We start from the raw sequence: 72,089 nt of genomic DNA, 5'->3' as shown, positions 1-72,089 counted from the left end.
ATCCAGTTATTTTTACCCCATTAGTACCCTTCCTCTGTCCTAAACTGTTTTTAAGCCAGCTCTTGATAGCAAGAGTTTTTTGATTCTTCAACGAGTCAAAAGTGAGATCGGCAGTATTTCTGTTTTCTGTCTGATCAGCATACATGGAAAGAGCTGCTCTGTGTCTTTTGCCTTTCCTTTCCTCCAGGAGCAGGGGGACAGTCTGTGCCTGCTGACACTGACTTTCAAAGATAATCTTTACTGCAGTACCCAGGACAATGCACAAAATCACAGAATCACCACAGAATGGTTTGGGTTGAAAAGGACCTTAAAAATCAGCCTAGTTCCAACCCCCCAGCCTGCAATTTCTCCTCCCTGGGAGAGGATTCAGTGAGAAAGGAAATGCTTGAGAGGCAGAGCTCTGTGCACCTGGCTGGCTGAGGGGTTTTAGCTGGAGCTGTGTTACTGCTGTCACACATCCACCTTTCCTTGGATCTTGGTGGGCATCATGGAAAACTGCTGAGAGGACGGAGAGCCTGAGGGGAACAGAGAACATGGCAGCTTTCACAGTAACCTCATAGCTTGCCCTGTGAGGAGACAGGGATGAGCAATGGCATTCCTAGGGGATGGATGGGAGCCTTGGATTTGGCTACTGCAACGTGCAAAGCGGAGCTCAAGGGCTCAGTGCAGACATGACGTGAGGAGGCAGGGAAAGCTTTCCCAAAGCACTGGTTGGAGTTGGAGGAGAGCTCCAGATTAAACCTTTGCCAAAGCAGCAATTAACACACCGCCGTTAATTTTCCCCTGAGCTTGGCAGTGTCGCTGGTGGAGGTGTTTGTGTTTCACTGGCCCCGGCCTGCACTTACCTGTGTCTGGAGCAAAGTGGTGCCCCACAGATGTGAAGTGAAACATTGGTGACACCACCAGAGAGTGCCTGTGAGACTGCACAGGCACCCTGACCTCCCAGGGATGGTGCAAATCCCCTGCCATTCGCCATGCCAGCTGCTCCATCTGACAAAAAATGTGGGTAAAACCTTGGACCTCTTCCTCAGGCACATTTCAATCCACTGACAAGAAGTTATCTGTAAGTCCTATGCACTGTTATTTTTTAATTGCTCTCAGGATAACCTGGGGCCCTGCCTCCTTTCTGACTTTTTTTAATGATTCCCCTTTCCTTGAAGTTTGTAACCTTCCAGCTCCCTTAAATGTTTTGGCTTATTTCTATTCCTTTCTGAATCTGCCATAAAACCCAGCACAGCTCCAAGGCACTCAGGTAGACCCAGCTAGATCTATGAGGCAGCTGCCAAGTGGTATATCCTAAAAATTAACATAAATAAAATCCCCTGACACAACAAAACAAAAAACCCACTTTAGACTTTCTTTAGAAATGTGGTTGAACCTTGAAAAATGGGTTCAGTATCTTGTCTGATTTTCTGCTTCAGGCAAAAAAAAAAAACTGCAGGACCTTCTGCGATGATCAGGGTTACTGCTGGAGTAAAACTGATTTTCATATGACAAATTGTGGTTGATTTCTGCTCTGTATGTGCATGTGGGAGGTTATTTACAATTCTCAAGGCACACTGTTGGCTGCATTATATTTTGAGATTGCTTAGCCCAGACACCCTTACTGCTGTTACCCCTGTCCTCTATAAGTTCTGATAAAAGCAAAGACAATGTAAATTCACACGTGCTCGGTGATTAAATTGTCTGCTTAGGTTTTTCAGTGTGCATTTTTGTCCTTTAATGCAAAAAGAATATGCTGAGGTTTCCAAACCCAGTTTTTTTAATGATACTTGTTATCAGATAAAAACATTTAATGTGAGCCCATATCCTTTCATAAATAAGAGAGTTTCTCACTTTCTAAAGTTTCTCACCTTGTGGCCTCAGAAAACACTTCAGTTTCTCTGACAGGAACTCTAAGTCATAACAGCATATTTCCACAGCACAACACAGCTCTTACTACTGAACTCTCTCAATATTTCCTGGCCAGGAGGGATTAAGAAGCAGTGAAACAAAACTATTTTTACAGGTTTGGTTGTCTGGCACACTCACTATTTGCTTAAGCTGGCAATTTATGAGAAAGCAGTCTCCCTCTCTCTCTATCTCTCTTGCACCACCTCAAACAGTGTTACTCCCACCATCCCACACTATGAAAAATATGTGCATTTTTAGGGCAAGAGAACTGCACCCATTGAAACCCTAAACATGAGTTGATATGGACAACATAATGCAACTACATTAAAACAAAGCCCTTTTTCCTGAGGCACCCCCTTTGAGCCCCTCAGGCTGTTGGAAACTCGTCAATGATCATGAAGAATAATGTCACTCTTCCCAAGTTTTCACACCCTGGAGAGTCCAGAAACCTTGCTCTACATCAGGAAGACATCACCACTTGAAGAACCAAGTGCTAACCTCTTGTGAGCTCTTACCACAGCAGAGCTATGGGTGAGAAGCATGGATGGAGACGGATGAAAGCTCTCAAAGACCTTCCATCCCACTGAGAGCTCTGAAGGGGCTGGTTGGTTTTATATTTGTTATGTTTCTGCAGGAACAGGCTGCAAATATCCACGGAGACAACATCAGGATGCCAGGAAACCCTAACAAAGATGACCGTTGTGTCTTGCTCTGAAAAAACCAGATGTTTGTTAAAATGTCAGCCAAGTGACTTATGTGTCACTGACTCTGAGGGCAGCACAGCAGTCCTGCAATGCTGAAAAAGCAATAATAGTGAAAAATGGTCACTTGTCACTATTGAATGATATCTGGCATCCTTTCCAAAATGGTCATTCCTGCTGCAGTCCAAGCAGTGTGGAGGTGGTTGGCATCTCTGTGGCGCAAGACTCCTATTTATTTCCAGTATTTAGATCCATAGGTCAAACCAGTTATTTGGAAATTGATACAGCCTACTTTATAGTTCTGACATTTCTATTTCCCCAATGGATTGCATTAAAGGTTATTGACCTCTCTAGGGCTGAGTAAGCCCATAGAGAATGTGCTCTGGGAGACTTCAGCATTAAAAGCTGTAACATTTCTTCACTTTAATAACACGTACCAGATAATTCCAATTACTGGTTGCTTTTGGAGCTCCATACAGAGGGACAAGGGGATTTACATTTACAGCTCAATTCCCAGCATGCTTTACAATATAGGCAATGTCTATTATTTATTAGGTGCCCTTCCTTCTCTCCCTGCACTCTGATAGATGGATGCTATTTGATCAATCACAGATCTGCAGCCTGACACCATAAATTTCAAGCACTCTGGCTTTGTCCAAATGTCACAGGAGGGCTGGGAGTGCTCTCTGGCCCGTGAAGAATCAATTTTCAGGCCATAGCCGTGTGATGATGTGTTTAGAAAACAAGACTAAATAAGAATACACCAGACAACTCAGTCCCCCAACTCCAAGAGCTGCAAGCACTCTGCTTCATGTGTAATTTCTTGTGGGTGAAATGCATGTATATGGTCTGGCGGACAGATGGGGAGAGCATGTACAGAAGTAGCTTTCTCTGTGGAAATAGGAGAGGAGAAGCAGCAGGTAGGAAGCCCTTCTGCCACAACATCCTGTGTGAGGAGTGTGTGCCCTCATGAGAGAGGTTATATCAGTTACAAAAGGCTTTAAACTTCCCAGATTTGAGCTGAAGTGGCTGGATTCCCAACAGTGTATTGGCTGTTAATTCTAGACAACTTCTCTGAATGGTTCTCATGTTTCATTATAAATGTGTTCATAATGATGGAAGTTCCACCTGTAAATTATCTGGAAATCAATACTCATATTGAGAAAGCTAACACTCCTATTTTTAACTGAAACAAAGGGAAAACAATTTCAAAGTGGTTTTGAGAGGCTCCTAAGAACTGTTCCATTAATCGTGCCCTGGACACAGAAATTGGGAAGATCAGTGAATTAAGTGTGGCTTTTTACAGGCCACATTATACTTGAGTACTTTACTCCCATGACTCAGTGATGTGCATTTGGTAAGGAACCTCAATAAACACTAGTGCAACAAATATTGTTTTATACTTGAGAGGAGCAGATCAGTGGTTACTGAAAGATAAATACATCCAGATGTGTTTATCAGTTGTTCACTCGAGTATTCAAGCATAAATAACTAACTTGCTTTAAGTTACAGTTCTGATTTGTGCCAGGAATCCCCCTGGCAAACAAAGGAACTTTAACAATTTTGGAATGGTCATGGGAGATTGCATCTGCTCATGATGAATGTCCAAATGGATACACAAAACTGTTTTAATTTTGCTTTCCTATTCTCATCAGTCAGCATTTAAACCCAAGGGAAAATGCTGCTGAACAGGGTTCATTCCTCCCTCCTGGAATATTGGAGGGGATGCTGAAATAGGCCATCGCAGTGATTAACTGCAGAGAAGGATTCACAGCTGTCATCTCATTTCAGGGTAAAATGCATCTCTTTAGTCTGGAATGAGGCTTCCAAGTGTCTCTGAAAGATGGACTGCAAGCAAAAAACTCTCATCTTGGCCTTTCCTGCTCAGTCTTCTCTCCATTTCGTTCTCGGATAGCTCACTCTTCCCATGTGTGGTTGGCCACATGTGGGGACTTACCTGCTCCAGGAGTCAGGAGTTCTACATGTTGCTGCCACAGGATCTATTGCACCCCTGAGCCTGACTTATAGACCATGTGAATTTAAAAGCTTCTTTTTTTGTGTGAGTTGAACCCTCCCCTATGTCCAAGTTTCTTGGTAAAAGCATTGTGTGAATCTGGCCCTGCAGTGTGGCTTCTGTGTTTTGTTTAAGTCACTGAGCTCCTGATACCCTTCATGGCTGTCCAGGCACTATTCCTGTAGCATGTGTTGTTTTCTTTTGGAAAAAACTCAGCACGATATCCCTCAGAAATCAATAGAAACTTTTTGAGTACGATAGACGACACCTACTCAGGTAATCTCGATTTAATCTCTGCTCAGGGGACAGAACTGCTGCTCCTCTTTGTCTCTGTTTTCCCTGAATTAAACACGACTGATTCACTCCTAAGCTCCTTCATCAGCTTTATATTATAGATGAGTAAGACCAAACCATACATTTTTTTAAGCCCCATTTTAGATTCACATAAATAAGCAAAAGCTTAACCATAGGGAATCATGTTGTGAAAAAAGTGTATTTCAATCTCCTCATTATTTTATGTGATTTAAAGTCTAAGAACAACATGCTCCAAAAATTTCTTACGAAAGAAGAACACTTATTTATTTAAGTATTCAGATATATCCCATACCTAAAATGAAATTGCATTAATCTGAATAGAGAATTACACCTACAGAAACTACATTTAAAAGAGAATTTATGGTGTTTAGATTATAATTTGCTTTAAGGCTCAGTGGCAGTGATTTTGTTCCCAGACGTAAAAGGAACCCTAATCCAAACTAAAGTAAATTTATTTAATTTCTAAAAGCTGTGATTTGGAAAGGAGGTGCACGATCATGTCATTGGAGGAGGGAAATGAAGTTGCCTGAGTTCAGCAACTGCTCACTTCAGTGGTATGTTTTGATTACTTTTGAATTTGTCCTTGATAACAAATATTCAAGATCTGCAAATATTTCTTTTGGGGGTGGGGAGGAACTACAGTCTGATATTTATATAAATATTCAACTTAAGAATACTTTTTAAAATAAAATATTCCCTTATAAGTAAAAGTTTCAAATTAGGGAAAACTTCAAACCCATAGACACACACTTTCCATTTGAGCAACTTGATCTGTGCATTTCAGTTCAATTTGGAACAGCTTTCTGATCCCCTAAATAATGCAAACTTGATTTTCAGACAGTTCCCTGGCCTTTAAGTTTGCTAAATGTTGCACTGTGCTCTCTTAACTGCTCTGTGCAACACGATGCCAGCAAAAACAATAGCTGTATTTATGAAATACATTATTGTAGCTTCCAGCCCACAATTCAGAGACTTCATGGCTGGAATCTAAATTATGTGCCAGCATGCACTCAGTTGTTATTAATCCACAGTTGGAAACATGAGCCAGCCCTTAATATGAAATATTCTTCTCTGTGAAGTGGTGAACTACTTGTGTAGATAGAAATTACCCCAATGATTTAGCAATTCACCAATTTCCTTCAGCAAATGAACACTGATGAATTGTTTAGTCTTAGAGCTTATCAAGGTTACTTTAGGTGCGTGTACATTGGCCTCCCAATTTCCTTTTTTTTTTTTTTTTTTTTTTTTTTTCCTCTGTGTAATAATCAATCTCTCAGTGTTGTGTTGTCTTTGAAAACCTTCCTCTTGACACTAGAAAAGGATTCTCAGCCTGTCTTGCAGGTGACAACGTTTCATTCACTCATGTGTGGGTCGCACTGGTTTTCTTTCTTCGAAGATGATGACTACAAAAGCCCATCCTGTTAAGAAAGCCATGGTTCCTCCAGGGAATGACAGCTTTCTGGCACAAGACAGCACCATTCAGAAAGCGATACTTGCTCACTTAGAGTGGTGCTGAATTAACTCCATTCGGCAAAAAGACCTTGTGGGAATGAGAGGATAATTATGAAGACCAAACAGTCGTCCACCATTATCTGCAAGCAATCCTTAACTCAAGATCTTACAGAAACACCATAGAAAAATTTAGGGTGGAAGGGACCTTGTGAGTGAATTTGGTTAACCCTCCCTCTCTCCTCTCCATGTAAACACTAAATCTAAGCCCTTGGAAGGCTTCTGAGCTGCTCCAGGACCCCACACCCTTCCTGTTTGGGAGCCATCAAAATCAAGAAATCCCTCCCAGCCCCGTAATCTTACCCAGCCTAGTGAACTGCTAGGATGGTGATTGCTCAAGTCTGCAAACCCATTTCAGTAGCAGCACCAGCACACTTTGATGCCACTAGAAGACCATCATTATCCTCTGCACCACCAGGAGAACTGTCTAAGAAAAAGCCGCTAAGTCCTGCCGCCTCCCAGATCTACCACCGCTGCGGCTCACATCAAGAAAACCAAATTCCCTCAGCGTTGCTAATGACTGCTTTCTTTTTCCGTCTCCTTATCATTATGGTGGAAATCTCCATAAGAAAGCCTCAAGCTTGGTGAATGGCAAAGTTAATTGGACGTGCCTGGCTCAATATTTCTATTTTTGATAGCCTAATTAGAGTGGGCAAAAGACAAACCACTTTTATATTCAGATGGCTTTGCAGACTGCAGTGTTTTTCTTTTATTTATCAAAATCATATGTGTCTATTTTAAGCGCTTCATCCTAAAATATTATGTCCTGGAATCTGACAGAAGGTTCCTGAAGAAAATACAAAAATGGTAATTCGAGAATTTAGGTAATTTATAATCAATGATTCAAAGCAAGAAGCTGGAGACAGCTGAAACAATAGGAAAAGTACTGAGGAGAAGGGCAGGAAATAGTATTCCTGCTCAGATTTCAATGGAGCCACACAATGATACTTCTAGATGTGTGTCCATGAAGAAGATTTTGTCCAGGAAATTTAGCACCTCCATCTCCCTAAACCATCACATACGTGCAATATCCTCTTCTGCCAGTTAATAAGAATTGTTTCTGGCTAATCTGTGCATAAAGACAGCAACAGATAGTTCTTGCTCCTCCCTTCCCTGATCTGGGGTAGAAAGGTGCCACTTCAATATGTTAATGAAATCTTCATCCTATTATGTGAAAACCAACTGCAGACCACAAGCAGATTCTGTCTTGCAATTTCCTGAGGGTTTTTTTTCAGCTTATTGTAATTAGAGAATTTACTATGCTGCCTAGTCTTTAGTTTGTGGATATTTGCCTTTTTTTTTGGCCAGGCAGGACAAAAATGCACAGGGAATGTATTTTTGCCCATTTCTCTCAACTGGGCCATTTAAAAGTGTGGGGGGATATTAAGGAAAAAATGGAATTTGACCCTGAAATTAATTAGCTTTGGGATGCCATGTGTAATTTTAAAATGGCTCATCCCAAAAAGAGAGAAAGTAAAGAGCCTACATGTGGGTTTCTTTAAGGAGCCATATCTTCTACAGATCAGCAGAAAGCTGATAGGCTGTGAGGTTTCTTTTCCTTACATTCGATAATTACATTTAAAACAAAAACATTGGCAGAAAGAACTGCAGCTTCAACTCTTTTACAAAAAAACATCTGAGATCATTTGTTGCTCAGACCAAACCACTGCAGGCTCTTATCAGGGCAACACCAACAATGGCACTGGGGACTGGCAGGGAGGGAAGGAGGGCACACAGCCAGCCCTGGCATCCCCTGCCCAGGAACTACTTTCCCCAGGCTGGCAGCAGGCAAGCCCCAAGTGCCTTGCATGTTTGTCACCCCTGGAAGGAACAGGGACAGGGGCACAGAGAAGCTTTGGAGGCACCTTCAGAGGATGAATTGCAGCTGCCTCTGTGGAGAGTGGTGCCAAAGGGGCAGCAGGGCAGAACTTTTCAGCCCTAAAGGCCAATCCGACCTGCATTTCCCCTGCAAAGTACAGTGATGTCTCAAACACCTGCAGCAAAGGCTGGAGGTTTCCTTTTTATCTCATGGACATGTGGTACCTCCAGCTGCTGCCTGAGGAACAAAGGATGAGGGAGGGTGAGAGATCTGGGGCTATGCTTTTGCCTTCCTCTGTTAAATTAATTCATATTTAGATACAACTGACACCTCTTCAGATCTGATTTTAAGTTATTTGCTTATGGAGCGAGCTAATTTAATAGATAATTAATGTGAGAGAACATGGATTCATTTATTTTTCATTTTGTGAAGTCCTTGGTCTCTGATAAGCATTTTTGTATTCAAGCGATGATCTTGTGAAAATAAAAATAAGAAGATTGGTCATATTTAATGAGCCCAAAATTATTTTACACTGGCAAAAGCATAAATTTGAGACAGTGGTAATAAAAACCACTATACACGCCTGCTTTTTAATGCTTAGTTTGCCTTTAAAATATTTTGGGTGAAATTCTGTATCATCACACCCAGAGTGAGCCTGGACAAAGATCAGGAATTTTTAAATGGCTGTAATAAAATGTGATAGTATTCTTGGATGGGAAATATTAGACAGAGGGAAGAAATCCTACTAATGCCCAACAATGCATCAAGCAATGTAATTACATGCTGTAGCCAGGATCCAGTTACTAATGCTTTGCAAGGCACAAAGGTATATGGAATCAACTATTTTTACAGCTGTCATAAAACTCCATTCCTGCGAATATTCGTCTACCTCTCCTATGTGTATTGCCATGAGCAAAAAATCTGGAGGCTAGCAGAGAAAAAGCAGGAATTACAGCAGGACAAAATCTGTTTTAAACCCACAGCAGAACAGATAGCATTGTGCCAGCATGGGATGTTATTTACAGAAATCCCATGATCTAACCCAGTAAACTCTGTTTACCAATATAGAAACAAGTCCTCTCTAGTTTAGGGTTAATACAAGCCCATCTTAAAAGCTATGGGCAGGTTTATTCCTAGTAAATCAGCATAATGCCAGCAGAAACCTCACAGTTGTCACCATAAACACGTCAAACAATGCTGCCAGGCTGCTGCATCCCTGAGCTTGGAGGAAACGCTGAGTTCTCAAATTCTCTCCCAGTTTCTTTTCTTACTGTGTACCACATAGACCTGACCCATAGATAGATGCATGTATCTCTGTAAATCTCCATATCTGTGCTCTTTGAGTAGAAATAATTGGCATTTTCCACAGAGGCTGTCCAGTGCCAAGGGTTGTACTCCACTGGGCCAGGGATGGAGCCTGCAGTTGGCCACAGGGGTCCTGCTGAGACATGGCAAGCCCCAAACCATTCAGAGAGACAGCGTTTGTCAGGAATAATACTCGATGCACACAGCCAGGAAAATTGGAACCAGATTCAAGGCTCGTGTGCTGGAAAAAATAACTGTGATTGTGGAAAAACTACTCTTGCAGGCTCCATGGCTGACTCCAGATTACAGATATGGATTTGCTGTGCACAAACCCCCAGTGCTGGGATTGCTCATTTATGGAAATGAAGTGTGGAGCTGGCATTTTAACTAGTTGTACCTCCATAAGTGAATGAGAGCTCACTACAGCTGCAACTGTTTAGCAAAGTGCATGTAATTACAATTGCTCAAGTTTTTTCATCTTTTTATCTTATCACATACATATATAAATGACTTATAAAGAATATTTTCTCCTGCAGTTCTCTTTAACTTACAATTTAATTTCATTAATTGACTTAAGAAAAGATCTGCTTCAGATATGGGGAAGCCAGGGAAGAGATTAGAAGCTAGAGGCTCTGCAGTCTTCACTGCACATGGTAGCATTATTTTCTGGAAGATTTCACATTCTTAATTTAATAGTTTTTCCATTAAGTTCAATCTTGCTACAGTTAGGTTATAAATTGATACTTGCCAGAGTCACAGTTACTGCATATCTGAGGTATATAATGATTCATTGATTTAACAAATCATCAAATACCATATGTATTATTAGCTTTTAATAATCATTGCAGCCTTCCCATAATGCTCTCATTATTCCATTCAAAGGGATATAAACAACACTGTCTAATGACTCTTGTTAAAGAGGACATGGAACTTGTTCAGGTAGTTTTTCTTGGCCATGTTAAAGAAAAGCTCAGGTTCAGAGGTGAACAAGAGTCATTCCTACCTTTATTATTTAAAATGGATTCTCATTGGCATTGTCTGCCAGCTTATTTACGCAACAGTTTTTCCTGATTCATGTTTTTGCTTCCCTGGATTGCTGGAGCCCTTGCTTTGAGCAGCTTAGAAGATACAATGGGTGTGATTGTCTTAGATGCTGAGATATTGAGAGGAAATATCCAAGTCCTTCAGGTTCCTCCTTGCACTGTTGAGCTCCAGCAATACTTTGCTTAATCATTTTCTAATTGAATCCATGCAATATTTGTTCCCTTTCAAAAGGAGGGAGGATGTCAGCTTCATGCCAGGATGGGAACGATTAGGCAATTATATATCTCCAATAGCAAAATCTTCTAGAGGAGCTATTTCTTGTGGGGGGACTTTATCTGTTTTCCCTTTCTTTTCAGAGGTTTTGCTCAGCAGAAATATATCCCTGCGCTTTTCTTTACCAGGATATTGCCACTGGAAAGTTGTATTCTACAGATATCAAGGAGAAATTAAATACAAACAGAAACACTAGGAAAGTATTACAGCAGGAGATCACATATGATGATAAAGCAGTAGCACTTTTGCATATATAGTACAAAGCACACCCTACCCTACTGCAAACACCAAGCACAGCAATTTCCATTATCCTTCAGGCATATTCATCACAGATTTTTTTTTCTTTTTTTGGCCCTAGAATTAGCTTGAAGAGTAACAAAAATCAGAGGTTTTAAGTTGATTTCATTTGCTGAGATTAAAGCAGAAAGATTAAATGAACAGCAAACAGTGCCAAAATTGAATTTTGGATACCAACATTGTCATTCTTGCAAACTTTTCCAGAGTTATAAATCTTCCACATTTTGCTCAAGGATTTTTTTTTTTTTTTTTTTTTTTTTTTTTTTTACAGTGACTTGATGAAAGGTAGCAGCACTTTATGGATATTATAAGTGGTGCAAAATGATTGGTAGCCTTGGGAATTCTCCCTGCTTGGAACGACATTTAAAATCTATGAAATTTAATTAAACATACATATATCATAATTGCTGTGCCTAGTTCTCTTCATCTCTCTGCTATCCCATCTAAACCATCCCATTTTCCATTTTTCCTGCACAATGGCTCTGAGCTGGCTGCCATGAACTGCTGTGACTCTACCAAAAGTAGCAGGTGCAATGTCAGAGCTTTTTTTCCTCTGTAAACCCAGGCATGAGCAATTTAGCACCACACATGGGGGAGTTCATAATCCCTGACACAGAACACTAAAACCATTAAGCCACTGAGCAGAAGTCCCATCAGTGATGCTCCACTTGCATAATCTTGAGGATAACTGAAGCTTTAAGGCTTTAAACCAGTTTCCTAGCAGGCCAGAAAGCCCTCTTGAAGCATATTCATAAATGTTTTATTTTTTCATCTGGTACTTATGCAGCTCACGTTCTCTGCCCAGGGCGGGGAGGGGGTGTGGAACTGAATGATATTTAAGGTCCCTTCCAACTCAAAACTTTCCATGGTTCTGTTTTAGAACCATACAAATACAAATATTTTCAGAAAAAAGTGTGTGGTTTTCCACAAGTCTGTATCTCTGTGATAAGGATGAGCTTGTTTTGGAGAAAGCAGGTGATATTATCCCTTCTTTTTCCATCCAAGGAATACTGTTTGCACAGGAGAGAGTGAAATCTTGATCAGCATTGATAAAACAAAGCTGAAAACTTTGCCTTGATTTTGGTTTCTACACCATAAATATTACATCTCCCCTTGTTCTCCCAGAAACCATCCTAGCAACAACAAATGCAATCCCTTTTGTTTGATTGCTGTGAAATCTGCCCTTGTCAGAATCACTGATAATCCTCATGGATGGAACAAGCCCATGTTTTCAAAAGAAATGGAAATATCACTTTGAAATCCTCTTTTTCACACTGACTAGGTGAGAACTTGGCCATTCCTTGGCATCTGGCTGGGATGCCCTCTGCAGTACCTCCTCCTCCACTCTTTAACTTTCCTCTCTGTAAAACAAGAGCCACAATTACTGCCCTCCTCTGTGGTTTGTGTGGAAATCCATTGATTCAGTTACTGCCACTCTCAGAACCTCTTTTAAGCTGAAAGTTCGTTCTAATTTAGCTCAATTTAAAAAGAATTTTTTTAATAAGAGAATGTTTGCTTTTTGTTTCTAAGCAGCTCTTTCAAATTCATATTTTATGCGTTCTTTTGGCTCAAATTGGCAGAGCTATTGTCTCTCTTAGCAAGTCTTGAAGTAGTAAAATATTAGTTAAGTCTTACAAAGTAAGTAATTAGGCCTTCAATTATCATTAATTTTTTTAACAGCTATCTGCCGATACAAAAACCTTTTGATCCTATAATAGGGCTTGAAGTATCACAGTGCTCAAAACAAAGATTAGGTTACTCTTACATTAAATGTCTCTATTTATATAGAAACTTTTTCTGTCTAAACATTACCAAGGAGATTGTGTTATCACAAGCAATTATTTCAGAAATAATTAAAAGGCTCTTTCTCCTTCAAAATGAAATTTGAGCCCAGCTACAATCAAAGCACTTCCCAGTTTTGCTTTTGTTACACCAGCAAAACCTTAAGAAGTCACCTTTAAGAAGACAATCTATAGAATACTTTGATATATTTAATGTATTTAAAAAGAAGGTTATTTTCTCAAGGAAAAAAATTCTAGGAAACATCCTCTCTAAAGAACTTAACAAGGAGGAGATCTCCTGGTCTTTAAAAAGATTCTGCTGACAGTTGATTGCCTTTTTTAAATAAAAAAAAACAACAACCCCAACACCCAACTGGCTCCTTTAATTACAGTCTGCAGCAGCATCTCCTCAAATTAGAAGTTATTGTCAAACACTCTCTGCAAGACAATGCTAAACCAAACGGAAAGATATAAAACTACATTGCAGGGTTTATGCAGCAGAGAGCTGGAGGCAACAGGCCTTGTTTTATGGTGAATTAAAAAAAAAAAAAAAGACATCGTTCTCATTAACACTCATTGTGTCTGAATGGAGCCAGCAATTGCTCCAGGGTCTGTATAATTAGATTTAGCACTTGCTTTAATAAAAGAAGGATACGGGAGGACTTGAACTATCATTTTCTGCAGGTCTTAAGTACTTAAGTACTCTGCTAGGTTCCTTCTGCTAGGAAGAAAGACACTTTTGTGCCCCTAACTAAAATAATAATAATAATAATAATAATAATAATAATAATAATAATAGTAGTAGTAATTATAATAATAATAGTAATAGTAATAATAATATCATTAGCAACTAGCTTTGGTTTAGCAGTGACATTTGTGTATGTCTGTCAAAAAGCTGGTGGTGAGGAATGTAGAAGCACCAGCAAGGAGGTAGAGAGGCACCTTATCAGTTCTGGGGAGGCAGCACAATAAAGCCCTGCCCCCCAAGATGAGGTTACAGAGCATCTCAGGAGAAAGTTTTCATTCACAAAGCATGGGGAGAACAGGAAAACAAAAGCAAAAAGGGATTAAAGAGACAGAAAAGAGAAGGAGCATTTCTTGCACCCTTCTTCCTTCATACTGCAGTCATCCAATGTGCAAAAATATCTTTTAATCCATCTCGATAGACCCCCAAGAAGCAGCACAAGCATCCAGCTGAGACTCAGATGCCTTTGCCTGCAGCACTAGATGTATTTTTAAGGGCTCCCATCACGCACAGATCTGGTGTGACTCTGCTTAACTTGTGAAATCTGATCACAGCAGTAGGTGATATGACTTTAGGCAGAGTTGCGACTCTAAGGAAAAGAGAAATTAAGGAAGTGCAGTAAATAACAGCACCAGAAGCTCTGTAGAACATGACTTTGAGTCTGATTAAAGCTGTCTTAGATGCCAAATTTGTATGATCTTCTACCAGGCTCGTTAACTGTTCAGAAGCTGGTATTGATGGAGGATTTAATACAAAAGAATGTAACTCCTGAACCATGGAGAGTGAGATCACACAGCAGCTACTTCATCTCCTCTAGTCAGCTCCAAACAGTTTGCTGTGGTTAAAATAAACATAATTATTCATTCTTATAAAGGAACAAAGCCATTATTTCTGTCCTTATAAATCAAGTCAGCACAATTCACCATAACATTTTCCTACAAATAGAGATTACCTTTCTTTCCTCACCGCTGATGGCTCCATCTGCACCAATGTAAAATTAACTTCAATGAAACTACTCTAGGTGTAAAGGAAATCTGGTTATACTTGAGGATTATAAGCCTGATGGGTTTTCTGGGCAATCTGAGATGAAAAAAAATCACAGCATGGTGTGGGTTGGAAAGGACCAACCCCCTGCAATGAGTGGGAATATCCTCGATTAGGTCAGGGCTCCATCTAACCAGACCTTGAATATTTCCAGGGATGAGGCCTCCAACACCTCTCTGGGCAACCTGTTTCACCATCCTCATCCCCAAAAACTCTCCCTTGCATAATTATATATATATATATATATATATATATATATATATATAAATATAAATATAAATATTATTATATAATAATTATATATATGACCTCCCCTTGCAGCTTTGGTCCTGGACAAGGCATCAGGCTCTATAATTGGACACACTAGGTTCCAGGCTTACGTGTTCTTATGACCATAAACCCAATTCCCCTCAGTGTGACCAAAAATGCTCAATTTTGGGGAGGGGAAATGATCCCTTAAGCTTTAGCTTTCATGTTTTTCAGATTCTGTTCTGCCTAGGGGTGCAGTTCTGAGCCTCATATTAAGTGTTAGTAAGCTCTCTTCACAGAGTAGGTAGACAAAGCAAATCCTTTTCCAAATGCAGACCAAGGACAAGGGTTACAAGTTTTCAGGCCCAAAAGCACAAACAAGAATGGACTGAAGAGAGAAAATAAGAAGGATGGGACCTCAGAGCCCAAAGCTATAATTGGACAATTAAACCCCAATATGCAAATGGACTAAAACTTATAAAAGTGTGAGACCTCATGACCTGTTGTCCATTTTGTGGCTATTTTGGGTCCACCTTGGGTGTAGCCCTGGCCAGGCTCTTGTCCTGCCCAAGGTGTATTCTTTAAGGCCTTTTAATAAATACCTACTTTATCCTCTAGCTCTATCCAGTCTCTGTTCCATGTCAACCTTCCCAAGGCATCAGAAGTACAAACTAATATAGTCTCTGAAAGCACATACATCCCTGGTTTTGTTTATTCTGAGCAGAAGCTCTGAAATGTTACACCTCAGCAGATAAAACACCCGTGCTCGAGTTTTAGATCCACAGGGCGCTTGCCATGATTAAATCAAGGGAAAAAACATGCCAGAGGAGGAAATGAGTTTCCTCCCCCGTGCTCTCTGGTGCCTCTCACCTGCTTTTAAGCCTCACCAGTGCTCCCCATAAAGCCAAGTGGTGTCTGTGCCTCTTCCCATGCCCCTGATGGATGGCAGCCAGAGGAAAGCCAGGAAGCAGAGCAATGAGAGACTGGAATACGCTTGCTCATACTTCCGAGTGATTTAAACAAGCTAAAAATAATAAACCAAGCTAAAAGCAGGCAAAAATACTTTGGAAAACCTGGAGTATGGTAGATTTTTAAGCTCATACGGTGAAAAGACTGGAGATTAAAGCCAGATTAAACTTTTTGAGTTTAAAGACTTCAGGCTCAAAAGCTACCCTGTCCCAGAGATCTAAAAGGGAGGAAACTGCATCGAATCAGATAAAAAATGCTACCTGCTCATCTCAAGCCTCCCATTTTAATACCTGCGTTTTGCTTCTGTAAGTTTTACTTTAAAAAAATTGAAGTAACGAAATCACAAAAGGAAACGCTCCAGTGATTTCAAACTTTGCAGAAAATTAAAATTGGAGCCAACTATGAGTCTTCTTGCCACAAGAGTTTCAATTTAGATGAATTGCTGCTATGGTCATATATCTAGAGCAATGTATAATAAAAATATGTATATATTATGTATATAATTATATATGTAATTGCTATAAAAGACAGCAGTACCCTCGTCTTTGCTGGTCCCAAATACCTCCTCAGAGCAGTTAAAAAAGAAGCATTTTCTAGCTTGGAGGTACAGATAGAGGGAAGGAAGCCACGCAGAGCTTTGCACACTGCATTTTCCAGGCAATGATGCAGAAGGGAGGGTGGATGAGTACTGTGAAGAGTGCCAGTGACTGCACTGGCTGCTCACAGAGCTAATGGGGAACATGTTCAGAAACCAGCTTGCACCATGTCCTGGGTTGCAGTGTAGGATGTACACAAAGTATTTATTCTAGCACCACCTTCATGAACTGTTGAAACCAAGTGGGCCAGTGCTCTAGTGTTGGGCTGTCTTCTGCCAATGGCCAATCAACGCCTTGCCCATGACTCACAGGTAACTCCCTCCAGGAATTATCTCTGTTTAATGGGCCATCAAGGACCCACTTCACAACTCCTCATCCCATTGTGAGATGCTCTGCCCAGGGGGAGGAGCCAAGCATTCTCACCTGGATATAATCTGGGATTTGGGACAGTACAAGCAGCCCTTACCTACTGGATTCCCAGAGGACCAGAGCTACCAGAGCTTTCTACAGGATCACTGCTTCAGGAAGAGCACCTCACCTGGACTGTTTCCACCATCCTGCTCAGGTTGTATTCTGACTCTGTCAGTGGTCCTTTGTGTTATTGCATTTATTTTATTTTTACCATTTTACCTTTCTTCTTATTATTAAATTGTATTTCTGACTTGGAGCCTCTCACTCGTTTCGCTTCCAATCCACAACACACCACAACAAAGAAATCAATCACAATTTGTTGGCACGAACCTGAAAACATTTGCTCTGGGTCTGCAATGATTGCAGCTGTATTGGGCTCCAAGTCTCAACAGCATTAACAGTTATCAAAATCCTGTACTATAAACATCATTTTGCAGGGCCAAAATTCCATTGGATGTAAGGTCCTTGAAAAGAGAGTGTATATATAGATATGTTTTAAATCTAGATTGCCAGCACAGTCTCCAATGTCTTGAGGTTATGAAAGTCTGCAAAGCCAGTGGAGGAAAAACAGGATAAAAATGGAATGGGGCAAATACTCAAGGTTTTTCCCTGTCACCATGCCTCAGGATTGGGATACAGAACAAGTTTAGCACAGTGTCACAGCTGGGACTAACTCATGGCTACAGCCAAAGCATATTTAACCTCTTAGACATAAACATCTTTTTTTTTCCTTAAACCCAGCTTGAGCACAGGACTAGTCCAAGAGAAAAAAAAAAAAAAAAAAACGGATAGTGGCAAGAAAGCCTGCAATCAGTTTTTCATCTGTCCCCTAGGATGAAAGAGGAATATGTGAGTAATTTTCTTTTACAGTGGAGAAGCCTGAGTCCCTCTGCATCTGGTTAATGCCAAGGACTGGCCAAACTGTATTCCACTGTGATTTGTCACAGATTAAATGCAATCATAAATGTTTCTGGAAGTACTTTTTTCATGGGTTTTGAACTTGGAGTAAAACACTTCTTTCAGTGGAATGAATTTCAGCTACAGAACTCCTATACTAATGCCTAGTAATAAAGTGATCAATAAATGATAAAATGTCTGACATTCTGGTGCTACACATTGAAAAATGGAATGCTGAAGGACAGTGACAGTTGTTCCTGTGGGATTTACTTTATTGTTTTCTGTGTCTTTTCAGACCTGATCTTTGAGTCTTTCTACACTAGTGTTTCATAAGCTGCTATTGAAGCAATAAAAACAGAGATAGGGAAAACATTTGGGAGTTATGCCTGCATCTTCACACATGATATTGCATTGTTCTTTCTGAGACACTCCAGTCTGCTGGGAGGAAATGGACTCAGGGTTGCTTTCTTTCATTTAATTTAACTAATTTTTAAAAGCCATATGGAAATTCTTGCTGTGTGAAGAAGCTTTCCTTTTTTAGTCAGCTGTTCCTAAAGATCCTTCACCCACTGCCAGATGAAATAGTAACAGATAGTGAGGCAGTATTTATTCCATCATGCTCCATTTGGATTACCTTAAACTAAACCCATCCTCACTATACACTAAACTTCAGTCTGAACGGGTATTTAGAGATTAAAGTGGTTATGGAAAATGAGCAGAGATGTTCTGAGCATGGTGCTGGAGGGGAAATCCTGCCAAGAAGGTGGACTGTCCTGGCTTGTAGTGTAGGATGTACACAAAGTATTTATTCTATCACCACCTTCATGAACTGTTAAACCAAGTGGGGCAATGTTTTCCCAGGCCCCCTTCCTTTGGGCTGTCTACTGCTAATGGCCCATCAACGCCTTGCCCATGACTCACAGGTAACTCCCTCCAGGAGTTATCTCTGTTTAATGGCCCATCAAGAACCCACTTCACAACTCCTCATCCCATTGTGAGATGCTCTGCCCAGGGGGAGGAGCCAAGCATTCTCACCTGGATATCATCTGGGATTTGGGACAGTACAAGCAGCCCTTACCTACTGGATTCCCAGAGGACCAGAGCTACCAGAGCTTTCTACAGGATCACTGCTTCAGGAAGAGCACCTCACCTGGACTGTTTCCACCATCCTGCTCAGGTTGTATTCTGACTCTGTCAGTGGTCCTTTGTGTTATTGCATTTATTTTATTTTTACCATTTTACCTTTCTTCTTATTATTAAATTGTATTTTTGACTTGGAGCCTCTCACTCATTTACTTTCAAACCACGACATGGACCCACCTCCCAGGGTCAGAAAGTGGAGATGGGCACTGCGCTGATCGCAGCCCTGGGGTTTGTCCTTTCTCCAAGGATGCTGTTCTGGCTTTCACCACCTCCTCCTGCCTGCTCAGTGCCTGCATGAACGCGCCCTGTAGGACCCAGCACAGGTCAGGGAAAGGCAGTGCTGCCTTGGGGCCGATAAACCTGCTGGGCTCTGTGTGGATGTGTGGGCACGGCATTCCCACGCACATCCCGCAGTGCTGATGTTCGAGGGAGTGTACCTGGAGACTCTGTGATTAATCTCAGCTAACAGAGGGTGAACTGTGTCAAACTGGCTGCATTTCATGTTTAGAGAGAGATCCAAGCTCTTTGAATAGCCGTCAGCTTGTTCCCAGGGCAGCCAAGCCTGCCAGGGTGGGGGCTGCGAGTTATCCCCAGGAAAACTGCTGTGCTCCAGCTCTGGATGCAGCGACCACACTGCAGCCCCAGCAGTGCCGCCTGCAACCAGCTAGTGCTGGTCTTAATTGCACAACAGACTTGGGCACACATCCCCAAAATGGAAGAAACACACTTAAACAGCCTTATGTAATTTCAAACTGATACATGCATGGATTAAAGTCCTCCTCCTTAGGGAGAGGTCATGCTGTGCTAACCTGCTTTCTATCCTAAGGCTACGGCAGCGCCCTGATAGCCAAAGTCCTCCCACCTGCTGTTCCCAAGCAGGGGACAGCCCAGATTACATTAGGAGGTGGTTAAAAACATTCTGTCACTTGGTCTTCAGATCACACCTAACTTTTCAGGTCCTCTTCTGTCAATCTCAGCATCTTTTTGGGCAGATGAGCAATGCTCTTTTCTCCCATAGCTCACATCCTGTGCTATACCCACCCCAAGGAGAACCTTTCTAGTATGGCTCTTGCCATGCCACCGTGCTCTGCACTGACAGCCCCTCCTCTGATGTATCAGAAATGAGCCCCTGGTGTGTTTTTGAAGGCTTAGATTCCCAGTCTCACCTCTCATTTGTTTACCGAAGGGCAGCTCTCTGGTTAGCCCGTGCTGCCCACCGTGGAGCTGGGTGTTCAAACAAGGTATTCCATGCTTCCCCCTGGGATACAACCAACACACAGACCAAGCCTCTGTTCCACATTTGTCCTCTGTCTGTCCATCTCCATGCTCAGCACCACCCCACCCCCTAATAATTAGGATGCCTAAATGAGAGCAGATTTAATTGAGACTGGTTTTTTCCATGTGAGGCACAGTGCCCACAACCTAGCGGTCCTGCCAGAGTGGGAAGACTGGAGGAGCCAAGGAATACTTTGACCATGGTGTTACCTAAGTTGTGGAAACCTCTTTTGTTTCTGAAGGAGTAGATTAGGAGTGTGGGGAATATCAAGTTTAAAGCAGCTGACGCCACTTGGCAACTTCTAGTCACTGTCCATGCGATGTGTGAAAATCTCAGAGTCAAATGAAAACAGATTGAAAAGGCAAACAGCATCATTATTTCTGCAGGGAAAGTGCTTTATTCTGGGGATATGGCTTGGCAAACTGGGAGCTTAGGAAATACAGGAGGGAGTACATCTGCTAGAGTAATTTTCCTTTTCACCTGGTTCCTGCTGTGCTGCACGGCAGCACTGCCGAGCAGCGCCATGGAAATATGCTCCTGCACCTGTGCTCCCCTTTGTGCCCACTAATCTGGAAAACACTAGTTTTTGAGAGTGTGCATTCCCTATTACCAGCATCTGATGGCTTTGGGTAAGAGGGAAGAGGTGGTGAATCAATATTCAAGTTTGTGCGTGTTGTTAATAAGGGAAGAATAACTCTGACGTTCCTGGGATTGTCTTGTCTCTATGCAAAATGATCAACCAACCTCCCTACATGGATCAAGGGCACAGAAATGTTCCTTCTAGTTTGTTGCAAAACAGGTTTTCAGCAGATGCAAGGAAATCCTTATGCTTCAAATATTATCTTTACTTTTTGCATTGTATAGTGCTCATATGAACTGCTTCTCATTTATTCCAGATCAAATTCTTTTGGGCATACAGACACCTGATATAAATCTACCCATAGCTTAAAACTTGGGTTCAGTAGCTGACTGTCCGCTGGTCTTAGCCTTAAAGAACAAATACTATTTATAAATTACAGTGCACATTTTCAATCTTGCCACTTGTTCCTGGCTTAGTTAACACTGATTGACACAGAAAATATTAATGATAAAGATATTGTCTCTGGGTTTGGAAATCCCAGAACCACTAGCAGCTGGAGAACATTTATAGGAAAAATCATTGAAAATTCACCCTGTTGTACTTTTCTTTTTACATCTGATATTGATAATTGCTAATGACAGATTGCAGGGCTGGATGAATTTCTGTTGTGTCCTGAAATGGCTGTTCTTAAATCCATCATCCCATCCTGGCAGAGGAAAGACTTACCCTTTTTAGAAAATAGGCTGCATGTAAATGAGCCAGCAATGTGAGCCAAAAATCACTTCAGTATCAATTTAGGCACAGATTTTGCTACCTTTCCTCAGGTGAAGGGAACCACACTCTTCAAATACTACTATGGAAGTGGATTGTAACTGCTGAAGTCCTGACCCCATATAAATAAGAATACCCCTGAATAATTCTGTTCATTAATTTCACGTGTTAAAAAAAGTAATTAGCAAAAGCATTTCAAAACCAACTCCATCCAGTGCTCTTGTGGGAAATCTCAGCAGAGCACAAAATAGAGTGAATTAACCACGGTGTTACCAGGGTCAACATTGCAACAGTCAGAGCCAATGCACTCCTGCCTCGCTCCTGGTCTGCAGTGAACAGCTCCAGCAGCCAGATGAGGACTCTTAATTATGCACCCTCTAATCATCGCAAGATTTGCTTTAGCTATAAACCTTTTAGATGTGGCAAAGAATGAGCTGCATTTTGAAGACTTCAGAGATGATGTGAACCTTTCTTCCTTGCTTTCTTCTCATGCAACTAAACCTTGTACATCACCAGTCCAGGTACATCCCTTTTTGCTCTTGCTCCTGTATGAAGTAGTCCAGCTGGAAAGGAAAGTGCAACTTGGTCCTATCCAGCTTCTGAAAAACAACTCTGCTTTGAGCACTGTGCCTGTTAAAAGGATCCTGTCTCTCCACACCATGAATACCATCAAATGACAGCCTTCAGAAACAGGCATCCCCATTAATTCGTCAGCAGGCTGACAGCTAACCAAGGCACAGGGGAGACGTGAAATGTTAGCAGAGACAGAAAACATTCAGACTGCTTTATCTCCCATTCAATTCAGAGTGTTACATTAGCAGAAAACTGGCACTGGGACACAAAGGCTTGGATGCATGCTCAGTACCGCCTCTCACAAAGCTCTCACCTGTCAACGAGGCTCCTGGATAAGCCTGGGTTGTTTTTTTTTTTTTTTTTTTGCTTTTTTTCAAAAGCTCTGATTGCAGTAGGAAAAATGAGCCAAACTCCAAGGAGAGCTTGGCAAACTCTCCCCCAGTGCCATGCTGCTCAGCACGGGCCAGATGCAGCGAGGTGGTCCCTGGCCCCACCCTGCAGGAACCTGCTGGTCGAGCAAGCAGCCTCCAGGGTGGAGCTGACTCCTCTCCCACAGCTCCAGCAACCGGCCAGGGGCTGGAGCTGGCAACACCCAGCTGCATGGACAGCCTCCAGCGAGCTGCACAGCAAATGCACAAAAAGCAACTAAAAAAAGCAACCGAAAAAAAAAAAAAAAAGAAGCAAAAAAGTAGGGGATGAGCTAATGCCAGGTAACAGGTTATTCAAGGCAGCAGAGTTGCCTAGTGCTGGGAGAGGCCCAGGGGCTTCTCCTGACGTTGTTTTGAGCCTGTTCAGCGACTGACAGAGCAAATGTATCTTTATCTCAGTATTTCTCCTGTGCTTTTTGTGAAGTGCTTTGGGATTTACTGGTGAATAGTAACACCCTTCGTGAGAGCAGTATGAAAAACAGCAACAGAACTATCACACCATTATTAAAGCTGGAGCAAGACTGAAATGTTTTGTTCTTGGGGAGGGAAGGAAAACACAATGGTGAACTAGATAGCCAGCATAATGGAAAATGACAGAATAAATCATATTAAAGGTCCACTCTGTCTTTGTCATTTATGGATAAAGTTTTGAGTTTTAAAGACTCTCAATGAGATTGTCTAATATTCACCAAGACATAACAAGCACACAATAGCTCTGTTCATAGCCTTAACTCTGAGAACAGAGAATTTTATTACTTAATATTTCAAAAAAACTTTTTCCCTAGAAGATGCAGGCTTAAAAGCTGCTACATCAAAAAAATTATAGAGGAAATAAAAAACCAAAACCAAAACCAACAAGCAGACCCCAATGTCTTAATCTGTCCCTGCAACCAGCAAAATTACATTTCAATTCTAAAGGTCAATTTGCTTATATTACCTACATACACATTTGGAGACTTCTTTATCAAAATGATTTGCCAACTGCATTTCTCAGTCCCATACCCTGTTTCTGTAACTCTTTGTAGCACAAAATTATTAGGATTTAGATCAAGGCCAAACTCTCACTGCTGTCTCTCCAAGGGCCTCCAACTGAAAGGCTTTAGTTTACTGTGACAACCAATCTCAGCTTTCTTTCGGAAAATACATGTAATACACAAGCCAAATTGTTGCAAGAGAACTCACTGAAGATGTGAAGCATTACTTAATGTGATCGTGTATATTCCATAGAATAAGAGATTTAAAACAGATATTGAATAATTTTATTTAAATATTATTACAGTGCTTATCTGAAGAAAATTTCTGTCTCTGGAATGTAATAGAACTTATTCAAAAATTAATTCAGTGAAAATTCTTTGCTTCAATGAAAAATAGCCACTGAATCAACACATCTCACACTTTGTTATTTCAGATGAGAACTTAACAAAAGAGGGTCAGTAATTGCTGTGAGAAACAAGAGAAATCCACAGAAAATGAGTCAGCAGACAATGACAGTTTTGCCATTCTCCTAATCTTAGGAATCAGTTGAGCCATGTGTACCAGCTGCTGGGATCTGTGTGAATCAGAATGCCTGGGGGGTAAATTTGAAGCATCATTTGCAGAAGGCATGGCCAAACTCCCCCTTCACACTCAAAACCCCTCTGCAGAGAAATCATGGTGGCTTTATGAGCTGAAGAAGCGAGCCAAGATCACAGGGCCAAAGGGTATTATTGCAAGGACCAGAAAGCTTCTCTCCCCTCCCTTTTCTAATAATGCGTTCAAGAAAAATGAGTAGCCACCATAATTAAGAGAGCTTTTGCTTAAGGTGAAAATACGACAGAGAAACACTCATCAAGATAATAATTAACAAAACCCATTTGAACTTGTGAAGAACTTACAGCAACTGAAATAATGAATTTATTTGCCCTCATGGTATTTACAGCATATAATGGTCATTTTAAACAGAAGGACATGCAGCAAATCTTCCTCTGCAAATGCTCAAAGCCGCAGGAACTAATGCTAGGGCCTGAGGTTTGCTAGCCTGGGCTGCTTACTGGACACACACATCACACTTCATTTAGTATTACATGAAAGTTAATCAAGTTCAATAATGTCCCAGGAAATGAGGTAGAAAAATTAAAACAGTTAGATGTCTGCTGAAAAGCAAATATATTTATTATGCACTTTAATATACACAGGGATTTTTTGCTTAATATAATACAAGGAATAAAATAAAAATTTTACAATGTGAAATTCATTCAATGTACATTAAATGCTATTTACAACCCACTCCAGGAAAAAACAGTCTATCTGCAAACCAAGTTAACTGAGGAGTTCAGATGGGGAATATTAAGCATAACAGACATTTGCATAGCAGAATAACTGAGGAAGGAAAACAAACACCTTTTTAGTTTTAAAGAAATGGCAATGTTTTCAATACTGATCACAGAGAAGACAAAAATGCATCAATTGTGCCTCGATATCTTTTAATGCATTTCTCTCCAGGTGAGCTTTTCTATATGCACACAGTATTGATATCCATGTCCACAAAACAGTCTTTTTCCCCAGCTCTCCCATCAAGAATTTTGGATGTCTTGTGGAGATCACCTTGGAAGGACCAGCAAAATGGGATGAAGAGAAATAGGATTCTTGTTGTATTCAGATTTTTTGGGTGGTGAGAACTGCTGCCCTGGCAGAAGGAGCTGTTCTGAGACACAGCGACATTCCTCTGCTCACCTCCCTCCACTTCATTTACAGATGGCACAGGGCACAGCAGAGGGAACAATGGGGGAACAGCAGCTTTGCTTGGCACACAAACCCCTCACAAACGGTGATGCTAAAAATCACACACAACAGCAACGTGGAATGACACAGACCTTCTGAGAAAATAGATGATTTAAAGCAATTCATGCCCTGCTCCAAAGGGATATTCAAAATGTGGCAGGATTGTCATTCTGAGAACATTTTTGACAGGCCTACCTTCTGCTGATTTGGAGAGAGGGTTTCCCCACTGACTGTTTCAAATGACTATTCACACGAAACCCACCAGATTATCTGTAAGTTGTGGCCCCTTGTGAAATTGGCCATACTTTTACGTCCTCTATCCACAAGGTGCAATTAATAACATTACAATAAAATTAAATAAATATAATCCCAATGACAGTCAAGGTCAGTAGAAAAAAATGTTGGCATTCAGGGATTCCTTTCCACAGAACAAAACATACATCTAATAACTAAGAAAAGTCGTATTCTTGCACAGTATTGCAAATGTACTATACTTGAGGTTTGGAACAATTTTGCTGAGAACATTTTGGTACTTTCTCTTTTCTAAACCACTAACTGTCTTAAGGCCATTCTGCCAGACTCCTGTTATGTTTATTTTATAATTGTCCCACGGGGACAAGAAATTCAATACATGAGACATTCAGAATAATCCATATTACTGTGTGTCAGCTTCTAACATCTAATTTTACTATATGCTGAATGCCTGACTATAAAAGTTCCTTTTTTTTTTTACATTTAGGAAAAAGCAAAATAAAAATGGAGGTGCAAGATTCAAAAAAAAAAAAAAAAAAAAAAAAAAGTCTTCTGATGACAGTTGATCATAATAACCAGACATGGAGCCCTTTAGTGCCTCAGAATATGCACTACATCTACATCCAGGGGCCATTCATCAAAGTTTAAGGATCTATTTAATCATCTATGAAAAATAACCTCAGCTCGCTATCATCTTATTTCTGGAATGATCAGAATTAGAGTATGAAAAAGATGAAACCCAAGCCTTTAGAAGAAATACCTGCATACAAAAATAGGCTTATTTTCTAAAGAGCAAGGCTGTGTAATGGTGAATAGGAGAATATAGCTTGCATTTGTAGGAGAAAAGAACCCACTTGTTTCAGTTTATCACTTGCAGAACTGTGCAAGTAAGATGTGCACATTCAAAGGAATAACTCACACTGCCCACTTTCACAACAATGACCTTGACTTTGCTCTCTTTCACACAAGTACAACATCTCTGCTGTAAGGGTGGGAAACCACCTTTCTGTGATCCACAGATGGACTCTCCTGACTGCTGATCCACTGTGCTCCGGGTACAGAGACACGCTGGCTCTACCTAATCCCCGTGAAGCAGTAACCACATTCATACAAGTTTGTGCTTTAAGGAGTTATTGTCTTGGGACAGGGCTAACTCAGCCATCTCTGTACTCCCCAGGCAACGCTGTCGCTGTGCTTTTCACTGCACTCTCACTCCATGTCCTCTCAGCCTCACTCACAAAGGGTCTGTATTTTTCATGGTTTGCTTTGCTGATGTTCCCAAAAATAGTCCTTTACCTTGGAAAAGAGAAAGAGCTGTTCCTAATGTATAGAGATATACAAGAAAGCAGGATCAGACCTTTTAGCACCTCAGACATACCCATATTAGTTACCTCATCACCGTAGCAATAACAGAGGCTGTTGAAGACCAAGTGTCCAAAATTTGCCAATTGCTATCAGTGGTCCCGGTCTGCCATCCAGATTTGGTGCTGTAGTACCAGAGAGTAGATTTTTGCCGCTTAAAAATCCCAAAGACACTGCAGGTGGCTGCAGTCCGACTTCTTTGCCACCACTGAACAGCAATTACACAGACAGAACACACAAGTACAGTATTTATAAAATACTGTTACAAGACTTGTAAATTCTGGAGGGAACCATTTGAAGTACATGGGGACCTGACAATACATGACAACAATGCAAATGTGACAAACTCGTTGCTTATTTTCTTTAGCCACAGAAAAATAAATACAAAAAGCACTGCCTTTTCCATAACACAGTTCACTGTGGCACATGCACCTCTACCAAGCGATCTGGAATAGGAAATCAGAATTCCTGGTTCTTACCATTTTTAGCTGTCGTCAGGGAAATACAGCATATACCTTTCTGCAATTAAAAAAAGTGCTCATTCTGTGTATTAAATACAAAGTACACAAAATAAAATTTCGAAGCACAGAGGGTTATACTGAGAAGGCAGCCTGAAAATGTAGGCACGTTACAGTAATTAAAGTAACTGTACTGTATGAATCACATTCTTGAATTTCTAGGTGGACTAAACGAGCATTGTTTGCTTTCATTCCAGCCAGCTGATAAATCATCAGGAGCAGAAGCGCTTCTGTTCACAGCATCATCATGGAATTGGCCTGGAAGCATAAAATAAAAACATTAAGCTCTGAAATAGTCTGCAACACAAACAGTATTGTCAGAAACGGAGCTGTATCATCCCTAATTAAAGTCAAAAGCACACAACAACAACCTGATGAGGAAAAGCATTTCCTTCCTAACCCCCGGGCTGTGATTGATTCCCTGTGCTCTCTGCCATCCTAAGGAGCTACAAGGTCCCCACAACGGGAAAGCTTCCTGTTGGATGAGCTGGGAAGCAGCAGCCAGGGAAGGAAAGCCATTCCTGTGGTGCTCCCATGGAGTATTTCTGATGTGATTCCCCACAGGTGACTCATTTATCCACCCGTCAGAGAAACTACCATCTTTTCTGCTTGAGATTTAGCAAAAGAGGAGGTAAATTACAGCCTGTGCCAAGCAATTCAGAATCCACACAGAACTGTTCTAAACTCCCATCTTTAAAGTGACGCTCTAGAAAGTGTTAAGAGAAAAGCAAAAGGAACCATTTGGTTATCCACACCTCATTTTTTTAGCCATTTGCATAACCAAGAATTTCACTGAGAGAAACTGTGAATTTTCAGCAACACACCATTTGTTCCAGATAAAGCAAAGCCAAATTTTTAGTCTTATATGTGGAATGTTCAGATTTCTTCATAAACTGTTCGTATTTTAAAATCAAGAAAGATGGAAAAATTCACCCAAACCAGTCTTTTGATGACAGGTCAGGTCAGATGAACAAATTCTACGTCAGAACCACGCAATGGATTTACAATGAAGTATAACATGAAAGCAAGCAATGGAACATCAGGTGCAGGCACATAAGAGTTAGGAAATACAATCCTTAATTATATGTTTTAAAGTTTTATGGAAGCAGGAAAAAATTACAAATAAATTCTAATCCTGTTTGGGCATGATGTACTTCTGTGGGAATCTGAAGTCCTTGTAACTTTCACAAAGATTTAAGGACTTTTCTCTCCCAGCTGATGATTCCTCTCAATGCCTGCTGTCCTGCCCCACAGCTCATCTGACCCTTTGGTAAAATTTGCGTTTTACAAACGTGCAGGCTCTAGTGCAGATGTTTTTGAAACACTTTATTGTTTCAAACTTTTTAATTTAACCAAAATGCCAACCCAACAGGGTCCTGCACAATATTCTATCGCTCTGCAATTCTCCAGGGATCTCAGCTACATCTACAAGATGTATCCCATTAAAATCAATTTCCAAGACAATTTGGGAAAATGCCTGTTTATGTGATTTTGACAGCTGGAAACCTTCCATGTGTGGATTCTGCACCCCCTGCAACTGTCCTAGAAACTAGCTGTCTTTGATGACCTGCAGCAGAACTGAGTCAGAACTGGCAAGAACACTCTTGTTCTAAGGAGCAGCAGCCTGAGCTGTCCAAAATGCTGCATTCACACACACACACACACAAAAAATGTTTTCAAAAATAAGTGAGCAAGCAGTAAGAGGTGGGTACACATTTCATAAAGATGCTGCTTCTCTGAAATTCCAATAGAATACATATTAACACATTCCAAATACCCTAAAAATATACACCTCAACAGGATGAGGGAGAAAAATAGAACTACTTTAGCTGACTCACTGACGATTCATGCCTGAAAGAGAGACTTAAAATTACTTTGTCAGCCTAAAATTCAGTATTGGAGAGGAGGTGAGCTATCTAAATGACCTCCACTGATTAAAAACAGAATGGTCAGAAAATTGGTACCAAAACATAGATTATAATCTTGCACTGAGGAAAGTCACCTCCTTTATAGGAAGATTACCTTTACTGTTACAGAAATATAAAACCAAAGCATTAGAAATAGTATTTTATACTTATGCTTCACCCTTGAAATCCAAATTCAGAAAAGTGGTTGCCTATAACTTATAAGAACCTTCAGAAACTTTCTGAGGAGCATTTTTGTAAATAATGAAATTAAGACTGCATCTGAAAATACCATGAACTGAAATTCTCACCTGTCCTTACATTTAAAAATGAAATTACAAATCAATGCTATGTGAAACTCACTTATCAAAGACAGTGGGGCACAATTTGAGCAACTGAATTCAACAGACAACATGACAGTGATCCAATTTCTCTGTGGCTGGTGCTTTTAAACTGACAGCTAAGGAAATACTTGCCAGGTTAAGATTTTAACATCCATCACATAAGCAATTATGATGGTAAAGGATAATAAAATGTAATTTTAGCACATTTTAAATGAAATGCAGGCATTTGGTTCCTTTGTGACTGGGTCAGTTACCTTTTACAACGGTGTTTCCTTCTTGTAGTTGAAGCTTGGGTCACTACCTTCAATCTGAAGTTTTAAGGCTTGCTTAAGGCTGAGTTCTGTCTCTGTGGGGGGATAGCCTTCCAACACATCCTGATGCCCTCTGTCCTGCACTGTTCGTGGGACAGAAACCCTGCTGAGAAAAACCTGATTGCTCTGAAGGTGGTAGTTTGGATTTGTCATTATGCCATTTCTCTTCTTCTGCTCCCCACTCTGTTGGTGAATCAGGAACTGCTGCTGAGATCGACCAACTTCTTGCTGAGCTGGAGGGACCAAAATTTTGCACTGTGGCTCTGGTGGCATTGATTTCAGTGGCATGCTTGTGCCAGATTTGGCCATAGGTACTCGTTTATCAAACTGAGTCATTTCATACTCTAGCACTTTGGGTTGGGAGGAACTACTCTGCTTTATTTTTTTCCCAGCTGACCCAGACTTGCTGGAGTTGTCTGTTTTGCCCCCTTTGTTCGCTTTAGTTGATTTCAAACTAGGTTTTACTTGGCTCCATTCAAACTCGCTACTCGGTGAATTATGGTTTTGACTTAGGGAATGAGTTGTGGAAGAAGGGGAAACAATGGACTGCCTGCTTCTGCTGCGTGGCAGAGAATGCTGCTGGATTTGCTCCGTGAACGACAGGCTGTGGAAACTATCAATGGGTACCGTCTGAGCGGTGGCCGTCGAGGACGTGGTGCGGAGAGAAGAGTTTTTGGAGCTTTTCAGGGAATTATTTGATAAAGATGACTTCTGGCGGTCAACCGTGGAATCAGGAGACTCTGAAGGAGAACTGAAGGCGTGTGCAGGCCCATTGGATAATCCCCGCATTCCAGGCTGCATGTCTCCTCCAGTACTCCCTGAACTATTGGACTTCATGGTTAAGGACTGCATTTTAGAGGAGACTGACTGTAAGGGTTTCTGCTCCATTGTGTGCACTGGAGACGGAGTGCAACCATTTAGAGTCGATGCACCATATTTTTCCAGTAATTTAATAATCTGGGAGTGTCCATTTTTGGCTGCAACCCGCATAGCAGTGCGCCCAAATTGGTCAGCGTGATTGGGATCAGCACCATGCTCCAGTAATATCTGGACAACGTCAATGTGCCCCTCTTGGGCTGCAATGCAGAGTCCAGTAGCACCTTGATTGCAAGTGTGGTCAACCAGAGCACCATGCTCGATGAGAAGCTGCACGACCTTCACGTGGCCTTGCCATGCAGCAGACTGCAAGGCCGATCTCTTCTCGTTATCGGCAGCGTTCACGTCAGCGTGGTACGTTATCAGCACCTGCACCATCTCCAAATGGCCCTGCCAGCAGGAAACATGGAGCGCTGTTCTTCCTTCAGCATCGCTTGCTTCGACGTTTGCACCATTTTCTAAAAAATACTCAGCCATTGTAAGCTGGTTTTCTAATGCTAGGATATAAAGCGTTGGCCGGCCATCAGCGTCTTTGTAGTTCACATCTGCTCCGTGGCTGAGCAGTAGCTCAACTATATCTCTGTGACCTTCTAAGGCAGCGACCCGGAGAGCATTTCTCCCATCGTAGCCTCTCTGGTCAATGTTGGATTTATTTTCCAGTAACATCTGCACACAATCATAGTGACCTTCCTGCGCAGCTAATATGAAAGGTATCCGTCCATCATTATCAATTTCATTTGTTCTAGCACCTTGTTCTATAAGAGCTTCACAGATCAACCTGTGACCTTCAAAAGCTGCCATGTGCAAAGGTGTCCAGCCTGCATCGTCTCTGTGATTTTCATCTAGCCCCCTGTCCAGCAGAGTCCGTACTACTTCAACATTGCCCTGTGCAGACGCTATGCTCAGGACTGTTCTACCTTCACTGTCAATGCTGTCAACAGCTGCACCCCAGAACAAGAGCGTGTTCACGACTGAGGCGTGGCCCATGGAGGCTGCTGCCAGAAGCGGCGTCCTGCCGTTGTTGTCCGTGTGGTCAACGTCAGCTCCTCCTTCCAGAAGCAGATCAACCACGTCCACATGTCCTTCATAGGCGGCCACCAGCAGCGGGGTCATGCCGTCCTTGTCGCAGTGGTCGACTTCGGCGCCACGGTCAATGAGGAGGCTGACCACTGAGGCGTGTCCCTTACTGGCTGGCACGCAGAGCGCGGCCACCGACAGCGCTGTCCTCCCATCCACGTCCTCGTGGTTCACCTTGGCGCCGTGGTCCAGCAGGTGCTCCACGATCTCCTTGTGTCCCATGTAGGCAGCTGCGATCAGAGCCGTCCTGCCCTCGTTGTCAGCTTTGTTGACTTCAGCCCCGTGCTGGAGCAGATTCAGCACGATGTCTTCGTGCCCTCCCCACGCCGCCGCCCTCAGCGCCGTCCGGCTGTCAGCGTCGGCGCAGTCCACCTTGACGCCGGCGTAGAGGAGTGCGGACACCACCTCCGTGTGCCCTCCCCACGCTGCCGACCGCAGCGCCGTCCAGCCGTCATGGTCCGTGTGGTTGACGTTGGCCCCACAGCCGATGAGACAGTTGACCACCTTGGTGTGACCCTGCCGAGACGCCAAGGTCAGCGCCGTTTGCCCGTGGGTGTCCTCAATCTCCAGATCCGCTCCCCTCGACACCAGCAGGTTGACCACGTCGAGGTTGCCGCTGTAGGCCGCATTCGCCAGGAGGGTTCTCCCGTTGGAATCGCACTGGTTTACAGACGCGCCGTTGTCCAACAAGGTGCGGATGGAGTCCTCCCTCTCCAGGGCCTGCCGGACAATGCAAGACGTGCGGTCGTCTTCGCTGTTGACGTGAGCACCAGCCTTTACCAGCAGCTGCAACACTTCTTGCTCTTTAGGAATTAAGGTTGACAGGGAGTCTTTGACAGGTGTGCCGTTCCATATCATCCACAAAGCCAGCTCTGAAGTCTCCAACTGTAAATTAGAATTAATGAGATGCAGTGCAAACTCTTGAGCTTCTAAGGGCGTTAAATCCTTTGCCCGGCAGGTGTAACTCATCGCCAGCATCCTGTGTCCCTCTGCAGCGTTACACAAGTATTTCTGTGTACAGTGCTTTACATCCAGCAACCACTCCGCAAAACTGTAATGAAACAAGATTTTTGTATTTCCAAGGCCATCGATAAGGACTTTGGACAGGACATCCAATTTGCGTTGAAAGTCTTCCATTGTCAGCGCCATGTTTTTGGTCCACACCGCGTGATACAGCTCTGTGGTGGTCAAGGGCCTGCAGGCTGCAAGAATTACATTAAGGATGGGCTGGACCTTTGCAAACTGTTTTCTCACAAAAAGTCTCTGACAGAGCCAAAGGTAGAGGCCATTTAATGTTCCTGGAATATCACGGATCTCCCGTAACATGATAAAATTCTCCACTACTCCATCTAGGACACGTTCCAGATACAAAAAGCAACCGCTGCTTTTGATGTGAAGCTGATTCAGCATTTCTGCTGTTTCTTTTGTGAGGTGTTGTCTCAGGGCTTCTTCCTGGTCCAAACGATGCAGAATATATTGCTGCACATCTTTCACAATGTAAGCCTTTCTGAGGTCATCTAGACTTATTTTTCGAAAACCTGTTGAGAGGGAAGAAAGTTGTAATTATTTCTGATCCAGTTCTGCTTAACTCAAGTGTTGAAAGAAGAGTAAATAATAGCCAAGACATTTTTGGGTGGGGAGCACCCACAATAAAATATTTCCCCTGTAAACACAGAGAATATAAATTAATTATAATAGCAGAAAATTTTGATAATTAGATGCACTGTTATCATCATCTACTGTAAGGAAAAAAAAGTCTGCTATTAAAAAAATAATATTGAAAGTCACTCTGAATTAGGCATTGTGCGTCTGCCTTGGACAGTACTAAACACCTAAGCAAAACCATCAAAACTGCAACCAAAATAAGATTATTAAGTATTATTATATTATTAAAGGAATAATCCCTTCTCCAGTGTGGTTAACAATGAAATTCTAAGTAATTTTCAGCTACTTAGATTAAGACAATTATTATGTTTATTTAATTGCAGTAGAAGGTATTCACACCTGCTGCATATACATGATTAAATAAATATAAATATAAATTAAATAAATATAAATCACTAACTTGACTACCACAGTTTCTTTTAAAAGCTTTTATGATACAGGAGAGACACTCAAAAATAGTTTTAAAAAACCTTAGACCTCTGCACACGGAAAATTACCTACTTTCTGCAAGTGAGGACTGAGTTCTAGATAAACACCCTGATTCTCTGGTAGGTGACTCATTCTGAAAAGATCCAGGTTCTCTTGTAGTCATATGATCTCATTGTTTTTCCAGCCTGTTTACTCTTCAGAGGAAAAAGGGACATACATGAAGACGGTGTCTGTCCCCTCCCCACTCAAAGGACACTGTTCCAAGCAGCACGTGCGAGGAAGTTCTCTGCGCCGCCTTAGAGGCCATAAGGCTCTCAAGAATGGGGCTGAACCACAGCAGAGCCGTGTGGATACACAGCTGCCTCTGCCATTTCAAACATTTGCTCTGGTAGGGCCAAGGTAAGCACTTGATGAGGACCTACCCTCTCTGATTAATGACACATTATGTTGTTTGAACGCGGCTCTTGCGGAAGTTATGGGAAAACCACAGAGGTCACGGACACAGCAGCTTTCAGGGATTGTGTTTCAGACCAGAACTGCACCCCACTTCGCCACGGACAGGTTGTGATCCTTTCCTTACAGCCAAGCTCAGCTAGTCAGACACAAAACCAATCCTGCTCTTCAAACCAAAGCAAAGTTACTAAACTCTAAATTATACTGAAAGAAAAGCAACCACAGATCAATGCGTTCAATTCAATTCTGGCCCCATCTCCATGGAAAAAAATCACTTTAAGTGAGCCTCTGAAGGATGCTGCTTCTAGATCCCTGTGGATCAAACTGCTCAGTCTGTGAGGTTGTTCTGACAGTAAATTCAGGCTGGTAACAGAGCTGTGGTTTTTGCTCAGCTTCAGCAGAGGCTCTAAATGTCCCATTAAGGTCACTCTGTTAATTGTTTAGTCTACACGAGCACTGTACAAACACAGCAGATGAGAACGGAGAGGCCAACTATGGAAGTGTTACTAAAATATTTCTGCTTCCCTTAGTAATTATGGAAGCACTACAAAAAGAACTGAACCAATAGAATACCTAAAACAAAATCATGCTTCTCCACAAAATGAAATCATTGGGGAGGACAGTTTTGCACAGTCAGTTCAGAGGATAAGACTGCACAAGTAAGATTGACTACTTGAAGACTTTTGAATGAGAAGGCCAAGAGGAAGAAAATAATCTTTCTCCATTCCAGAGGCTTCTTCTTTTTCTTTTTGGTTCTAAAAGAAAACACAGAACCAGCTTTATCTACCATAATATGCCACAAATTCAAGTAGTGTCCTAACCTGACCTGTAGGATGGCATAACTCATTGCTTTACTATGTATTTTGTTAAAATACTCAGTAGGTAACTTCGTGAAGCCCTTAATTCTTGCACATAACCCAAATAAAAAAACTTTGCTGAGTAAGAGCAGACAGTGCCCTGTGATTCTGCAGGTCCCAAACTCCCACTTGAAATGAAAGGCTGTTTCTAGGTCAGGATCCTTCGGAAGGTACAGAAATGAAAAAAATAACACCAAAGCCAAGGCATTGCTTGGTGCATGGACTCAAAGTCACAGGCATACAAGGAGCTGTAATTAGAGACAAGTGTCCATGTGTGCAGAGGGAACAGCTCTGTTTTGCTCATTTTGGAGCAAATACAACCACTGTGCTTGCTCACCTTCCTTTGAACTGCTCTGCCTCTCCTCGCACAGATCTGTCCTTGTCTCTTGACTGAAAAAAAAAACAGGCAGGAGAGCTCTGCACACTCATTCTCTGTCTTTAGACCTAAGTGACCCTGCTCATAAAATCCCCAACCTCTCACATTAATCCTATGCCCACATCCTTCCTTCCGATATATATTGCAAATGTAAGCTATTTTTATTTTTACATCACTCAAGTGTTTTTTCAGTAGTGGATTTCATTTCCCTGCCACGAGAAAACCCCCTGATGGACTGGCACAACAGCAATTCTGAGATTTCAGCTGATGTTTAGTACACTTCACCTCCCCTGACTCCCAGCCTTCCCAGGAAAACTTGCAGTGATAACTGTTTAAGCACCTCTGTCTCAGTCTCTGTATCTCTGCTTCAAAAACAAAAGACTCTTGCTTGCCTTGCAAGCGTTCTTTGAAAAACAATTTTCATTTTGGAAGCAAATGGGTGGGAAAGTGAACAAAAAAGCCCAAACCCTAAACCTTCCAAATAAAGAAAGTAAAAAAAGGAAGGGTTTGTGTGTTTGGATTTTTTTTTTCCTTTAAATGAGGTATCAGTGCACAAAGAAGCAGTGGGTGCTCCATTCCTGAGAGTGTTCAAGGCCAGGTTGGATGGGGCTTTGAATAACCTGGGATAGTGGAAGGTGTCCCTGCCCATGGCAGGGGGCTGGAATGAGATGATGTTTAAGGTCTCTTCCAACACAAAACATTCTATGGATGGTCTGATTACTTTGTTCTATACCAGAGCTAAAAATATTACCCTGATCTGTTCTTACCTGAGATCCACCAAATATCTAAGCCCTTCAGACAAGTAAATAAATTTCAGAAGGCTCCAGAGCAGTTTTAAACTATTTGATTGGCTGCACATTTATGGAAGTCAAAAAATGCTTTTTTTTTTTCCTTTTCTTTTTTTTTCTTCTCTCCAGTATTTTCATACATTCCTTGTTAATGAGATCCTATATACTGTATCTGAAAATAAGCTTGGATAGCAAGAAACACACTACACTCACATAGACCTTCATGCATCCCAGGGATGACATAGCCTTTAAGGGCTGGAATTAACAAACTGCCATTGTAACAGACTTTTGGACATAAACAGGATGTTAATTTTAACCCTGCACCAGACCCTACCATAATAAGCAAATAATTCAAAAGAAGCCTTATAAGTAGAACTGATTTTTTTCAAGTCTGAATTTTTTGTTGCTAGATTGAAGAAGGAAAACAAAGCCATGTTTTTTTCCCCCCAAATATCTGCCTAAATGAAGTCATTTTACATTTCCAAACAAAGCTCCTGCAAACTTACTTTTCAACCCTGCCATACAATAAGTCACTTTCATGGACAAGAAGCACCAAAATACTAAAAGAAGATCATTTTGTTTCAGATGCATTCCCATGAACCACTTAAGCTCAGCAAAACAGAAGTTACAGTAGACAGAACTTGCAGTCCCACGACCCTGCTTCTTGCATTGTTAAAATTTTTCTTACAACACATCACTTTCAACCCCAATGGGAGCTCCAATATGGATTGTTCTAATTTATTACATTTCTGGCAGTTCTGTAAACAAATCTGTTCCAAATGTATTCCTTGGCAAGACCTAGGGTCATTCAAGATGGGGAAAAAAGTATCTTGGTTATAAATACTTTTATAGCATGTCAACTTTTTCATACTTTAATAGTAAAAAAAGCTATTAACTAGCAAGTTTCAATACTTAAAAATGTCTTTCCACTTTCATATCTTTAAATGGATTTATGCAAGCACACAACAGAAGTTTTAAATGCATTTTAATATATTTAACTGAATTGTTAGCTTTAGAGTATTCCAAATTATTACAAACATGGCAAAAAACAATTTATGTTGCTGATCTAAACATCTAAACATATTTCTGTGGCCATTTATGCAAACCTGCTCAAAAAGAGTAACTTGTCCAGCAGAGTAAAGGGCACCTGGAGATTCAGGCAGCACACTTAGTTTTTAGTGCATTTGCAGTATATTGTGCATTACAAATTTCTCTGCCTCTTCTGCAAGTGCTGCGAGACACTGAGACTGAAATCTCCTCCATGTCACTGCACAGAAGTTTATTTAATTAGATCTACAGGTAATGGTCCATTTAAAACAATTTAGTCTTCCCTCTTTAATTACAAGGCAATTAAATTCCAAGTTCACACACAACTTTTTACAAGGAAATTTGAAATTCCCTAGTACAATGCTTTCAAAGTGGTGATGAAAAGAAAGGACAGAGTAATTAAATGATCCTTATATATTTCCCAAGCATTCTAAATAATTTTTCTCTCCAAGCCCCAAATCTAAACCTGAAATAAACTTTTTCAAAGCTCCAGTAGTATAGAAGTAAATTTTACACCCACATAAATATATAGTTTATCTTTTATAGTAAGAATCCAACTCTCATTAAGACTTCAAAGAAACATGAAATCACCCAAATAAATTCCAACCTGCAATGCAAAACTAGAGGACAACTTAGATTTTTTATTCTGGAAGCAGTATCTCCTGAAGTAATCTCATGCCGTTTATTTTCTGGAATGGCAGAACGGTTCAGCTCCAAATCTGGCAACTGCTTTGATTTGGGGATTCAGCAATAGAACTGCCTGAGCAGCTGTAATCACCAAACAGATTTCTCAGAGAAGCTGCATTATGATTTTTTACTGTATTTCTCTAAAATTTTCCCAGTTTTGCTTCTTTTTTTAAATTTTTTGGGAAGGCTGTAAGGAAAACAACCCTCCAAATCTATTTAGACCAGTAAACAGTGGGAACATGAGAAAGACATGTTCCCAAGACTTCCAATCAAGAACAAATTTGGATAAACATCAACTCCTAAAAGTTCCTGTCTGTCTGGAACTGAATGACAAATAAAAGGATGAGTGAAAAATGGATGACACTGTCAGTTCCTGCCTATGGACTAGTGGGTAAATGAAACTTAAGCTGCCTCTGAGGCTATACTGGACCCTTTCACCTGCACTGCATCTTTCTGGTATTTACCATCAACTTCATGAGAACTATGGCCCTCTGAGATGTGACATCTGCACAGGTTGTGCTGCACTGACGCATTCATGCCTCATGCATGAGAAGGAATTCTTCAGAAGAATGCCAGTGTTTAACTGAGGGGTATAATCAAGCCAGATGCCACAGATACCTGATTAATGCGTCTAGCAAAAAAAGAAGAAATTAGGTAAATGCCTGTTAAAAAAACCCCAACCTTTTAAAATCATTTGTACATAGGCACTTTTGCCTATTACCTTTATGCTGTTAATGAGAAATTATCTGTTGTTCTTTCAACTATCTATGTAAAATTGCCTGATTTTAAAATTCCCTCAAGTTGTCCAACTAATTTGAGGGATTTTCAAGTCAGGAAATTAGTTTTGTAAACACGACTCCTAAGCTTTCAAGATTTAGTCTCATTTCAGAAGAAGCATTAGAATTTGCTCATTAGCTAAAAATGAAAAGAAAGAAATAAATTTATGTACTGTGCCATTTTCATGTTAGAAAGGCTGTGTTGATGTTGCTGCTTGAGTGTCCATACTTGGAGGCAAATGATGATGTGGGAGACAATGTGATAACTGTGGTTGCAAGACAGAATTGTCAAATTTAAAGGAAAAGCCACTAGGAAAAGGCAAGCAGGAAGCATGTGTCAGTTGGTGACAGAGCATATGAAGAGAAGGCAGTTGTCTGTCCTTCTCCTTTTGTAACTCATTTGGCATTTGCTCACTGTGGAGGGTGACCGCAGGCTCAGACAGGCATCATCTCACATTTGGTTCATATTTTTGAGGTTGTCCCTGTAGCCACAAGAGGCAAAACTTTTTTTTTTTTTTAATTAATTAACTAATTTATTTATTTTTATTTATTTATTTTATTAATGAAAGCTGAGAATCTCAGTAAGGGGAAAAAAATCTGTAGCACATTGTGCTACTACGGAATCTGGGAAAACAGGAGGGCCCAGAGCACAAGCTGCAGCAGATGCAGGCACAGCTATTCAGTTTTCATAAATAAGTCACCACCAGAAGTGAAAGAAGACCAGAACAAACACCCCTCCTCCTTTTCTCATTCTTAGGAGTGCTAGGAATGATTATTCACCACTAGCAGTGTCAGGATGACAGTGGGTGAGAAAGACTGGACTCTCTCTTCCATGTCATCACTATTTTTGGCTCAGGAGCTGCTTGCACAACTCCCATCTGTACTGCACACCCAAAAAAGAGCATCATCAGGACAAGGCCACTTGTCCTGCTTCCAGTCACTGGGTACACTTTGCTGAAATGAGAGCTAAATGTATTTGTCAGGCAGATTTGGAGGAAGCTTTCACTGCATGAAAATTTTAAGTGAAAACAGATATAAACTTACTGCAAACAAATTAATATTGGTTAATGTTCATTTCATACCATACTCTAAAACTTTTTTAACAGAAAAAAAACTACAGATGGGATATATTTTCTTAATCAATCCTAAAAGGATCCAAATCTCTCGTATGAACTTACAGTGTGACTGATTTTTATTTGGTCCAAATACTGATATTCAATCCTGCCTGTCCACCAACTAAATATAAATAGCTTTAAAAACTGGCTCAGCTAAAAGTAAACATTCAAATACCACAAAGGAGGAGAAGAGTTTGCCCCAGCAGAAGAGTTAATGTCAGTCAATCCTTTTCAGGCCAGAAGCCAAAAAGAAATCCTCATTATTTGCAGTTTTACAACACCAAATTGCATAGTTTCTGAAGTTAACAGAAGCTCCAGCCATGCTCCTCATATTCTCACTACACTTTCTGCAAACCTGAATATTGGCTGGCAACAGGAAAATTCTCCAACTGCATTAAATGGACAGCCACCACATTGGCTGTAATGCCACATTTTCCTTTCATAGTGGCTAAACCACAACTTCCTCCAAACAGACCCAAAAATTTCTTATCAATTTGTATCCAATTCTTTCTTTGCTGCACCTTTTCCACAGAGAAGATGGGATTATAGTATCACACACCAATTTCCTTTATGCTATTCATCAAGCCATACTATGTGGAAATGAAAAATTAATTCGCTGGAATTAAATTTATTTTAAAGGCATATCCATTACTTCTGCTGATTTCTCCTGTCAGGAATTCCATCTGGAAATATACTCAAGAAGACAACAGCAATTTTTTAGGGCTAGTCTGAAACACCATGATTCAATGGAAAGGAAATAGGATTGTTGTGAGAAAGTCTTGTCCGTTTTTTGGCAGTAACAACATATCTCATCAGCCAAACTTTGACAAAACTATTCCATTTGAATGCCTGAAGGAACCCTGTGAAAATACCCCGAAGTTTCTTTTAGTTGTCACATACTCCCAAATACCAGCCTTCATGTCTGCCACTGATTAATAAAGGACTTCATTCCAAAATGCAATTATCCCATTGACCTTCTGCCACTGTGGAAACGAGCAAGCCTATGGGTCTAAGTTCTATAATCACATTTTTGTCCTAATTGTGTCCTTAATACACACAGGCTTTATACATAGGCCTGGAATCCAGTCTAGATATTGCCTTTTATTAAATTTCAGAGAACTTCCAGTAACAATGTCATTACAGTGAAGAAATGTTCTCATGACACAGTAAAGCCTGGATGAAGAAGCTGTAAAATTTTTTTTTTACTGTGCAACCTTTGCCAAAAGCACAGTCCAAGAATCCACCCCTACATTGTTCTTCTCTCCAATTTCACCTTTAGAGATTATTACCCACTTTCTGCAAACACAGGGAGAGATTTTAATGGGAGATGAAAGGAAAACCTTCTGAGGTTGTAAGGAATGGGTGTATGCAGCTGAAATACTTCGGCACTTACACATCACCTATGCTGTTTGAAGCATTACAAAATGAGCAAAGCAAGAGAAAAACTCAAAATACTCAAGAGAACATGGATGCTTTGCAGAGATAAAATTTAACTCTAAAATGCTTGGCTGATTTAAGCTTTCCACAGTCCTTGGGTGTAGATCCCATCTTTCCTAACACTTAGGAAACAAAGATGTGTGTTTTTAGGATCACTATTTTTGCTATTGTCATTTTTTTTTTTAGAACTAAACATGCAGTAATGCTTTCCACCATCCCCAGGGCCTGGTAAACACAACGTCCAAGGCAGAGAACCCAAACAATCCCTGTTTGGCTCACCTGTAAACATTTTTGTAACAGCTTTGCTCTGCTTGCGGGCAGAACACAGGAGGAGCAGCCAGGGAGGGAAGAACTCGAAGTGGCTGGCTAAAATCTCTGCTATTGTCCCAGATAAACTCGTGGAAGTCTGCTCTCCCTCAGAAACGTTGCAGCCCTCATCCACCGAATCCACCAGCATGAAGAGGCTCTGCTGAGGGGGCTTCATTCCCAACAGAGGGAGCAGAATGCACCTGGAAGGAACATGACACAAATTCGGTATTTTAGATGCGTGTAACAATAAATTGACTGTCATGCAGGCATGCAAGATGAAGCTGTGATCAACTTAAAAATGCAAAGTTACTTTTTAAATAGTTACCATGGAAAATATTGAAGTAGACTAAACTAAAATAAATACTTTGAACAGGTAGTTCTTGTTGTAATTCTTGTTTAGGCACCATTACTTTTTCACAAATTTTTAATTTATAACAATACTTTAAAATGATGTTATAGTGTTCAAGGCTAATTAGAAGACTTGGAAAAATGTTGTTTCACTAAGAAGGTACTTGGCCTAAAGCTTAAGAACTTCACTACTGCTGTCTCTGCCAAAGCTCCTGCCACTGCTTATCAGAAACCAATAGTGAACAATAGCTGGTCTTGAAACAAAAATCTGAAAGACACATGAAATATCAAAGCTCAAAGAGTTCAAGTCTGAATGAATAAGGCTATTACAAAGAACAGAATTTCTGCCATACCTTCACAAATAAAATGCAAATTAATAGCAGACTGAGGCATTCGGTAGTGACTTTGATGTATTAGCTTTTATTTATACTGAAGTTGCCAAGCTCCTGTTACTGGGAAAGGATTATCTGCCTCCTCAGGATACAGCTCTAACAACACATCTGATTGTGTGACTAAAATTTTCAAATTTGCATCTACTCTTTAGCTCTCTTTAGCAGGTGGTTCTTAAAAATATACCTAACTGCATTTACATGTATCTTTAAACAGCACTACATAACCATCATGCATCTATTCAGTATTTCCACACTACACTATTTTTTGGGAAACTACTTCATAGTGATTTAGGTCTGGAAGTTTCACTGACTAAATTATCTTTAAATACACTTGGCAAGTAAACTTTGGCTTTATAGTACAAGGTTTTGGAAAATGAAATGAGGTGAGAAAAATACATATCTGACAGTTTACTCTCTTGTAAATTTGCTGTTTGCACATGTCCAGAAGGCATACCTATTTTAAGCATTATTTTGTTTTACTCAAGACCATAATAACCTTTTTTCATTTATTTTACTGAACAAATTTACCTTCAGAAGACTTTGGTCAACACATTATCACCTACCAAGCATTCAAATGGGAATATAGGAAAACCTTGCCTGTTAATGCAAGAATTTAACCCATTTCAGAAATTATTTATAAGCTTTTTTAGGGGGAGGTTTGTTATTTTCTGGTTTTCTGACTGAGAAAAAAGCAAAATGGAAGCAGTAGTGCACTCTTCATGTCTGACAACAACCACAGAACCTAGCAGAACAGACTCGGGGGGGGTGAAATTTCCACAAAGGTATAAAAAGAAAATAAAGGGTACTTGTGATCTGAAAATATTCAGTAGTACATGGATTTTAAAACATGACTTTCCCCCTTTTTTTCTTCAGAAGCACAAGACTTCTTGAACTCTTTGGTAGTTCCCCAGCTAGGTACTCCTTCAGAGGACGCCTGACCTACAACTGAAATCACTGCTCACTAAGCTGGGAAGTTAAGCAGCTCCCAGTTTACAGAACAGGAAATTAAAGTAGCCATGAGGTTAAAATTACTTTCCCAAGTGATGCCAATCCCACAATGAAAGGAGGCAGTTGGAAATGACCACATTTTCCACCCCTTCCCCCACCACAACACTGCCTTGCCCCCTCAGCTATTTGTGTCAAGGCATTTTTCCTGCAACATTTCTTTCCCTATCAAAACTAATTTTCTTCTCACATAGCTCTCCGTATGAAATTACTTTTTCAGAATGAATGTTACCATGAGATATGAAGAAATGGCAATGGTTATTCTTAAACTAGAAATCTCACTTAAAATCTATGTGAGCCTAACAAAAGGCCTAGGAAATGCCTTATGAGCATCCAGAAGCATTCTTGTGTCAGTTTTTACCTGTCAGGAACACCACTAAGAAAAGCAGAGAGTCATGTCTGGGAAAGATTCCCAAATCACTCTGCCTCCAAACAGGGCTGGAAGCAGATGTCTAAGGAATAATGTAAGCACTGGGCAAGCACCAGAAGACTAAATTTTACTAGTATGCTCAGCAATCACTGCTTCCAGGGACTTTCTGAGATCCAGTCTTTGCATTTAACATCCCATAACTGACCACACTTCCACAGCTTTGTCCAAGTCTTGTATAAGCTCGTTTAAGGCTCTGGCATTCACAACAGCCAGGCTGTCTGAATGAAATAACACACTGCATGAAACTACCCTTCCTTTTTGTAGTTTAAAAGCCAAAACGTCCTTGTTCCATTTAATATCCTTTAACTTCTGACTAGAAGGGACAGTGAGCAGTAGTGTCATATTCCCACTATCTATGCCATTTGTACCACAGTCTCTCTGAGCTATTTTTTTCCCAGGCAGGTAAGTCCTAGCATTTTGAAGCTGCTCCACAAAATGCTATTCCACAGCCCCTTGTCTCCCTGTGCTCTGCCTCTTTCCACTTCACAATACTTGTATTTCTGAATCTTAACATAATTCAAATTCCACTAGGAAAAATATATGCACATAAGAAATGAGGCACAATGACTTCCCTCAGCCTAGAGCACTATTAATAAAAGTGTGGCATTAACAAGATATTGATCAGGCTTTCTCTTTAAGTACCCTTTGAAACTGTTTGATAAAATTCTGCTCTTCCGAGACACTTTACATCACGAGTTCAGAGTCGACGCCAAGGAACATAATAGTGAAACTTTTTGGGAAGTGCTGAGCTCATTTGCCAGAAGTCCCATTATGTGACAGCCAGGGGATCAGCCCCAGACAGCATGGGGTCATGAAAGGCAGGTCCTGCCTGACCAACCTGATCTCCTTCTATGACCTGCTCAGTGGATGAGGGGAAGACTGTGGATGTTGTTTACCCAGACTTCAGTAAAGCCTCTGCCAGTGTTTCCCCAGTCACCCTCCTGGACAAACTGGCTTGATGGTGGAGTCTAAAGAGAGGCGGGGAGGGGAGTTCAACCTAGCTGGAGACAGGTCACAGGTGGTGTTGCCTGGGCTCAGTCTTGGGGCCAGTTCTGTTTGGTGTCCTTATCCCTGGTCTGGATGGGGGCACTGAGTGAACCCTCACTAAGTCAGTCTCTTCTCCCAAGACATGACTTAGCGGTGGACTTGGTAGCACTGGGTCAGTGATCTCAAAGGTCTTTTCCAACCCCCACCATCCTGTGAGTCTGTGTTTGCCTCCATAAGTGATTCCACTGCCCTACCACTTCTTGATTACACGGGAAAATAACATAAATCAACACGGAATTAACAATGTTTTTAAAGCACTTCCCTCAAGGGTGATTCATCTACAGATTGTTGTAACAGATTGCTTAATTGCAGAGTGCCTCCTAAAAGATTGGAAGTTGATTTTCTTTACCTTCAGAAAGGGCAACAGCTTTATCATTATGACTTTTATACTTAATTTAGATATAAAAGTGGTCATCATTAAAAAACAACCAAATTAACTAGTCAGTAAAAGTACAGAATCTCCAGAGAAAACGCCACCATTAGGTATTTTAAATGATGGAATTCATTTTAATGGCAACCTAATGACTTAATTATGCACAGCAAAGATGTTTTACATGCTCTGCAGCAAATAAGAATTCCTCAGAACAATGAGCCATCCCACAGAATTCTTCAGGATTGCTACTGAGTTGACTGAACCCATGATTCTCCACACATAGAAGGAATATATACAGGCTAGGCTGAAGTTTTGCTTATGGTTGGTCTTGAGGTTTGTAGATGGGATCCACAAAAACACAAAGACACAACAGAACAGAGGAGAAACACACTGGTGTTGTCCACAAAGGCTGAAAAGAGTCACAGTGGAGTGCACATACTTATTTAAAAAAGAAAAAATAAGAGTAAAGTGAACATATCAAACAGCAATTAATGAGTGGCTCTAGGGGCAAAAGAAATCATAGTGTTCCTCATATTTGACTGTTTCTTAAATTGGGACCACAGCTTCCTAAAGGGCTCCCATTTCCCTGCCCAGCTCCCAGCATTTACTACTGACAAACGCACAGAACAAGTGTGTAAAAATCATCTCCTAAGCAGGCCAGAAGCAGCAGGAGGAAAAAAACCGAAAAAACAACAAAGAAAAACACAACCACTACCCCTGATTTGTCAGACTCCAAGTGATGCTACTTTCAGCAAAGCATGACACATTTCAAATTTTGTGATAGAAACGACATATGTGGAAATCTGCTGTACTACTACTACTGATCTACTACCTTTCTTTTTCTAAACAGTGTGACAATACTTTAACAAACTGCTTTTTGAGACACCTCCCATGAGGTTATATCTCAGTATTTCCAACTTGTATTCCTGAGAAGTGCCATCCCAGAGGTCTGCATCAGGAATTTACAAACTCCTTTCTTTCCAAAGAAAGTTCATAAAAAAGCGGATAACATTGTTATTCCACAAATAGCCTCCTCCTCCTTTTCCCACATGTTTCTTCTATGCCAGAGTCCTTGAGGAAACTCACCAGCTATTTGTCACATTCTTAAATCCTTCATATTGATCAGGAATATGCCTGTGTATGTATTGGATCAATGTCTTTGTGTATATGTATTTATATATTAAGAGTTTAACAATACCTAGTGTGTAACAAAATAATTCTCCAAGTGCTCATCTCAACCTTCAGAAAAGCAAACAGGCATCTTGCCTCTTGTAAGTGGTTTACAACATGATTTATCATATCCCTTTGCAATGTAATTTTTAAGACACTTATTTCCATTTATGTAGTATTGGCAAATAGGGAAAATTGAAGTGCACAGTGAGACTGTAAATAAGCCAGCTATATTTACATAATGTTGTAGTAATTTTTGCCAGCAACATACGAAGCAGCGGGATTTTTGCCTAAAAAAAAAAAAAAAAAAAAATCACACGGTGAGACCCAGCAACAATGCTAACCACTAAGGGGAAACCTGATGCTGCTGACTCTTCCAGCACTAAATGGGATACAGCAGAAGCTCTGTTGTCCCCAGCCCACTGCTGGGGATCACACAGGGCAGGATGGGGATCACACAGGGCAGGAGAAAGCTCTGTAGGGCTGGAGGAGCTGCATGCCAGGGAAAGGGGAAGGAATTATGTTGTACAGACACTGCAGAGAGGAGCTCAGGCCATCGCAGGATACCTAAGGACAGGGTATACCCAAGGGCACAAATCTATACAATAGAGTTGTCTCTACTTCCACTGCTCATGGAGTAAACACGTAAGAGGTTCTAAATGCCTGAGAACAGAAAACAAAGTGCTATACTCCAGGTATTTTTTAACAATCTCTTTTGAAAAAATTCTCGCGAGTGACAGCAAACAGAGCTTGCTTCCCATTTGCTTACAGACACATGTTCATTTGTATACTGTAATAGTCCAGGGGTTGGTTAGCAGGGAGCATAATTCATTAAAGCTGTCTGTCCCCACCACCCCCAGTTCTCAATTTGCATTTAAAAGCATGGAGCCAGTGAAGATAAAGCTGTTAAAGACTGTTAGAAGCTTCAGCGAAGACAGACTTGCACCAATAGCTGCATTTTTCTCTTTTGTTTTCCAAACTGCATTTGGGGCACAGGTCGCAATAAAAAAAGAAAAGGTGAATTTAACTTCTAATAAAATTGACAATTCCTGCTGTTTAGCTGATGAAATATTACCCTCCTTCCAAGTACTTTTAACAGCTGTATTCACATAGAAAGAAAAACCAGAGCATCATTACAAATTGTTTGTAGCACTGTTTGTAGAGGAGTGTGTTTTTTTATTTTGTCCTGTGACAAGGCATTTATGTCTTACGGATGACTTACAGTAAACATGACTTACTTTATCTGCCTTATAATGCATTCTGGCTAATGATTAAAAGGGAAATTAATGATCAAATCAATAGCTGCTTTCTGTATATCACCACCCCAATTCTTGGCACTATATATATATGTGGAACACAGACCTTTCTTTCTTACTAATTGCCCAGCTGCTCATACTGGTAATAACATCCAGAAAAACAGACGCACGGGACCCTTAACTAACTGGCAATATTTATGAAACACAAAGGCTGTGAAGCACAGTACAATTCCACACTTTAAAAAACCTGCAAAATATAACCCATAAGACAAAAGTGAAGTGACCCAGATGGATGTGCGCACACCTGTGTACACACTGACGGATCTGATCTGGTTATCGAGGTACTTGTTCTGTACTTTCTCAACAAGATAAAGTGCACTGCAGCCGATTATGACTTTCTGACTAAGTGTAATATTGGAATTAAGACACACTCTTGGGCTACAGTATAATACAGATTATAGTTTCTAGTGAATTATTTATTTGCAGGCTGCACAGGAAGACAAACTGGCTCTAACAATTCTACCCAACCATGGTTAATCTTATGAAGGAAGGGGCAGAAAGCAGAAAGAAAAAAAAAAAAAAACAACCTAAACAAAACAAAATCCACCCTGAGAATCACCTATTGGGAAAGCTCTAGGTGAAGTACACACATGTAAATCAAGGGTCTGGCCTTTTCAGAAGTGGTGAATTAGAAACAGCAGGCAAGTCTTGTGCAACTCAATACCTGATTTTGCAACGTCTTGTAGCAACCTGGATTTTATCTACAATTGTAAGGCAGACTCACAGCCCCACCAGGGGAGCACAAAAGGCAGCTCTAGGGCATCAGGCCAGACAAAAGCAGAGTTTATGGTGGAACCAGCGCCACCGGTCCCACAGAAACAGGCCATGCTGTACCCTGGGTACTGATTAGAGCCCTCCTACCGTCTCACACAAATACAGAGGTAATTTTTGGCTACAAAGCACCCCCAGTGGATCCACTTGTGGATTTACTTGAAACCTCAGAAAACAGAAGCCTTAAGAGCAAATATTTTGGTGTAACAGCGGACTGCTCAGAACAGTTTGCAAACAACTTGGCTATTATAAAGGACAGAGGATTGTGGCTGAAAACCATTCATGACTGCTTCCATTTAAATGGAATATACTTGCCATATGTACTAACATATAAAATATATTCTGTATTATTCTCAAGACTGACATAAAAAAATCTGTGCCACCAACGGCAAAGAGGGGGAGAGTACACAAGACAATGAAAAGACTTTCCACAAACATGTAATATAAAAAGGGCAATGTACTCTACACAAACTCTCATAATTCTGTTTTTTAGCGATGGACAGGTCACCTAGTCTATTTCCCCATCTATAACAGGATCAGCTCTACATCTGTCATCCCTGACATACAAGCTTAGGGCATTCCTGAAGGTTTCCACCAATTAATACTGTCTCCCTAAGCAATCCATTCCAATGCTTCAAAATTCTTGAAACTGGGAAGTTCTCGCCTTCCCTGCATGTGTCTAACCTTTACCTGCTTTCCTGCAATTCAAACCTTGTACTTCCTGCCCTATAACTTCTGCCCCAGAGATAACACCAGGGTCGATACAAGGAAGCAAGTAGTACCCAAATTTTTTAACCATTTCCCTCCAGTCAGCTGACGGAATTAAGCCAACATGATGTGCTGTGTCAGTTTGAAAATGGAGTTTGGATAATTAAGTACAGTTACTAATCTCTTATTCCATGGAGCCAAATGTAGTTCTACCTTGCAAAGGGCCTGTCTGCACCAGTCTCATGCAAGCAAAGCCTTCCTGCAATCGAGATGGCATTTATGGTTATCCCTTATCCACAGGTCCTGTGACTCTTCCAAACAGACATTAGATTAAATGTATCAAAACAAAACTATGTCATACCATGTTAGCTGTTTTTCACCTCTTTGTTATCTCCCAGCTGCTTGCAAATAGTTTGTGTGATTATTCCTTCTGGCCTTTTTCATCTCGACTGACACACTTTTAATTCCCCACGTCTCTTATATCCCTTTAAAGCAAGGCACTAAATACAGAAATTTTTCTTTCAACTCTGAATTTTCAGCCATCTTGATAACCTGTCCTTTGTAAATAATCAATAACAGTTTGAGAATATCTCACCTATTCTATGTTGGGTATCTGTTTGAGGGTTTTGGCCTGTTTTTCTTTGATCTTACCTGTTTCTCGCTGCTTTTAATTATGTTAGCTGACTGCAAAATGACTGTTTTTAAAGAAAGGGCAATATACAAGAGCATTTAAATTTTAGCTTTCCTACTGCTATCAGTTTTTCCTCCCCAAGGAACAGCACACCAACACTTGGTGGATATTGTCTTTTTCCTGCTTACATACATATGGAGTTACTTCTTGTAAAACACACTTCACAGGAAACATGATTAATGCACCTTGAACTTGTAGCCTTGCTCTCATTTTTACATTACTCTTTCACTTTCACATTCAGTGGCTGCTCTACTTTCTTTCTGCCACCTTCCTGCTGGAGTTTAACACGTGAGTGACGAGGAGCTCAGTTTCACTGATCTAGACATTCAATATAGTGCTTTGAGACCTCAGTGCTCTTCCTAGCCAATTCCTTTCTTTCATTATACTTGTCTTCATCAGCTCTTACTCACAAATCCTCTGAGATGGTGAACATCTCCATTTTTTAGTTTGTCTTTCTTTCTTCCTCCTCCCCTTCTAAGCAAAGAATCACAGAATCATTCAGGGTGGAAAAGACCTTTGAGTTCAGCCATTAACCCAACACATGCGTTTAAGATAATTTCAATATATCCAACAGATTTCTTTCATTTCCTCAGCTGATTTTTCTCCAATCTGACTAAAGCTAATTTATGTCTCCCCACTAACCATTTTCTCCTCTTTGACATCAGAAGTGTGGTCACTGGCAGACTCCAGCTTGTATCATGCCTTCCCAGCTGATGTTTATCTCCTATTTCTTATTCAAATTTTTAACTGTGCAGACATTATCATCCAAATTCTAGGCCATGGATAATGCCACTTGTTACCTTAAAGCAGCTTAGCTTACTTGAGCTTGCTGCTTTTAGGGTAAAGCCCTTGTAATTTTACAAAACACACGGTTTTGAGGTATGGGAATCTCTCTTAGTCCCCAAGAACTCTACCTGGACAAAGCAGGTAAACTCTTAGACACACAAGGTGGTCTGATAGGTAGTTGGTAGTTCGTTTGATTTACAGTCTGTGAAAGACCAGGCTTAACAACAAACCTTGAAATAGAAATTCCACATGTAGGGCTATCACCACACATGATATATGTATTTTATTCAGATTTTCCAGGAGCTTTAATTTCTTTACTTTATTCTGGATCTACAAGCAAGCATATAATGTACAAAACAAGCTACTTTTTAAAAACACATACCTGTTATACAAGTTATCCTGACAGATCTTTTAGAGCACTGAACTCAATCTTGACTGTACACTAAAATTTCCAGTTCTGCTTGTTCACCCCTTACCTTTTTTCCATTAGTATAAAGACACCTAAGGCATTTGATTACTCCCTGACTTATCTTCTTGTCTGTCCCATGACCTACATGACTAAGCTTATTTCCCCGCCTCCATCCCCAGTTTTTGAGCTGTTGTCTCAGTTGCTGCTATTTAGATTTATTCCTGGAATTTGTCATCCACCAGATTTTGCTTCAAAACTTTTCACTTAGGGTCAAAAACCAATGCTTTTCTTTCTATTAAGCATCAGTTAAGTTCCCAGTGGTATTTTTTCCTGCATATCCATCTCTTTTTTAAAAAAAGTAGGAGGTGCCAAAGAACATACACTTTACATCAAATGCATGAGATGAAAGCATCAAATCAGACTCACCAAAAACTATCATTAGTAGAAATGACAGAATTGCCTATACTGCACCTTATTTTTCGTACATGTAAAGTTAGGATAATAACTTACTTTGCAAATATTCAAAAGGCTGTGGTTGAAATGCAACATGTAAGAGTGGGGAACCACAATAAGAAAATGAACAAGTTTATGTATGCAACAGAATGTATTAAAATTACAAGGTTAGTTTTAAATTATTTATGAAATCAAAGGTACAGCAAATGAAATATATATATATATATACACACACACACATACATTCAGTCTTTTCCGCTTTCCTTATTAACTACCTGATTCCCTTGTCATAGCAAAACTAGTATTTCTTTGTTAAACAAAAATGTAACCTCTATAAGCTGTGTTACCTGAACACATTAATACACAACAGAGTTGAAGTTCTTGCAGCTTTACAGGCATTATTCTACGTTTTGGAGATAGACAAAAAAATCCCTTTCTTTCTTCTGTTTCTATTTATGCAGTGCACAAACACATCTGAAGGAACAGATATTTCTTTCCAAGTATATGATTGCATTTGCTGGCATGAGAGAAATGCTAAGCACAGAAATAAACCTAAAAACTCCCAGATGAGGCAGGTAGAAGACTGCACTGAATAAATTCAACTGTGTGGCTGTTGTCAGGCTATATGCTAGTTTACTATGTTCTATTATTCCATGACCATAAAACAGAATACAGTAGATTAATACACACAATAAAAGAGCCAAAATCATTACTACAGTTCTGCCTGACAATCTCCAAATTAGTTAGATTTTTCCTATGCATTCCAAAGCGGAAAAAGCCCAACTTTACTGATTGGGAAGCTGGCAGAAGAGGGGCTGCAACAGCTGTTTCAGCAGTAAGCTGCTCCTCCAAAACAGGGGGCTCTTGAACTGTCAGCCTGGAAGAACCAGGCTAAACAACAACAGGCATTTTAAAATCCTAATCATTCCCTTATCAAGTTGTCCCACACTTGCCTGTGTCATGTCTTGCACACCATCAAATAGCACCCCACACTTCCACTGCTGAACTGATTGCAGGATTATATCATCCAACCTCATTTTGAGAAAATCCTCTGCACAAACACCAGATGAAAAGCTGCTGAGAATTTACCTTCTTAGTCAAGCACTCAGGACAGCTTTCCTACTCTGTTTGTGTTACCACATATCTTTATCCATCTTATTTTCTACCTTAGTAAAACAGACTGTCCTAATGTTTATTGCACTTAGTTAAAGGGGCAACAGATGCAACAGTGTCCATGTGTCCCCTTCAAAATTATTCTCCCATACTACCCAAAATACAATGAACATATATTCCTCATGCTTCACTTTGGGGCCTTATCAGTTACCTTGCGGTTTGGGTTTTTTCACCCCCAGCCCCAAGCAGATACAGTTTCTCTGTTTTGCCTGTAAAGCTCCAACTGATGCTTTCTGTACTGTCACCATAATTTACTCTCAAAGAACACTGTTAGGTTAGCACTGTGTATACCTGAATCTACAATCTTACACCATTGATGCATTTAGCCTTGGAACTGATTTTGTAGCCTCATATTTATTAGCCTTAGCAACAACAGAACAAGTGACAGAAACTATCTCTTCCTCTCCTCCAATTATTTGTACACAATTTGCTTACTGTGGATGAAAACCACAATTTAAAATAAAATGAGGTACTAACAGAAAAAATATAGAAGCACAGAATGATTTGGTGTTGTGCTGTTGGCTGCTGAAGATTCCACTTGTTAGATTTTCATCATTTAGGATGATTGAAAATCCTGTATAACACAATTTCTCTTATCATGGATCAGCTTCACTTTACCTACAAACTGAGCTTTTTCTCCTAATGTCCTGCTGAACTCTGCTCCAGGAAAGTGTAGAAAAAGGATAGACAGCTTAGTGTAACATGCTCAGTATCACTACAAGAGAGCTGATGTAGTTAAAGCAAGACTTGGTAATTAACTGCTCTAATGCTGTAATCCCATTCTCAACAGTTTTTCCTCCTGAGGTTCATTCTTACCTGCCTGTCACCGTCATCTTTACACTTCTGGTATTTTCCTTAACTGACCTAGAACTTCTGAACTGTGCTCTCTTTCTTCCAGGACAACTCCATGATGCTGCAAATAACCTTAAATAAGGTGCTGACAGGGCCCCTTTTTTCTCTCTCATGTTTTAAGATATCCCAGATCTGTAGCACACAACTTTCATCTATGCACAGCCAGATGCCCACCTCCCCTACTTCACATAAGCATTACCAGCTCTTATTAGGACGTGACAAAGAAAAAAAACCCAAGGAAAATACACTGCTGGTGGTCAGTGGAGTCAAACTCTACTCACATATGGTCCTTTATTCCATCCTTCCTCTCACTCCCATCAGTTTAAACAGCAGCATCCACAATTGAGCCCAAAAGTCTGATGGCCTTCTACCTGCATGGCCTTCACTTTGCATGAAGGTTATCTGCAAACATGAGAGAGGAATTTGGTAGCAAGTAAATTTCCCCAGTTGCCTTCTTCTCATGATCTCGTTTTCAGTTCTTTTTTCATGCTATCTTATCACATTTTGATGTCAACAAGCAGACCAGGAACCTACCCAGCTCCACTCTTTCCAGCACCTCCTCTGCAATACCTTTGAACACCCCTGTACAACTCAATCCTTGGGTCAAAGTAATTATTTTCTTGCCTTTTCTGCCTGATTATTTCTTTTTCAGCAGTCATTCTTCGACTACGAAGTGTCTTTGCATTAACTGCTGAAAATGCTCCGGCTCCCGGACAAAGACAGAAGAGTTCTCACCCTTCCCGGTGTATTGTACATATCATCACACTCAAGAAACTGAAACCTCTTCAAGTCATTGCTTTTAGGAGGCAAAATTTCAATACTATCTTCTCCCGGTACATAAGACACACTACATCCTTTCTACTTCACAATCCTCCAAATCCCTTTCATTTTTTTCATTGAAAAAGAAGAAAGGAAAAGAAACCTAAACCCTTGCACAAGCTATGAACATGTGCACAGAAAACTGAAGGGAAGGGAAATAATTAACAAGTAAGAATTGCTATGAAGGTCCATCTAACTAAACAGCTTATAAGAAAACCTGTAAGGTTTATGTCTGAGCCACATTGATTAAAGCCAAAATGTTAATGCCTATAGAAGCAGAAGACAAAAAGGTCTATGTAAGTTGTCATTATTAAAATGCCTTGGGGAAACTTTCTTATGGTAATTTAATCTGAAAAGGTTAAAACCTTAAACGGTATTATGTTCAGTCTGCAGGCTGTGCTTCCATACAATGAAAGAGGAACATACAGCTTGCTCTTGCAGAAATGCTGACTGCTGCTACGTGACCCGTTAACTCCGCAGATTTAAGGGAAAAGCCTAAAGAGAAACATGCCACAAAGTGCTTAAGCTTCAGGCAGTGCTCAACGGTTCTAGTAGTCTGGAGAACACCAGAACACAGTTTCCTATCAAACCCAGCAGCAGCAGTTAGAGGTCTAAAGGCTCAGTTACATACACATGTTCAGAAACTCCAGCAGAGTCAAGATGCTCTCACAAGAGCAAATTCAAGATGCTCTCACCAAAGCAAATTACCTCCTACAACTCCACTGGAAAGACAGGCTGAGTTGGCAGTTTCTTTTTAACCCTCTTGCAGCATGCTCTTACAGAAATAGTTTCTCATCTCACCCATAAATTGGTATGATTTTCAGTTGGTATCTTGCCTCCATCATTTTTGAGCATTATATAAATCACAGATAAACAAAACAACTTGATTTTAACTGCAATGAGATAGTTTTAAACTGAAAACTCCTACTGAAATGAGAATTCAATCTTCTATCAGATTAAGCTTTTCTGGGCTAGGGTCCAACTAGCTTCAGGATTCTAGTCAAGTATAAGTGAAAGACGTAGGAATGGACAAAAATCTGGGAAAGTACAGAAGTAGAATGTTGCCTATTTACACATCTGCAACACTGGTAAGAAAAATTCCCTTTAGAAACCAAATCCTTTTGTTTAGGTAAGGAATTTTTTAATGTCACATTCTTAGGTGTGACCTCTGAAGACAATAGCCAAATGAATTATTTAATTTCAGGTTGAGATAAAAGAGAATAAAGCTGTATTCAAAGATGTAAAAGACTGTCCCAAAAGGGAAAGAATTTATCCTCCATGTCTCTGGAGAACACCTTAAGTAGTAAAAAATTTGGATTATAGCAAGAAAAAACAACTCAGGGTAAAATATGGATTTTTTTTTCCTAGAAGAACTGTGAAGCATAAGAGCAGATGAAGCCAGCATCTTCATTTTTTTCTGTCTGGTGAAGGAGATGCTGGACTCGATTTTTCTGAGCTCCCCTTCCAACCTTCTCAAGGTTCAAATCAGTCAATTGCACATTTGAACTCTACTTGTGGTAAATGTGTAACAAACCCACCGAAGGTATAACAGCTTTCTTCTTTAAAGGGTCTTGTACATTAATTTATTATGCATTCAGATCCTTTGTTTGCATGAAACAGGATAGAGTTAGTCCTTGCCTCTGTTTTTACCATTTAGAGCTGTACAAAATTAGGAGAGTCTGATAAAAATCTGTAACTTCACACCCTTATTGCCACCACTGGAGAGTTACAGCTCCTAAGATTGCACTGAAGCTCTGGAAGCAGAGGGAAAGGCTCTGTAGCAGCCCTTTCCAGATGAAAGTAGATGAGAGGAAAAGAGGTAGATCACTCCCAGACAGTCTGAGACCTGGGTGAGAAAAACTGAGTCATTGATCATCCATAAAAGATTAATACTGAATTACTAATATCATCAAGAGTAAATTGATAGAAATCCCAGCAGCTCTTGGCTTTCCAGTAGCTCAAGTTATGGTATCTTTAACTGTTTCCAATGTGCTGCCCCCCCCTTTTCACAGCAGTCTCAGAACCTGGGTGCTGCAAACTGCAGTAGAAGCACATACCGTGGTTAATTCGCTAGCAAGGAAGACTCCCAAGTTTGTAGGGTGCAGTATCAAAACCCACTAAAGTCAGGATACTCCTAATTCATCTCAAATTTACTCCAAAAGGCACTCAAATTTTTGCAATTAAAAATAAGCTACTCCAAACCAGCAAAAAAGCTCACTAGTTCAATAAAGCCCACACAATCCATTATGATTTTAATTATATTACTGACTTCAAAGATGGTACAAGAAGTTCTAAAAATGAACAGCTTCTTCACACTTCATCTGTTACCATTTACAACTCAATGTCTAAATCTTTTCCTTCATCTAAGCAGGAAAAATGCATTTCAGTACTGCAGATTGAAAGGCCCTGGACAAAAGCCACAGAAGGTTTGCTGAACAAACCACTGTTTTTCTACATCCTCGGACAAAGAATCAAGAACTTAAAATAAAACTTGTTACCTCGTATCATTTAGATAGGAGTAAAAACTCTAGCACCTACAATTTGCAACTTTCTGATTACTCTTGATAGAAGAAAAAGATAAATAACTTAGTAACATGGAAAGGCAATACAGGTGAAGGGCTGGGGGTAGGAAATGCTCGTTAGCACTGGCTGACACTCAGAGGTTTTTCCTCTGAATTCTGCCCTTTATGAGGTTTCCATTACATTGCCAGAGACAAAACACCACAGGCTCAATCCTTTGGAGTTCTCCAAGCAGGCAGAAGGAACTTTACACAGATAACAGCAATTGGCACAAGACCTGCAGCACTTCTCTGTCCAAGGGAGTGACTCACACAAAGCTTTCGAATTTAATCAACATAAACCCCTTCTTCAAACTTGCAGTCAGCAGAGAACCTTACATGACCTCTCACACCTCTTACACTCGAGTCTCCAGGTATTTGCATATTCTAGAGGACTATAAAACTGTTTGGCTTTTTATGTCACTTAACATTATTGGTCACGTTAAATTACAAGGGAAATCTGCTGAGCACGCAGAGATCAGGAGATAGAAACAGAAGGAAAGCTGTGATAGTCTGGGAATCTGCAAAAAGAACCACTGCACTGAATTTGGCACCAGCATGCACAGAACCTGGTGTCTCCTTTCTCAAAAAGGAAGGATACTTAAGATACTTAAGCTCTGGGGTATAGCTTCCCTATAGTCATCTTTGGTAAAGAGGATGTTAATACCAGCTTGCGAAAACTTCTCTGAAGCTCTTTAATAGATTTGTTCAGCAGCTCTTTCTGATTTGGTTTTGTGGCTTTATTTCTTTTAAATTTCTGGGGTTTTTGGTCTCTACTGATCAGGGACATCTACTTGCATGGGAATGCAACTTTTCTACTTGCATGGGAATGCAACTTTAGCAATGCAGTAGGTAGAAATCTGAATTCACAACTTCATTCTTTTTCCTGATAAAAATCATTTAGACCCTCTTACATTAAAGCAAGTTGTATAAGAAATACTTTCATAATAAAATGTTAAGATGCTTCACAAGCAAAAAAACACTAGGACATCACTGACCCAAATTCAGTGTGTGAGAAATAAGGATGTGTACAGTCTCACAGTCTCACAAGATTTCAAGTTCCCTGAAAAGACAGATGATGGAAAAAAACTTCACCTGTGAGTGACAGCAAAGCACCTCCACCTGCACCACCCTGCTGGGAGATGTGGAAATCCACCAATTTTTTTTTTTTTTTTTTTTTTTTTTTTTTTTGTGATTTATTAATTGCAGCAACACACCCAAGCAAAATTCAAAGTTTAGTTTAAGTTTGTACTAGACCAAGACATGCTAAAGGAGAGTTCGGTGGAAGTTTAAAATCATGATGTTATTTAAGACCTTCCACCTCTAAATTATCTGTCCCAGGAGCTTTGGTCTTGGGGACCTTTCAAACTTAGGAGCAATGGCTACAAAACAAATCAACTCTGCAGAGCAAACTATGCTCACACTTATAGTGACAGCCACATTCTGGGCTATGAATGAAGCAAGCTCTGCCTCCCACCAGTAATCCCAACTGCAGCACAACACATGGCAATTACATGCCTTTCCCCTCCTGTCTGAAGATGTTCAATGTCATCTCCTCTGTCTGAACAACATAAACCAGGAACACAAGGGAAATGCCTTTCTACAGCCTAGTTTACACAAATTTCAGCATTATCCACAGTTTATATCAGAGTTACTCCATGCCCTCATGGTCTTGGATAAGTGGTCTCTGCCTGTATTCCTACCAAATCACTGGAAGCATAAACTTGTTGCAGCAAAACCAAAACAACCCTAGAGATAGCATTGCAAAATTTGGGTTATTCAGAATTTAACTTTTCTGTATCGATACGGAAGAAGAACCTAATAGACCTTTCAAACTGAATTCTTTGGTTATCACATTTCTTAACATCTGGTGTCTGTAACGTATTTTTCCTTCCCTTCTGCTTTACTTTCACTGAAAATCTGAGTGTGAGGGTTCAGCACTCTCCCTCACATTTTAAGCTGCTTTCTGCTCCAGCAGTGAGTGCCTGATAACACAAGTTCTGTAAGTAGCTGCTCTTTCTCTCAGCTGTCAGTGCAGCAACAAATGCCAAATGCTGAATACATTTGTATAATTCAGCCCTTCCAGTTCTTCAAAACTGCAAGATCTGCCTCTGAAAGAATTTTTAGGGCATTTAAAGCTTATAAATGCATAAGAAGTTTTTAAGATGGAGACATTTAAACAGTGTGAGAAACGTCTTAACTCGGAGGGTCATCACTTGCACATGTATCACTGTGACCATCGGGACTGTTGAAAATCTATTTAAGAAACATCCTTCAGGAAAAACACGTCACTATTTTAACTAACAAATTTTATATTGTTTATAAACTGGCTTGTTATATGACATTGGGAAGTTTTTCTTTCTATTTCCAGGACAATTAGCACAAAAATACAGTGGTATCGTCTTGTTTAGCACTTATGAAGAGAAGCCTTTCCATTTTAGGCCATGAATACATGGCTGGGTCTGGAGCAGCTGTGAAAAGCAGAGCAAAAATCTGACAGTGCCTTTAAAGAAAAATCTCTTTCTCCTCTCCTACTGAATAAACTAAAATAAGGCAAAAATCGATGAAGCGCTGAGACAAGCACTTTGTGCTTCTTCAGTGCCTTTACACAATTGAGAGATGCAATCATCTGACTGGTAAGTCTTCCTAGAACTCATTTCACATCACAACAACTTTCACTTGACATAAACTACAAACACACCGGAGCAGAGGACTGAAGTGCTCAGTGTCAAGTCTCAGAAACCATGGAACATCCTGAATTATAATTTCGTGAAAACACTCCTTGCACGGTTTATACAAAGCAAAGGTTCCATTAAACAAATGATTGAGGTGCCTGATGGTGGGAATGGGGGTTGCCAAGTGCCTCTTGTTTGTGGACAGAGATTGTATCACCCAGCAGAACAAGCTCGTGGTGCCTCTGTCAGCAGCCACCTCCTGGTCCCCTGCCACAGTGCTGAAAACTTGTATTCCCAGCACAGCACCTTATCTCCAACACCTCATCTCCCTTAAAGCTGAAACAAGAGAATGAAGATCATCCACCACAGCTGCTTTTGAGAGCAGGGGATCGGGATAAGTGGGAGCAAGGGAATACATGAAGGGTGAAAAGAAAAATCTCCTTGAGTGAAGTTGTTGTACTACCCCATAAGTATTTTTAGTGTAGTAGTGGGAATTCACAATCGCTGCTGCAAAATTAGAGGAGGAAAAGACTGTTGCCGGATGTTGTGTCTGTTTTATCTTTCCAGTACAAAATCAAGAACCCTGTATATCGACCTACTCAAAACAGCCCATCATTAAACCCTATGTCAATAAAAATCAGTCTTAACAAATATCTCTTATATTTTATACTTCTAGGTTGCATTTTTGTCCAAAGACATTTACCTAGCTCCTGTTCTGTACAGTAAGGAAATCACTTTTAGAACACAGGAAGGATTCCAGCTCTTACTGAGAACTTGCCTGTACTAAATTAGAAAGATTTCCTTGTAATAGACTTTTAAACATGAACAGGCTCTTACTCACCAGATTAATCCACTTTCATGATTTTAGAAGACTGCCTGAAGCTAGATGGCTAGTCTGCTATTCCATTTATAGACACTTAATTGCACCCAGTTTTTATTCATGAGAATTTAAGAGGGCTTAATACCTCAGAAATTAGGACCCTAATAGCTGTTAGAAGTTGCATATTCACTTAGCAGCAAACAAAAAATCCAGAACTAGTCTCGGTTTAGACTATTTGTTTTAAGACACTACACTGAGAACAATGTAGAACATGCACCCTGTTTATTCAGCAGGCAAGGACATAACAGCCATCAGAACTAAAAAGCTCTTTTACACCACCATGACAGTGAGAGGAAGCACTACAGTTCAACCTCAGTACTTGTCTCCACAATCCTACCAGTCAGGAAAGAAAAAATAGAGAGGAATTTTATACTGGAAACAGGCAATAAACCCTCAAGTACCATAGAAAGTCACACCACTACACGGTAACAAAAATTTTTCAATTTAACCAATATTCCAGAGAAGTTTTATCCTGGCAACACAATCAACTGAAGCTCTGTTGATGAAGACAAGCCTTATCCTTCATGAATTTTCCTTCATTGTGACCCAAAGGAGTAAAGACAAACAGACACACACTGACATAAGCTTTGCTCAAGACTGTACATTGCTCTAAGTATATCTATGGATATACACTGCTATGTACATGTAATATATCCTTTCAAATACCCTTATCCTCACAAAAACAGAATTATCAGTGACATACTCAGGAGACTGTGGTTTGTTAGGGAACACTAATTAAAAAAAATAAATCTATTTCTTTTCTATTCAGCTTAGATAGCTGACAAATCTCTTAAGGGGCAGGGTGAGCCCTCTTGATCAATTTCTGACCCCCTCAGCACTTTGAAGTACTTGGAGAAGCAGCAATAAAAATTTAACATAATCTATGCATATTGTGAGAAGTAACATAAGGAGTTAATTGACATTTTCCTACCACGTATTTTTAGACAAACATAAAACCGATGTGCTGGATCAGACCCAGAGATCCATTAGTCCAGTTTCCTCTTAGACAGAGCATGCTACTGGAAGTTTTTCCAAGGGTCCTGTAAGGTCTGTTTCAGGTCTGTGAAGGACAACTGCCCTACCTTTATGGCACATGGGAGACCATGGACTAGATATTTTCCACTCTGAAGTCAACTACTTTCAAGTCTTTCCAAAACAGCCAGTTACATCTGAGAGTTCTAATACACAAACGTAAATAAATTCACTATTAATAATAAACTTTGTTTTAAAAGTAAATATTTATTTATGTCAGCTCTAACGACAGTAGGATTTTTCCATGGTAAGTCTGCACGCTCTGACAGATAACAAGCCATGAAACAAACATGTTTTAAACTATCTACATCTTAGGCTCACTGGAAGGAAGACCTAAATAGCAGATTTTTTTTTGTTTGTTTTGTTTTGGGTTTGTTTTCAATAGGCTTTGTGGTGGTTTTTTGTTTGTTTTTTTTTTTTTTTTTTTTTTTTTTAATTTGTTTTTACCTTTTAAATGCTTCAGCAGGGTTCCTCTCACACTCCCCAGGCTGCAACAGACTTTGAATAGCAGGATCTCTTAGTTTGTCCTCATATCCCTGGATCAGTCCACTGCGGCATATTTGTGTGACTAAACCTCTAATAAAGCCTCCGACACAGAGTGTGTCAGAGTCCTGGGCCCTGCAGAAATGGAAGGCCAGGGCCTGGCGATGTAAGCCTCTCTGAAGGTTTGCAGGTGAGCTTGGCCACAGTAACTCAGTGCAGAGGGCTGTCTTCCCACTACCGGGCCCTCCTACCAACAATACACCCCAGGCGGCTCCTTTCGCAGAGACAACACCGCTGTTATTCCCAGGATTGGCTACAAGAGACGGTTTGTTGGCAGCACCGCCACCGCAGCTTGCTTTCTCCTGGAGGCAGTGCTGAAGCTTGTGGAAAACCCACTCCCTACAGTAAAAGTGCTTTCCCTGCAGCAAGCTGGTTTGAGCCATTTTACAAAGCTTCTCCTCTTGGACGTGTCATAAGCTGCAGCACATCTTTGACACCTCAGGAGCGGGGAGACGCGCGTTCATTGGGAACAGGACAACTTTGTGAGCAGAACTTGTCTGGGGTGACAGCAACAACCAGTCTCCCTTCCTCGTAAAACTCAGCAGCCTCTCCTCGGCAGGAAGGGTGTCACTCCATCTGTGCGCTGTGCTGGGATCAGCATGGCACAATCACAGCTCAGCTGACATCGTTCGTGCAGCGGTGGCTGGGACTGGCCCTCAGCGAGGCTTGTGGTGTGGCTCACGAGTTCACGCAGCTCCATGGCTGCATCTGTGGTTCAGGCAGTTGTGTGTGTTCCCAGCGCACAGGGGACACAATACATCTGGAAAAGCTGAGGGAAAGCCAACTTTGCAGTGTATACTAAACGCCTTTCAACTCTAGGCATTAATCTCTCTGGATATACATACAGAAAAAGCTGTCCGTAGTAAAATGTTCCTTCTGGGAATTTCATAAAAAACCGTGATTTCCCTTCAGAGTACTATATACACACCACAAACGTGGCAAGTACCACTGACTACAGCAGCCAGTCTGGACAGAGAGCTTTGCAGACTTCATACATCTGGGAGAGTGTCCGAGAAGTGCTTCACATTACGGTTTCTTACACAGTACAGGCGACAGAGGGGAAAAAAAAATGTTTACAGCTTCTTATTTCAATACATTTTTAGTGTCTTCTTCAGGAACTTGGATTCTGACTGAACCTGTTCTCAGGTATCTCAATCGCAAGATGTCAGAAGAGACAGTATCTTCCCCTAGAGCTCTGAAATAAAGGAGACAGCACTTTTAACCCTACATGCAAGTCATAATTCAGTCAGCTACAAACGCAGACAACAAAGACCAAAGTCAAGGGCTCGTATTCCTTATTTTTGCTATTACTGTCAAATTAATCAAGAGAGCCGTTTTAAAGAAAATCTGTCGCTATGACGTGTGACCAGCCACACGCAAAAAAAAACAACAACAAACAATGCACAGATATGACAGTGGCCTCAAAACCACGGCAAGTCTTGCATTTCCTCCCGAGGAGAACCGACTACATCCTTCCATCCTAGAAACACTCCTCCTAGCCAGGCTTCATCGCGGAATCCCTCTCCTCACCCCATTTTCCTCCTCCTTGCCGGCTTGCGGGCGTTTTCGGGAGTTGGTGTTGCAGGGCAGCGCTGCTCCCCGCACGCTTCTTTGTTCGCGGCGGCGGCGGCAGCCCCGGGGTCACGGCGTGACACCCACCCCGCGCCGCCGCTCCGTGCCCTCCCGCCGGAGCCCGGGCTGCTCCTCAGCCTCGCGCCCCGCCAGCGCCAGCACGGCTCGGGAGCCGCTTGGCAGCGCGACCACCTCCCTCCCTCCGGGAAAACCCCCGAGCAGCTGGGGAGCGCCCCAGCCCTTCCCTCTGCCTCCGCTCCCCCGTGCCCGCCGCCCTCCGCCGCGCACACACAGCCGGCTCCGCGCACGGCGACCCGGCGGGGACCCCCCAGCCCCGAGGCCGGCGTCAGCCCCACCCGGGCAGGGGCCTCCTCCCGCCGCTCGCTCACCTCTGTGGCCGCCTCGGCGCGGCGGCTCCTCCAGACGGCTCCTCTCGCCGCTGCCCGCGCCCCTCCTCTTCCTCCAGCCCGGCCCTTGGGCTCCCGCCCCCGGGCGCCGCTGTGCCAGGCCCGCGGCCACCCCGCTCCGCGCCCGCCTCAGCCCGCCCGGTGTTCTCTCCCTGCTCGGCGCCTCCCTCGCTTCCCCGCTCCGCCCGCCCCGGCCCCGCCTCGGCCCGGCCTCCTTCCCCCCTCAGGCGGCGAGGACATCTGGGGCGAAGTAGTGCGGGGGGGCGGAGGGAGACGGGCGGTGCCCCTTGCTGCCGCCGCCCCGGGCTTTGTCCCGGCCCCGGAGCCGCCCCTCCGTCCCGCCCGGTCCCGCGGCGCCTCCCGGCTCGGCCCTGCAGGGGGCGGCCGCGCCTCCCGCCGCCGCCCTCTGGCGCCGTCCCGGCCCCGAAACTTGAGGGGAAAAGGTCCTGGCCCGAGGCGAGCCCTTCTTACCGCGGGGCTGACGCGGACCCTCGCTTTAGCGCCTTGTTTGAGGCTTCTTTCTGAACCAAGCACAGACCTCGGAGCTTGGTTTTCTCATCTCCTTTTCTCCTTGTGCCCTGAACTGGCCCGTTTCAGACAGAACTCCCATTAATTACCCTGACAGCCTGCCCAGATCCTAGCACCGATTCTGAACCTTTCCCACCTTGCTTCTGGGGATGCGCAGATCCAAAAATCGTGTTTCCAAGGCTGCGAGAGCTCCAAGGGGCATCCCACATCCTTCCCTTAGGCCACATTGAAGTGACCCTTGAGCTTTACAGGTTGTGGCTCTCTACAAATCCTTGGGACCAGGGACCTCAATAGGGAAGAAACCAGGGTAGAACTTCCTCCAGGACAACTTTGATATGGAAGAAAACAGGGTGGATCTTGCTCCAGGACACCTTTCCGAGGCCTTGGTGAAGCTCCTTCCACCTGTGACAACAAAGCAAACACTCTCCTCCCTTATTTATTTATTTATTTATTTATTTATTTTTATATGTGATAGAGCAAGGGAAAGATTTTTATTAAAATTTGGTCCCCTTGCAGCTGGCTGCATTAGTTATGAGATAAGGCACTTTTCCATCAAGGATCAAGGTTGGTAAATAGCTTCCTTCGCTTTAGCACTGCTCTGTGTGGATTTGTACACCAGGTAATTTAGCACTGTAGGAGTACACACTGAATATATCCATAGGATACAACGGAGTGATTTAGGGCCCTTCAAGGAGCGTCCCGGGGTTCTTTGCACGAGCAAAATGAAAAATTAAATAAGTTCAGTTGGTGTACTGAAGAGTTTAGGTAAACGAGTCTGTCTTCTGAAAACCAGTAGAACAAGTTTGAAGAACCTTTGGAAGCAATGAATTACGAATTCGCAGAGCGATTGGGAGTGGGGAGAAACAGAAATAAGATTAGCAGTAAGAAAATGTTTGGTTTTTTTTTTTTTTTAAGCTTTCTGACTTGGTTGGGTTTTTTTAACCCTACGCTTTTGGCAGATAATCTTCTCTAGGCTTGTTTTTTTTTTTTCTTCCCAGCTGCACCACACTTCCATTGCGAAATGTTGTGGGAACTAAAGACTTCCAAAACTAATGCTAATACAAGTTCAAGAGACTTTGAACTGTAAAATATTTTCGTTTTCCATTTTTATTTTTAACACTAAAGGGATAGACACAAGTAATGGTTAGAGTGATGGTATTGCAGCTCTAGTCTGCTGAGCAGACTAGAGAAAAAAAAAAGTTGACAGAGAGAAGAAAAGGTAAAAAACCCACAAGAAATAATTGCAGATTCAACGTGTTAAGAAGCAGATCTTGGCACAAGCATTAGACTGGTAGGTGACCCAAGGAGGAAAAAGAAGGAGAAATTGAACAATGATGAGATGCAGGGGAAGGTGCAACTTTCTGATGACCAAGGCAGAAGCGAAAACCCAATTTAGATGAAAAGACGCTGTCAGATTTCACAACATCCGGTGTGAATACAGTGAAGCAGGTGGAATAACAGCATGGTTTACTAAAATCAGATATTTAAGTGTATGCATGATGGAGTTATAGATAATAACTGTGAAAATACTTAACCTTTCCATGCTAATACATAAATCCTAAAACAGATGACAATAATTTGATTTTAGCTTGGCACAGAGGACACAGAATAATTAACCCCCTAAAACTAACTGCTGGGCAGTGCATCTGAGCTAAGTTTTCCTTCAGGATATCACTCCTACAGCTGATATCAGGAGTATGAAATACTTGCTGGAATTACAAACAGAAGAAGGAGAGGGAGAGAGGAATAGAAGTTGAAAAAAAAAAAAATGTGGCTGGCCTAAAGCATAATTAGGCAAAATCTTGCAAAGTCCAAAGCATGACCTTTCAAAATTTTCTAAGCACAAGCCAAAAGTGAATGGCCTTGTACTTGATAAAAATGAAATTTAGAATGTTTATCTTGTGATGTAACAGTGAAAGGCCACCTCCGTGGCACCCCTCAGACCACCTTAAAGGCAGACCTCTGGGGCAGGAGCCCGTTCCCTTCAGAGACGCTCGGCGCCGCGCCCCCCCACCCCCAACGGCGGAGTGGGAGGGACCAGCGGAGCCGCCGGCTCTGCCGCCGACGGAGCGGGAGAGGAAAGAGCCGGCCGCCCCCCCCAGGTTCTGCGCGGAGAAACCCCGACTGCCCGCAGCCGCGGAGAAGCCCCTCCCAGCCCCGTCCGCGGCCTGAGAACCGGCGCGGGGGAACCCAGAGCCTGCGGAGCCTCCTGCCCCGACGCGGCTCCAGCCGCGGAGCAGTCGGCTGCCCAGCACAAGAGACCCTGGCCGCCCCCCCCCAAAGCCCGCATGTGGATTAGCCCACTCGCGGCCAGCTGCCACTGCTGGATAGCGCGTCCCCGAGCCCGCCGGACCGCCGCCCCATTCCAAAAGAAAAGAAACCCACGCTCGCCACGTTCCACCACCATCTCACAAGAACCAGCCCGAACCCCCACAAACGTTGCTGCCGCTGTGAAGCAGTGTGAGACCCCGAGACACCATAACTGCGGCAAAACTGCCACGCGGCCGCAAGAGCCCCCGGTCTCCGCCCGCCCCGGCTGATCCTGCATGCAAATAAAGGACTCCAGGTGCATCTCAGGATACCGTTTAACACCAAAAACCCCTCATAAAATAAAAACCAAGCAAAATTGAAACACACAGAAACCAATTCTAAGCCGTGTAGACCCTGAAATATCAAAAGAGCTAATTTCTCCGGTTTTGCTTACTAGCTGTAAGTTAAAAAGACCAAACCAGAGATGAGACCACAGGAGAAAACAAAGGAAACTAGGACTCTGGGGTTGCTCCCAGCGAGGGCGAGTTCTCCAACTCTGTTGAATTGCCTGCAGCAGAGCTGAAAAGGACCCTCCTCCTTCACGGCGCACGGGCAGCCAAAAACCCCTCGAGCAAATATTGAAAGAGCTGATTAATAAAGGCGTTTTAAAGGGATTAATATTTTCTCTGCCCATTTTTATTCATAACATACCGACCCCCCCTCAAATTACTCCTAGGAAGCAACAGCATATAAACACTTTCAATGGTAAATCCTTTTTTTTTTTGGGAAAAAAGAAAAAAATCCTGAAAATAAGTTCAGAGGGTTAAAACCCCGAGGTTGTCATGAAGAGGCGCCGCCGCGATCTTTCATCTGTACACAGGAAACTAAGACCCTGAAGTCTACCTTCAAAAGCAAGGGAGGCATTTTTTTATCAAGATTATTTGCATAGTACCTCCTATACCTAATGTGACAGCTCAGATGACATCATCCTAGTGAATTATTATAGCTAAGGATCAGATATTTCTGATACAATTGTGCAATGGTGTAGTTGATGAGACAGTATCAGGATAAGAACCAAACCGTATTTTTGTGGTTTTGTATAACTTAGTTTGACACAGATAGCAAACAAGCCATGATCTAATTGGCTGCAACCTTGCAGACTACGAGGCTGGCAGATAAGGCCTAAAAGAAGATGGAACAGAGCAAAAATTTCCTATTTGAAAACAAACCCCCTCAAAAAGGCTCTATACTTTTCGTTTCAGTAGTGTGAAGCTTTGGGAACCTTCCTGGTTAATCTGAGCCACACTGAGGCACCTGATTTTAAATGATGGGATGTTTGTGTCATGGATGATTTTAGGTATGGTTTTGTATTTAGACAGTTAAGGCTAAAAAAAGAAGAAACTTTTGGGTGAAAAGATTTCAGAAAAAAATGTAACATTAAGAAGTCTGCAGTAATGCTGGAAAAACCTCAGGGAGTGGGTTAAGCAAAAATCTTTTATGCTTTCCAAATGATTTGCCACATCTTTTGCAGAGTATTAGGAAAGACTGCTATGTGCTTTTCAATCATTTCAATAGTTTCAGTGTGATGTTATTTGGACGTGAAAGCAGGCAGTCCTGATGGACGAGAGAACACAATGGATTGCAGCGAGACCAGCGGGGAGCGTGAGGCTGATCCTTGAAGTCATCAAAATCTGAGCCTTCCTGTGTGTACACAAACTTGGGTTTGCTTTGTGTGTAGTTTGGAGCGCCGTTTCCAGTGTGTTTCTGTGGTGATTGGGGCATGACTCAGCCCTTGAGATGTCCATGGTTGGGGTGCATGCATGTCCCAGCCAGCCCAGAGCCAGTGCTGCACTCACAGGGAGTGGGACTGCAAATCCTTGTGAACTCGTCATGTCTTGGGTTAGAGCTTTGGGCAGGCAGTGATTCACGTCCAGAAATAAATGTTTTGCAAGGGTGGGCCCAAGGCGTGATATCTGCTTAAGCATAGAATAGTCATTTTTTGTAGTCATTTCATCGCTACTTTTGTAACTTTGGAGTTCCTGATTTTCATGCGTCATTATCTTTTAACTCAGGTACTTTCGTTCTCTGACAGGTAAAATTAGTGAGCTTGATGGTAAATAAAGATAGTGCAGGCTTAGGATAACATAGGAATATAAACATAAAAAAATTATAATTTCTCAAGCAAATAGTAGAAATCTTATCACATGAAGTATTCAGGCAAAAGCATTCCTCTGATACTGATGTTTCAGGTCTCAGTCCTAAAATCTGTCTAGGCTGAGATGGGACTCTCAGTGTATTTTAAGATGCCTCCACAAAATCACCTGGAAGTCCTGTTCATGAGTCGCCCATGTCCAGTCTGGCACCCACAGCCAGTCTCTGATCCATCTGGTCATCCATTGGCCCAGGTTAGAATCCCTCAGCTTCTAAATTATGTCAAAGGCCTCAGAAAGGGCTGGTTAGTTGTTTTTCATAATTATTAGATCCTTCAGAGTCAGCCAGTCACTTTGTCACATGCTTGGGAATGGACTCCCAAGAGGATGCGCATCCTGAGCTCCTCAGGAACTGCATCCAGACTGACCATCTTGTTCCTCCTTGTCTTTTTTAAAGAGGAATATAATGCATGTCGGGTTTTTTTGTTTTTTGTTTTTTTTTTTTTTTTTTTTTTTTTTTTTTTTTTTTTTTTTTTTCTTTTTTCTTTTTTCTTTTTTTTTTTTTCCTGCTTATCAGGGACTTGCACTCACAATTTAGATTTTCAATATATGAAGGCAATAGTGTTCTTTTACATAAGAATATAGCCAGGAAACATAATAGTTCTTTTCAGCTCTTTCCTCACCCTTCCTCATTACCAGGTAATTTAGGTAGGACTACTATCTATCCCATCTATTGAAACTGGAGCTCTGTGAATAAAGGATGCAAGAATGATTAAGTTGAAGCAAGATTAAACAAAAGATCTGGGACAGGATCATGTGGTGGCTGGAACACTTGGCCAGGAGAGGAGGGAGCTGTATTCACATTCTCCCTGAAAAGGAAATAGTTCCTGTTTCCAGGCTGACAGCATTCATTTCTAGGTCATTACAGAACTGCCATCACAACATAATCTAGTTGCATTTTGGTAGAGAAATGGCTGTTGTGCTTTGGGTTAAAAAATTCTCTGTTGCTTGCTACCCAAGGGCCAAGATCTGTGCTTTAGCCACAAAAAAGGGAAAACAGGAGGTTTGCATCCACATATCCTCATCCTCTGTACAAATGCATGTGTGCATTGAATACCCAGCAGTGGTGGATGTTCATTTTGCAGGTTAATAACAGAATCAGGATATACTCAAAAGACCTGCTGTCCCTGCATGGAAAATGCGATTTGTATCACATGTAGTTGTACCTGTATATCTACTACAGTGTGTTACTATCATCCTGTTGGTTCAGTTGTTCCTCACTGCTATGCTGTCAAGGAAAACACTCCACCAGATGACTGTTCAAAACAGGGGATCAGTCTAAATCCTCTGAATTCCTTTGGGAGTAGCATTTTTCTTGCTCTGTGCTGACGTGAGAGCACCATCCTCCCAATGTATCACTGGGATTGCACACTAAATTTAGTCAGTAGGCTTGGAGGCACTTTTTATGCCTCTTAAGCAAAACCCAGGCATTGGCTTTAAAGATTTGCTGCGGCATCTTTTATATATATATATATGTGTAATATTTATACACACACAAATATGCATCTTCACAGAACTTGGAAGATAGGAATCTTCTGATTAATAATTGATGCTCAACCTCTGATACTTACTGGGCAAGGATTTAGGTGGTTGTCTGCAAAATGCATGGCAGTTTTTAGCCAGCTACACAAAAAACCAAAAAAATCCCAAACAACTGCTTTTAGTATCCAAGAAATGCATGTTGGTGTAGTGCTCTGGGGTGCTGTGGTCTGTCCAGCCTGTGTCATTCTAATTTCAAATATTTCTGTGTGTACAGGAACATGAATCTGCTTTAGCTTCCTCCTGCCTTGAAGTAACATGTTAGCCAATATTTGTGCAATATGAATTGTGGTATAGCATCACCATTTCATTTAATAGCAGTTGATCAGGCCAGCCAAAATTAACACTAGAGCAATGATATTCTTGAAAACAGGTGCTGCAGTTGATAAGTTGTCCTGTTGGATGAAAATATAATTGTCTGTTCCTTGGGAAGGGAAAAATTTAGATGCTGTTAAGTGATGGCATGAAAATGTCTGTGGAGTAGAAAGAAAAAAAAATCCATGCAGAAAGTCAAAAGAGAAAACTAAATTATGTCCTGGGTTGCAGTATAGGATGTATGCAAAGTATTTTTTCTATCACCATCTTCATGAACTGTTCAAACCAGGTGGGCTAGTGTTTTCCCAAGGGTGTCTTCTGCTAATGGCCCATTAACGCCTGGCCCATGAGTCACAGGTAACTCCCTCCAGGGGTTATCTCTGTTTAATGGGCCATCAAGGACCCACTTCACCCTCCTCATGCTATTGTGAGATGCTCTGCCCAGGGGGAGGAGCCAAGCATTCTCACCTGGATATAAGCTGGTATGTAGGACAGTGCAAGCAGCCCTTATCCACTGGATTCCCAGAGGACCAGGGCTACCAGACCTTTCTACAGGATCACTACTTCAGGAAGACCATCTCATCTGGACTGCTTCCACCATCCTGCTCAGGTTGTATTCTGACTCTGTCAGTGATTCTTCGTGTTATTGCATTTATTTTATTTTACTTTTACCTTTTTACCTTTCTTCTTATTAAATTATATCTCTGACTTGGACCCTCTCATTCATTTTGCTTTCAAACCACTACATTTTTGGTGCCCAACGTGGGGCCAGAGGCACTGAGAAAAGTCAGAACTACAGTACATATGTACAGGAGGAGAACAATGTATGCCATGACCAGGAATAGGGGGGCCTTGCGCCTA

At 41.4% G+C, this 72,089-nt stretch overlaps 1 protein-coding gene across 2 annotated transcripts; it reads right to left on the bottom strand.

Moving 5' to 3' along the window:
• Positions 1-26,063: 26,063 nt before the first annotated feature.
• ANKRD50 (ankyrin repeat domain containing 50) lies at positions 26,064-64,450 on the bottom strand. Of its 2 annotated transcripts, XM_083861769.1 has the most exons (5): positions 64,369-64,450; positions 62,312-63,602; positions 41,947-42,176; positions 30,028-33,575; positions 26,064-27,783 (listed from the first exon to the last, which is right to left on the bottom strand). In XM_083861769.1, the coding sequence occupies exons 2-4, from the start codon at positions 62,788-62,790 to the stop codon at positions 30,031-30,033; spliced, it is 4,254 nt and encodes a 1,417-aa protein (XP_083717895.1). In that variant the 5' UTR covers positions 62,791-63,602; positions 64,369-64,450; the 3' UTR covers positions 26,064-27,783; positions 30,028-30,030. The 2 variants fall into 2 exon arrangements, with proteins under 2 accessions (XP_083717895.1, XP_083717896.1); XM_083861770.1 differs by lacking the exons at positions 62,312-63,602; positions 64,369-64,450 and adding an exon at positions 54,182-54,204.
• Between the last annotated feature and the right edge of the window lie 7,639 nt (positions 64,451-72,089).

This window comes from Zosterops lateralis, assembly GCF_965231275.1.
Source record: "Zosterops lateralis genome assembly, chromosome: 5".
Classification (NCBI taxonomy): domain Eukaryota; kingdom Metazoa; phylum Chordata; class Aves; order Passeriformes; family Zosteropidae; genus Zosterops; species Zosterops lateralis.
This window is presented reverse-complemented; position numbering and strand designations above follow the sequence as displayed.

Excerpts from the sequence above, each read along its gene's own strand:
- ANKRD50 (XM_083861769.1), bottom strand. The coding sequence starts at position 62,790 with ATGGCTCAAACCAGCTTGCTGCAGGGAAAGCACTTTTACTGTAGGGAG. Across the intron at positions 42,177-62,311 it reads CCTGCTGAAGCATTTAAAAG|GTGCATTCTGCTCCCTCTGT; the intron begins GTAAAAACAAAT and ends TGTTCCTTCCAG. Across the intron at positions 33,576-41,946 it reads TGTTACAAAAATGTTTACAG|GTTTTCGAAAAATAAGTCTA; the intron begins GTGAGCCAAACA and ends CCCTCTCAACAG.